Here is a 72,089-nt window from a genome sequence, read left to right as displayed (position 1 = left end):
TGCACGGGATTATGCCCAGCGCTTTTACTCTCTCTCTCTCTCTCTCTCTCTCTCTCTCTCTCTCTCTCTCTCTCTCTCTCTCTCTCTCTCTCCCCTAGAGACGTAGCCCCTTGGCCTTTCCAGCACAAACCAGGGTTCCCTCGCTCACACCTCGAACTTCATTGACCATAACTTCCTGATGATTTAGCGAAAAGGGCAAGTTTTCTAAAGCGAACCAACTTTGACCCTCCACCATACTAACCGAACGCTGTTTTCTATACGTGACTTCTGTCCCGACATTATTATTATTATTATTATTATTATTATTAGTATTATTATTATTATCATCATTATTGCTGTATCCTTAACTCTCTGTATTTAAGCATTTCAGTAAGCGTGTCATATCCGCTCCCGCACAGTAGTTGTGATGGTAGTGCAAGACTCTCGTGAAGTTATGAATGTATTGAACAGTTGATTTCTACGGTATGTGTAACATTTATTCTTGTTATCAAGAGGGCTTTCACGAGCAAGGTAACGAAATTATGATGTAATAAATTCACGTAAATCCCGTCATGTTGCTAGGATATATTGATTTTGTAATGAGGTTTTATAGTTAGTTATGGAACCCAAAGGCTATTTTATTTTTTGGGAGCTCGTAGCTCAGAGATAGCGCTCCACGAGATAGCAGGGTAATATGGGCTATGTAAGGGTGGGAAAGATTCTTCGCTAAGGATGGTGCACGCTTGTAGCTGATAGTTTGTTGATTATTGTATGATTATCGACGTTCTTGTTTCATGATATATATATATATATATATATATATATATATATATATATATATATATATATATATATATATAAATTGAATATCCTCTTATACTTCAAAAGATGGCCGTTGCTAACATGGGTTCGAACCTTGCACTGTACAGTCGGCGCGCAGTCCACTCGTCTTTTTTAGTATTCTTCGGTTGGTTGATAAATGAATACCAACTTGGGTTGGGTCAAAGCGCCCCCACTGTGACTGGCCTTGCCAGCCGACTACCACAGTGTAACTCGGCACGAGATTCCCGTACGTAAAGACACGACGTAGATTCCAACTTTAGCTTAAAGGTGACGGGTTTTGATTTCCCAGCTTACAGCTCCAGTGCGTGTGTGTGTGTTTATGGTTATGTGTGTTATTGTTCACCTGTGTGTGTGTGTGTGGGGGGGGGGGGGGAGTTTATAGTCGTGTGGTCCCCCATCTTTATCGTATACGATGTTGAATTCCTCCTTTACTTCCTCGTCATTTAGCGTGTTCTACATGTCCACTACTCGATTGCTGAAGAAGTCTTTTGGTGATTTCCTGATTTCTTTATTCGAGCTTCTGTCGTGTCCTCTTGTCGAGGAGTCCCGTTTCGCTTGACATAACTGGTCATTGTGAGCCTCAGCTTGGCTCCAGAGGAATTTGAGCCTGGCCTTCATGGTGCAGGTGGTGGAGTTATTGACCATGACGCACGTACGGTGCCACTTGGGGTTGGGTCCACATGGGCGTGAATCCTAGCCGAATAGTCTGTGTGCATTTCACCTAGCTGTTCATCCTTCTTTCGGAACTATGAATATGAGTATATGAGAGAGAGAGAGAGAGAGAGAGAGAGAGAGAGAGAGAGAGAGAGAGAGAGAGAGAGAGAGAGAGAGCATTAATGAGATGGTCTTGATTAGGGTTTTCAGTCGCTCTCGCTTTCTTCGGTAACATTTGGAATTTTATAATCCTTATATGGGTTCTTAAAAGGCTTTTCTTTTCCCCCCAGTAACTCACCCGTCTTAATTCTAGCACCATTTTTTTTTTAAGTTCTCCGGATCGAATCTCGGAGCTTTCTTAGTTTCCCCGAGTGCTGAGACCAGGTTGGTAATGCGTCTCGTAGCTTAGGGTAAACGTAAGTCGCAAACCTCCTCTTCAACTTCTCATTCCTCTCGTACATGAAGGCAATCACTGGAATCGACCAAGATACAGTCCCTCTCCCTCACGACCCTTCTGATATGATTTTCTTGCGGTAATTTAGACGTTATGCCCGATGCTTCTTCCTGGTTTGTTTCATGTAACAGTGGCAGTCGGAATCTGGTTTATTTAAGCCCTTTGTCTTGTCAGTTACCGTACAGTTGATTGAACTAAATTCAGTTGGCAATGTGTTTTCACTGTTACATTCTCGTCCAGCATTCACTGCACTCGTTGCAGTTCTGAACGATTTTGTACTTCATTCATATGCTTTAGCATTCATTAGCCACACATACACACATATTCAGGTGTGACTGAGGTTCTTCCAGTAAGTTATTTATATCGACCGGGAATATCGATGGCTCTAGTAATAAGCCCTTAAGGGAGCTCCACTTTCAATTTCCGCCCATTTTGAAAAGCTATCTCTGACATGTGTCTTGTGATCCCCTAACTGTGTGTGTGTGTGTGTGTGTGTGTGTGTGTGTGTGTTTGTGTGTTAGATTTAATCACCTATATATCAAATGGGGCTGGGGTAGTTTACACTCATGAGACCTCATCTCCTTACTTCTCTTTTATTCTATACATTTTCATGAACTTTTTTGTATTTGCATTCAATGTTTCTTCAGTTCGCTTGTTCCGTTCGTCCGCTACACTGTTGTCGTTGTACAGAAGAGCTCCTTCGCATCCTTTCTTACTTTATATCAATCTCTTGTCATATTCTTTGATAAATCGACAACTTCTTTCAAAGAACACTTGTGATCGACTGTGTCAGACTGATTGAGGAACTTAGGAAGTTGTGATCGCGTCTATCGCTTTCCTTTTCTCTTCTGACGTGGGCAGGTCTATAGATATTAGCCTTAGCTCACCTTCATCATTATATAAATATATATATATATATATATATATATATATATATATATATATATATATATATATATATATATATATATATATATATATATATATTGCTTTTGTTTCCCTTCGTAGGTCTTTCTCTGGCATACCTACATATCTCTTCTAGTAGGGATGACCAACCTAGTGTGATCTGTAGTCAAATTTAGGTCACTGCCTCCTTTATTTTTTTGTTTTTCCTTTAAACATTTTGCCATTCATGTCTTTTGAAAGAAATTATGACATGTCTCCAACATCTTGATCATCCCCTTGTGTGATTATCCTGATTTTATTTTCTGGTGACCCTCTTGATGTTAAGTCAACCTCTACCTCCCTCTCGCATAGATTTCCTGAAATTTCTTCTCCTCGAGAGGGTAAACATAGCTTGGCCTCAATTAGCTGTGTCCAATCTTCATAATTTTACAGGCGATCGAGTTGAATTTCATTAACCTCATTAATCTCACTAATGCCAGAGCTTGTCTAGATCTCCTTGTAAGTTGTCACAGTCCCAGATATTCCTTTTTTTTTTCTCTCTCTCTCTTTCTCTCTCTCATAAACTTAGCCTTATCCTCAAACATATTTAGGTGTAACGTGAATCCTCCCACGAGTCTTTTATATAATCAGGAACAGTAGCATCCACAAGACAGGACCCTGCGGGACACCACCATCACTTTACTTATTCATAGTTTGAAAACACTGTTGATGTGAGTCTCCTGTTCCCATACATTTATTTCATCTTTTATTCAGCCTTTTTTGTGCATGTATGTTTGTGCGCACCTGTGTGTAAATGTATAGTCGTATATGATGTGCAGTTTCATCAGTTGCACTGCATGTTTTTATTCTCTTTCTTAAGTCTTTCAGAGTAGAGCACCAGTTAGTGTCGTAACCTTCCCCCTTCGTTGATAATGGTATGCATCACTCCATCCTACATTTTGGACGCAATCGGCACAACATATTCACAACTTGTGTGACTTTTCTGCACGAGTCGACCAACAGTAGACAGGACCTTTACGTTCCTTCGACTTCGCCGTTGTGTTGACACGCATGGCGGTAGTGATGAAACCAGCAGTGTTTAAACCTTTGTTTAACTAGGCTTCAGATCACTGGTTCAATAACATCCAGTTATTACCACGTTTTTCTAGGTTTTGTAAAGTGGCCTCTTTGGCACGTGACCTCTTTTACCCATAACCCGTCTTCTCTCAGCTGGTATTCGAATCCTCTCCATATGGACGTGTTACTCAACCTAATCCCTTCCTTCCTCTCCGTTCACGATCAGCTTTCCATGACTTTCCCTTTCCCCACTGGATAACATCCTTACCTATTCCAGCACCCTCTAACCTCACTCCTCCCCATTGACCCTCACCTACCCACCAGCAGAAGAGTGACCCATTCATTTCCCTCTGGGTGTAAAATCCTCACCCCTTCCGCCCTGCTGAGAGCCTGACCCATTCCCCACTCCCTTCCCCACGGCAGGTAAGAGAGACCTACCTCTTGGTAAGACAGCCTGGCACGGTCATGGGAGGGCCTCCGATGGGCAGTGCTCTGGGACTGACTCCGCCTCTTGCCCACACCCCCAGTGAACATCATCTTGACGGACGCCCTGGGGGAGATCACGCCCTCAACCCGCCGCCGCCGCCTGCTACTGTTGTTGCTGTGACGTCTGCTGCCCGCTGTTGAGGCCTGCTGTCCTCACTTCACGGTGAGCAAGTGAGGCAGACGTATGGACTGTCGTCTTCAGAGATGAGCTTAGCTCCCCCTCTGAGGAGTGGCCGAGTTCTTTCAGAAAGGTTTGAGTCGTAGATAGAAACAGTATTCGACTATTTGGTCAGGTCTCAAATCCGTCAGACCAGATGTGTTTGACTGCTCGCAACTCAGGAATATTCGAGTCTAAAAGAAGGTCCGGGAAGTTTCAGTCCTTGAAACCTGATAAAGGCTTGATCTCGGGCACAGAAAAGGTTCAGAGATTCGAAGCTTTGATAACGCAAAAAGACTTGGCGTCAGTCGAGAGAGGACTTTTGCTTCTCTGGACAAACTGCGGATTTTTCCAAAATGACGGGTTTATGAAGACCCAAGAGTTTGGGGTTCAGTCTCCCAGCTCAAAAAGCAGGAATGCACCTCTTTATCTAATCAACACAATATTCCATACGACATTAATGTTGCTCACACAAAATTATTTATTTATCACACTTCAAATCTAATGGACTAGCAAGAGATCCGAAGTACGTTAAACCAACTGTAGAATATGCGTACAAACGTGCCCCGTTTTCACCGTAATCAGATCCTTGCGTCAGTTACGAGGGCAACACCAACAAGCAAAGAGGACGAAAAAAAAATGTGCAACTGAAAATTCAAATGAACAGCTGATTCCTCTAGCAAAACTTTTCATTCGATCGAAAATATTTTTTTGGCACAACATACACCGAACATTATCCAGTGCTGGGCGAAAACACTTTCGTATTTCTCAGTAAGGCATAACACACTTGGACAATATCGAGTCATGAGGGTGGTCGAGGCCGTTCTGGTCATGTTCCTGCGGGCGGCCGGGGGTGGGAGCGGTGGTGCGCGGGGCCATGGCTGGGTCAGGTTGGGAGGGACCACCTGCTTCCTGGGGTCACCCCGCGGTAGGCCACTCCCCCCTGAGGATGTGTGTGCACTTTTCGCGTCGAGCGCGTGAGTGAGGGAGGGTGAGGGTGAGGGAGGATGGAGGTGGCAGGCAGATGTCCTGCCTGGACGCCCACCTCACGAGACTTTGGCCGGGACGTACTGACGGGCGGGCGGCTGTAGTGGACTCCACGCCCGCCCTCTCCGGTGGACGAGGGCGTGCGGCGCTGCCCACCGCATCACGCCCTCACTAGCGCCCCGCCCGCGGGTTCAACACCAGCAGACGCGAGCTGGAGGCAAGGCTGGGAGCGGACATGTGTGCCATGGGCACGGGCACGGCGGAGAACACGGGAGCCGGGCGCCATGCAACGGTGGCGCCAGCGACCCCTCTTTACTGGTGGGTCTTCCCTTGCAACCCCTCAGGTCAGGTCACGGGGTCAAGTAGCCTCAGGTCGTGAACGAGGCGATGGGTCAGCAGGTCGAGTTGCGCCACTAGTATGTGGCGAGGTGGTCGCTGTGGAGCGTGGCGACGGTGTGGCGGTGGCGCGGCGCCAGACAGCACTGACGGGCACCACATACCCGCCCTCGCTGCCACGTCGCACCTGACCACACCTGGCAACACTGTAGCGGGCACCACGCTGCCACCTTCACCATCCCCGGCCATCACTCCCGACACACACGCACACACACACCTGGCACCGCCGCACACCTGATCACAAAATGCGTCGGGCGAAAGACGTTTCTTCAATTCACCTTCGCAACTCGTCACTCGGGGTGTGGCCACCGGCGCCTACCGCAGCGTCTGCGTCACCCGCACCAAGGACCCTCTCCCACGACGCTGGCCGACGCCGCCACCAACAAGCACAGTCTGCCCCCACCCCGACATGGCGACCTGATTGCTGTTCGATTACATCATTTTTCGGGCTCCTGGGGGTAAGAGTATCACAGGGGAGGAACCGCGAGACCCCAGGTTTGTTGACCTAGTGACTCAGGCGAAGGAAAAGGTGATGTGTGAGCCTTGGGTGGATGACTGATAACAGTGATAGATCTTCATGCTTGTTCAAAGTACCATCTCAAACGCAGGCAGATGCGCCCCGTCTTAGAAACCAACACACACACACACTCACAAAATAAAATCAGCAGCTGTTAACACACGTAAGAACGCGTCACTTAAATGTCTTGCGTTTGTCATCATCTTTTCTCTCTCTTTTTTTTTAAGCAAAACTTGTTTTCTTCATAATGAACTTGCTACCAACACTGGGGCAGGGGGAGCTTCTGAACCTCCCGATAGCTTCTTGAGGCTGAAGATCAGTTTCGGTATTTAGCTTCAGAAGCCTTGACGTCTAGGAAACGAGACACGAACATCTATACTCCCGAAGCTGCAGAAACATTTAAAGGAAATGTTCAGCGTAGGATTACATGGACGCGCCTAGAACCACATGTCCCAGTTTTATATCGCTGGTTGAAACCACACGCAGGCCAGGATGGTGGATGTCCGATGGCACACCACGAGCCACATGTTTCACTGTATATCACTTGTAAACCTCCTGCAGGTCAAGGTGAAGAATGTAAGTGGGTGCGGTTCGAGCCAGATGTCTCGTTGTGTACCAGTTTGTAAACCCTCTCTGCAAGTCCGCAGGCGAATTTCCTCTGACGTTCATTTGAGCGTTTGTAGATTCTCGCAAAAAAATATTTGAGTTGGTTATAAAGATTTTTCCTTGACCTTGAAGTCCGCTGCGGGAGAGGAGAGGCTTTCATAGACCCTGTCACTAATGAAATCCGAAATATAGTGTGTGTTAACGGGTATGCATGCACTGTTGATCAATAGTGGCGAGGTGTTCAGCCTCAGAGGACCTACTCCAGCGTGTCATCATCGACAGCTGTATCGCCCCTCGTACTGGCGAAGCTCACATGCCTTCCCACAAGTGCTTCAAGTGTAATTCACCTTCTTGTCCCCAAGATAAACCCTGAGTGAGAGGTTCTATGAACAGAATAAATGTTACAAAAAAATACGGAGACTGATGCTTTGGTACAGCGGAAATGGTATTACCTTTAAGATTTCTGGCGCATTAGGGTCGGGGAGGAGTCAGAGAGCTGCCATCTCTCCATGTACAGGATACAGATGTGATTTGTTACAAGGGAGGTACTACTTCACTCCTACTACATCATCGTTAATCACAGAATTGACTCAAGACACATCAATAAAGCTAGGCACTTTTAGGTCTCAGTGGGGTGATGTATTACCATGATAAATAATAACACACCGATTTATGAACCAGTGTATGATAATACAATGGTGTACGATGATAATAAATCAGTATGTATATATTTACCACAATACATTACGAGGGATTTAGTAAGCCAAAGCCAAGCTCGAGCTAACCGCCAACAGACCCCAGGAGCAACTCCACCGGATGGGTCTTCACTCGCTCCCCGATATTATTCACACCACCATCAAAGTTACGTGCCTGTGATATTTTAAGGAATTAATTAGGTGAACACACATCTGATATATAACTACGGTAAATAACAGGATTTTCCACCGTTTGGGTCTCGCTGACGACATGATTTCATAAAGTACCGTTTTAAGCTAACCTTGTAATCACTCTTCATCTGTTGACGAACCATGATTATAATCACTCTTCATCTGTTGACGATTTTGGATTTACTCGTCTTTAAACCTTACAGCAACTCACATGCTACTAATACAAATATGTCAGACCCCAGCAGTTTTATGATAGAAGGATAAAAAATCTCTTACGTATCTCCTCAATCTAAGCACGTGTTTATTGCCTCTCTAGAATTCATAGCTTTTGCACTTTCCGAACACGAACTTCAGAAGCGTCGTCACCCCCAGCCCCTCTTCACACATTCATTGATCAGTGTTTGACACAAATATTCCTTTTGATGTTCTTTGCGTCAGCGAAGTCAGACTTCATAATTCTATTGCCCATCTGTAGAATCTGAAACACTTGATTCTATGTGTAGCAATGGAAGGCAGGAATCACCCTTTCCATGATGAAAGACTTTACATTGACTTTATGATGAATTCACCCCTACAAGTCCTTAATAGAATTACCTAGAACACGGGGACATTTCCTGATAAGCAGAAAATAGCCGACAAAGGCAGCAGAACACCCTCGACTTACTCGATGTGGGCACCATCAATGATTACTCAGAAGACCGCCACCCCAATGTTTCTGCAAAGACTATGCTTAAAGCCCACCCACCCCTCACCCTTATAGCATTGCACACTGTCAATATTGTGCCTGTTTCCTCTCCATGTTTTCCGCCTTTAGATGCAGTAAATATATTGATTTTTTTATTATTACTATTTTTATCTATTAACTACAAACTAATTGCATTGCTGGTACGTAACAGTATTTTTTTTTGTAAGAGGTACCTCAAAGCGTCATGCAAAGATCTGAGGGTCTAGTAAGAAAGACTTACGACACGCATGCTTACATTATTCACCGATGTCATTTACGCCTCCTTAACGAGAATGGTATGTATAGCAGTGGTTCCCCTTGATCTCTTTAAAGCCTTCGACCCACTGACTCACAACATACCACTAGATAAATTCTGCCAGGGCTTGCCAATGAGGCGAGGCTGTCCATTAGACAGAGTCTTTATGGTCCATCCACTGAGGCTGTCCATTAGACGGATTTTATCAGGGCCTTCTTCCACTGAGGCTGTCTGTTAGACAGATTCCGTCAGGGTCTTTCATTTAAGCTGTTCTTAAGACAGATTCTTTCAGGATCTTCCCTTGAGACAAGATTCTGTCAGGGCCTTCCCCTGGGACTGTCCATGAGACAGATTCTGATGGAGCTCTTCAGAGAGTCATAGTTCCACTAAGACATAATTTCCTCTTTAACAACCAGTGTACCCAAGTGAAAGATATACGAGTTGATACACTTGATGTATATACTAAGGCTTCTAGTGCTTCTCTGAGTTCGATAGCACTGCCTGTGTGAGGAAAGCAGTAATTTAGGCTCCACTGATATCAGCGAGTACATATCTTGGCGATAATCATCTCTGTGTTCACCGCCAGAATGAAAACGTTGGCCCAGAAGTACAGCAGACCGGATCACCTCTAATGTAATAATAGTACAGATTACCCTTAATAGGACTCCATCGTTTCTCATGATGTGTGAGTACTTTGTGGCATAACATTCACCTGCTTCTACCAACAGGTTATTTGTCCTCTTGTCCGTCAACGGGTAGATCAAGGTCATAACACGAGAAAGCCTAAGGACCCGTCTCTCAGCTCTTGATGTCGATATACCTACTTTTCAAGAGATATTATGCACAACCCCATGGAATGCGTTGGCAATTCATAACCTCGTAACTCGTAGAATTATTTCTAAAAACCTGACACGCAGAGAACCGAACCTCCAGTGTCTTTAGTATGATTCCTGAAGCGCTTGACTCTGTTACTTGCCAAAGCATCTCCATCCCAGCGGTGATCGCAAATGCTGACGCGTCTGATCGTCGCTGGTGTGTACGCTTCCCAGTCAGGCTGTTGGTTGTTGAGGACAGTTCGTGGTTCTGTCTGTTGTTGTCCGCCGTTAGATCTGTCGTAGCTTTGGCTCATGGCTCTGTTTGTTGTGCCTGTTGATCATGGTTGTGTTTGTAGTTATTTGTGTTGTAGCCCGGGAGGTTATGATGTTTTCTCTGGTGTAGACCAGGAGGTTATGACGTGCTCTGTGGTGTAACCCGAAAGGTTATGACGTGCTCTGTGGTGTAACCTGGTTCTGTCTATTGATGTGTGAGTCACGCTGTACGTGAATCAATTTGCATAAACTGTACCGCAGATAAGTAGGATACTATCCAGAGGGGTAGAGGTCACACTTACAGTGAGCAAGTACTTTAAGTGTCACACTTTATAGTGGCCACATACTTTAGTGGCAGTTGCTGCACACACATAATGGTCTCCCTTCACACTTACAGAAAGCCTCGGACACTTGAGATCAGTATGTGTGTGTGTGTGTGTGTGTGCGTGTGTGAGTTTGTTTTGCTTGCGTTCAAATTTTTCCGGGACGGTGACAGGTACGAACACACACTTGCTAATTCCCTCCGTCTGGCACATCATGACTTCCGCTTCCCCCTTCCACTTTTCACATGCACTTATTTTTTCCCCCATTCCTTTCCTTCCTTCCTCTTCCTCCCCCTCCTCCTCCGTCTCCCTCTCTCCTCTCGCCTCTATCCTCCTTTTACACAAATTTGGATACCATCTTATAAGGGTTGCATACGATACCTCTCGAACAGCGTTAGTTCTCGGTCCTTTCGCACAACACACTGCGTCCACTTTCTCCCTCCCTGCTTGATTTCGTGCATCACAGCCACTTCTCGCAGACTATAGCCACGCCATCGTATCGCAAACCCTACCCACTACCCACATCCCCATATTCCCGTCGGTGTTTACGGTAAAGATTAGATTATAACAAACCAAGTAATCAAAAAAGACAGAAATATGTTGCATTAGGAAATTACTAAATTGTTGGAAGTTCGCTTCAAACTATAGCGGTAACGAGTGACAGTGAGGGGAGTAACAAGGTGAGGGAGTGAGTGAGAACGATGAGTAGGGGAGTTACAGATCGAGAAAGTCACAGGATGAGGGAGTTTTAGGGTGGGTGGTGACAGGGAGAGGGAGTGACACAGTTAGGAAGTGTCAGCGTAAAGGAGTGACAGACTAGAATTGGAGTGACAGAGTAAAGAAATTCAGGAGTGAAGGAATCATGGACTTCCAGTTTGGAGTGACCGGATAAGGGAGTGGAATGATTGAGACGTTCTTGGTATCAGAGTAACCTGACTGGGCTGGCCAGAAGCAGAGACTATGGCGATTGACCTGACGGAAACTCAAGTCCCTCACCACTAACTAGTCTTTCCCGATAAAAATTCTAAGTAATCACCCGCTGGGGCAGAAGAGAAAAAAAAAGACCCCCAAATCTTCGCGATCCTTATTTAAGATTAGTCAGAGCCTAATTCCCGCCGGCCCTAATTTCCCTGAGTCACCCTCACTGGTTTATTAATATCACTTCATATTTGAGACGAGCAACACCCTCCACCGGCGGCGCATCAGCGCCATGAAATTCGGAAACAGATATATATCGCCGTGCGGTGGATGCCGTACGCATCCGTGGCTGACAACCGCACCTGCGCGCCCAACTTCGTACGTCACATACTCTGTTGACGAACATCGATATTTTGATGATCGTACAAGTGTCATGTCGAATCACCGCCTACATTATCTGATCCTAGTGCAAGTTTTCTTTATCTTTTTCTTTTCGGCAACTGTCGTTCTCGTACATCAATTGTATTCGGTCACTTCCTATGGCTTTCTGGTTAACATATACATGCATGGTGGATGTTGCTAAATAAGAGTAATCTAGGGGTCTGTATTAAGAAGTAAGTACTGTTATATAGTATTAAAAAGCAAATGCTACATGTAATGCAGTGATGAGGCCGCTCCGCAATGACGAGGAGAGAGGACCGATGAGGGCACGGTGTGGCGAGTATTAATCAGGACTGAGCTGAAGGAAATCCTGAGTGACGCCATCCATACACGGTATACAAAGTTGTCACTGGTGAAGCGTGAGGCTAAGTACAAAATAGATGTCATTGATAAATCATGCGGCAAGGTACAGGGTTGTTACTGTGAGTCATGACTGAGGTTAGTTATAGGATTGCCCCTGGTGAAGCGTGAAGCTACTAGGTACAAGGTCGTCACTCGCGAAGCATGAGGCTAGGTACAGGGTTGTCGCCGGTAAAGTGTGAGGCCAGGTACAAGGTTGTTACTAGTAAGTCATGACTGACGTTAGGTACAGGGTTGCCAGTGCTGAAGAGTGAGGCTGGTATAGGGATGTCACTGATGAAACGTGAGGCTGGGTACAGGGTTGTAACTAGAGAATCATGAGGCTAGGTGCAGGGCTGTCATTGGTGTTGGTAGCTCGTGAAACTAAGCCGAAAGGTGTTTCTTCTAGCACGTGGGGCTAGGAACGGGGTTAGTGTTAAGGTTTTTCGTCGAGAGAAGCGACTGCATTTTCCGGGTAAACCTAACTAAGCTAAGCATAGCGCCCGTCTAACCTACTTCTGGCTGAACTAATCTAATCTTTACAAACGACTTGAATGTTCTGATGTGCGCAACTCGCCGTAGTCGAATAAGTTCTCACTTCACCATTTCAGACACGGAGTATCAGGTTATTATTAGACACAGCAACGTTAATATCGTATATGGACTACGTGTAATGATCCAGTGATGTGTTGGAAAAAGACGTAAGAGCAATATGCATTATAGATCCAGATGTTTTTGGGAAAGGAAAACTACTTTTGGTGGGTTACTTTATGTTATACCTAAGTTTATAGAATAGTAAGGCTATTTAGCATCAAAGGATTATTTTGTTTTTCAGATCCCTCCCACCAGTCGTTCTCAGAGTTTAGGAATGTCGAACACGTTATCGTATGTGTAAAGATACCCACACCCGACACCCACATGGCGCTTATCTTACACGGCTGTACATAACAGGTGGCTGTGCTTATCAGCCCATGTCTCTTGACCTCGCTAGCTTACTCCCTACCCGCTGGCAGCCTTTTGTTCGTCCGGTAAGCTCGCTGTACATAAGTATCTTCCTGGTTAATCCCTTCAACAATGTAGGCTTTGTTAACTTAATTCCTTGTCCCCCCCCCAGCGCAGACACCAGAGGTAAATTAAAGACTTTACGTTCGGCGACCTTCGTAATGAAAACGATTCTGCCGTACTGGGAGATTTCAACATACTGATACTGAAGCAGAGAGAATCACTTTCCAGTAGCTCTGGACATGTATTGTACCAGAGCTTGTTCGATAGTACACTACTACAAATTATTGAGAACCCTACTCGTCACGTTAATGTTATAGATTATGATATTTCTAACAACATATAAAAGTTCTTGTGTATTATGTTTAAGTTAGAGAAATGTTTGTTACGAGTGATCACCCGCAAAATCACTTCAGCAGTAGTTTTCGGTACTATTTGTAATGTTGGTCAATACGACAGTCGTGAAAAAAAAATCCTACATTACAGCTTCACAAATTGTAATGATATTAGCATTACCATTGACAGAATAAGCTGGGATGGTATCGGCGAAAACGATACGGACGTAACCTGGGAAAGTTTCAGGAAATATGTGTATTAATGCGTATTAGATCTTCATTTTCCAGAGGTGACATAAAGAACTGCCTCTTGTCTAGGAATATAGCAGATAGAGGAGCAATGATCAGCATCACTCAGATATTAAGGATTTTGGAGCACTGTGTCATCCTTCCCTCTTGGCAGATCTTTGAAAAAAAAAAATGAATAAAACTATGTTATTATAATACACTGTTTATAGTATAATCATAATCGACAGCGTTTCTTTGAATGCTTGTAATCGATATCGATATAAGTCTCACAGATTAGGCTTGGTTATCATAGGTAGCGTAGCGTAGCATAGCACAGCCTTGCTAGCTTGAACCCAGACCGTTATTGTTTTCAACCCACTCACGGTGTGCGCCTCGCACACATCTTATACTCGTTACCTAGTCCAACCTCACTGACCATTTTTCAAGCACTACTTTCACCATGTTCAAACCAACTGAAAGAAAGGATGTCATCTACAGCCAGGTCTGAGGTTTTGGTATATACATACGCTGGCCCTTGTTCTCTTTAAAGATAACACAGATCCATGTTTTTCCAGCTGTGAATTAGAATAAAATGCTTCATACTTTCACTCTCCGTCGGTGTCCACCATCCTACATTACTCATAAGTACTGACAGATCGACGCCTCTGTAACACTCTCTCAGTCCATTCCACTACCCTTCTTCATCACGTTCTCTCCTTTATCGGTATTTTTTTCTGTTTTCATCCTTTCATCATGCAACATTCGGACGAGTTTATGGAAATTCCAGTACTAACATCTAACTGCGCAGAATCAGATGACCCTCAGAGGCATGCAGACAGACGACACAGAGAGGCACACAGACTACGTAGAATTACTTAAAAAGACTCACCATAGGAATACCGAGCTCCCGGGATAGATTGGACATCTTGGGACAAGACGGATCCTCTACGTCCCGCCGGTTATCTGCCCGGGTGTCTATATCCTCGTCTGTCTCCCAACACCACATCGTGCCGTTGAATCTCTTGTACATATTCGCCGATGCTTCAGTGAATAAGCGAGATACACTTCCCCCTGTTGTTGAACTACATTTTCTCAACACTTTTACTAAGCTGTCATATAGAGACGGTGTGCTTTAGCTATCAGAAATAAAGAAACTAAGACTAGTATCTCCAGCGGAGAGTCACGCTGATGCACTGATCATGCATATATCAACGGTACAATGTTTACCAGCCGAATCTCACCAAGTGACGACCTCTCTCTGCAACGAGGGTCGAGGGAAACTTAACTCCCCCGACGATCTACGAGGCACGTCAGCACGCTTCATCAGTCGGCTGAGAACAGAAGAGATGCCTCGTACCATCAGCATGACATCAGGAACACGAGAGACACACTTCAATTTCAAGAAATCTGTCGGACTTCAAAAACCCTTGAACTCTTGGTATTCACAAGCAAACGTTTGCTCTTTAGAAGTGAATTTGAGTACATCTTGAGTGCTTACCTGTTCGTAAGCGCCATCACAGCATACAGGAAACAATATCAGTTTTCAAAAGACAAGAAATTCTGCGGATAAGGTTGTTATGGGATATCAGTAGTAAAGGTGCAAGTTCAATCCCTTCTCTTGGCACTGTGAGGTTTCACTCCCTCTGCATGCGCTGTTCAACGTCACACGTCTTATTATTTAAAGCGTTGAGTGTCGTTTCCTGTCTGAGCAGTACATGAGGAATTGCTCCCTCTTCCAGCAATTTATGTAGACTTACCCCGTCTCTCGTGTCATTGAAGGTTTTACACCCTCTCTCGTCAGTACACAAAGGCCACTTTCTTTCCCAACACTAAGTGGGGCTTCAGTGCCTCTCAGTACCAATTTCACTCTCTCCCCCAGACTACTTTGGGCCGTAGTTCCTTTACCAGCATGGCACTGGAACACATTTCCTTTCTCATCACTACACAGATCTCTAGGTCTGCCCTCAGCAGTACATGTGAGCCTCACTTGCTGTCTTACTACCATGAGGGATTTTTAGTACCTCCTTCAGTATCACTGAATAGACTTTGTTCCTCCTAGTGATTTGTCAGCGGATCAGATGAAGTTTTACGTTTTACTCCCGCGAGCGCGTACCACAGAGAGACATGCGGGTCCGACCCTCTCAAGTGTCAGCACCAGGATCAACGCTTGCACCAACACCAGCTGTATCACCAGAACAGTTCGAGAACCATCACCTTCACCAGCAGTAGAGTGGCTTAAACACTCGCACCAACACTGTCTTCGGTACTAGGCTTAACACAGATATCCAGTACCTTCACCGACATCAGACTTAGTAACAACACCAGCTGTACCCGCAGCACCAACACAATCACCAGAATCAACGAAAGCATAAGCCCCAGCACCATCACGGCGTGGTGACAGGGTGGAACTGAGGAACAGTGCTCGAGGTGAGTTAGAGCAGCGGGTGCTGTAAATGTTCCGCGTCAGATAAGCCTGATAGGAGACATTTCTCCTCGGCATGATAACATTTGTCTGCAAGCAACACTGAACTTTAGATCTAACCTGTGATTATTTATGTCATAGTTTTTATTATCAGAAGAGAGAAACAAAAATGTGTGCGTACGTTATCTTGCTACGGTTGACGTAAGATGGTTTTCATGTCCTTATGCTTCGTTGCGTATTGGTGTTTTTGACCAAAGAAAAGGATATATATATATATATATATATATATATATATATATATATATATATATATATATATATATATATATATATGAGTCCGCTTTACAGCCTGGCAGTTGCATTGCCCAGAACTCTGTGGACAAATAGTAACTGTTCTTGCTCTTTTTAATTGAACGTCGACCATCTTTATCTGTTATGCAGATAATATCTTCTCAGTCTTACCTCCATTCCTTTAGAATTACTCGAAATCAATTTAGTTTCGTAAGTGGTTACTGATGGGATTTTCTTATCTATTTTCATCTGTAAATACAACGATACTCGAGGATCAATGAGTGTGTCATCAGTTAAGGTCAGGCATTCCACTCACAAGTGGCCTGAGAAACAGATAATAGTGAGTGGGGAGCAGCCACGGAGAGAGAGGTGAATGTCTCCCACGGATTTTGTCATGTAATGCTAAATACACGGGAATCGCAGGACACCTCACTAGAGTCAAATTAGAGAAATTAAATAAACATGAATGGCAGTACCTGTAGGACGACTGCAAATAAATGGTATTTATATTACTGCATTTATGAATTTCATCAGTGAATGATGCAGGAATTTTAACGCGACTGACTTCTCAAATACCAAGAATTCAGCAAATGAATAACCATTATTTTATTTTCATTCTTCTCTGGTATTCACCATGTGTTGGATGAAGGAAATTCACAATATTCGTAACATAAACCAGTTTATTTCATTATGAGAATGTGGGTAACTCTGTGTTACTTCACGTATGTCAACATCACGGTTATCACACGGTGTCAACTGTCATCATTTCACATGATAATTCACCTAAGGAAGGCATCCAGCGGTACAAAAAAAAAACAGTAAAATTCTCCCAGCAGGAGTGTTCGCTGTCCTTCTCTCGTTGAGCTGAAAGTTCAAGAATCAAAGATAACAAGAGTTTCACTTGAAGTTTCAAGATGGCACCGTCTTTGCAAACTCCCGCGCAACGGAATACAAGCAAAACGCTTGAGCATGGTTGCTAGCGCTGCTCCGTTGGACGTCTTGGGTTAGCGAACTCTCTGGTTTGATTTTTATAATCTATCCCACAAACCGTGGGCCATTCACTTCGGACAACAAAATGGGAGTAAACGTGCGTTTTCTTGTATCCATGTGTGTCCTGATCATCTGATCATCTTTTAAGCCTATCACTACTCCACAACGCCAGTGATTTTCTTTTTTTTTTTTTTTGTATTTCTTGGTCACACCCAGCATAGATGATTCGAATCCATCTAAATCTACTCATCATCTTTCTTTCGACAGTGAGAAAAGGACATTTACACCACAGGTTAGGCATCAACAGATGAGACATCTAACCACTGGGAGTGATACCTACTTTAGCGTCCCCTATGAACGTATGAAACTTATCCTAGGCTAATCTGTGTTACAGTCTGGAAGCTGCAATGGTAAAGGTAAAAGTAACATAAGAAATTGCGTATGCTTAGGGGTTCATGTGACAGACTTACAAGGTATTTTAACAGTATTAAGCTGGCCAACCGTAATGTAGGTACCAGTGCCTGTTATTGGCGTCTTTTTTGTTTTTTTTTATATAAAGAAAGAGAATGAGAAGAAAATTTCCAGAATTTAGCTTTTAAAGTCACTGATTTGAAATTCGTTGTTGAATATTAGAGTAGCTTTCGAACACCCACGTGCACTTTTAGTTTGAAAGTTCACAAATAATGTGACAATCACACAGAAATTAGTAAGTGAGAAATCAGTCTACTATAGTGAGCGAAAGACTCATGTAAACCGAACGTCCCTTGGATGCCGTATCTTGTTGCACACAGTATATCACACACACACACACACACACACACACACTTCGCTGGTCGCGCCACTCGCTGAACATCTTCACGTCGCGACCTTCACACCAAGTCACTCTGTGTCTTTGTGCGTGTTTAGCGGTAAGCCTCTCACCCCTGGCTGAGCTCACGTTCACTCACACCCCCCACATCTCATCTTTGTGACTCTCTTTGTCCTTCCCGTTCATCCATATAGCCCCAGCGGCTGCCAGTCTGGGTAATCTGTGGTCCATATCCGGATGTCACTTCGCCACATGTAATCCTTCCCCACTATTGGCTTCAGTGCAACTGTTTTTTCAAGCGGATTAACCTTCCATTTCACTTTCATTAGTACATTATATCGACTGCGAGGATCAGTAAGGTCATCAGTGTATAGTTGCAAGAAACAGTCGATAGTCCTGTACACCTATTTTTTCAAGTATCTAAAATGATTCCAAATGCATACTCGCCTTTGATGAATTATTAACATCTTTATTCTCGTATCTCTTTATTAAGATGAATGGTATAGCTCTCTTGAATCTGTATTTTGTTCCACGCTTCTGTAAGGCTCGTCACCCTCCCTTATCCCGGTAGTTTTACAGATTATCCAACCTTTCTTAACTTTTTTTTTTTTTTACGTTTGGTTCGTAATCGCAAGTTTTAGTAAAAGTCTGAAATTCTTGAATCTTGTCTCAAAATATCTGAAGCAATTAATGCTGTTGTATTGGTTATTATTTTATTGATAATTATTCTTGAATCGTTTTATTTAAAAAACAAAATTTTTTGGGACTAGATATGTATATGATAAAACACATTCACAGTAATAAAGATAATAATAATAATAATGATTATTATTATTATTATTATTATTATTATTATCATTATTATTATTATTAGTAGTAGTAGTAGTAGTAGTAGTAGTATTGTAATAATAATGATAATAATAATAATAATGGTAATAAGGACGGGAAGTAGGATATTATCAAGATGACCGACCGTCCAGTCGAATTCTATCATTCCCTTAAGTACGAGTGACAGGCTTCTGTGCACTTGCTTTTCCTCCATTTTTTGTAGCCTTAATTAAACAGGTCGTTCGGCCCCACTAAGAGCAGTAACGACCCGTTTGTATTTATAGTGAGAGCCAACGTATGTGTTGAGTCACTCTTCGTTGTGGGTGTGAGACGTCGAACTGTATATTTGTTTATGCTCTCTCTCTCTCTCTCTCTCTCTCTCTCTCTCTCTCTCTCTCTCTCTCTCTCTCTCTCTCTCTCTCTCTCTCTCTCTCTCTACTTGTGGCACAGTGTATGCGAGAAATGCGTGTAAATACATTTTTCACTATTCTGATACCGATTAGGTGAAAACGTATGAGCTATACCTTTGATTATCGTTTTCTGTGATAAACATCAGTGACGTTTCCCATACTCTCGGGGAGGCGGGGGAGTATTCGAGTATAGCTTCTTTTCCTACAATCATTTCAGTTACCAGACGCTGCTCCATGGTCACATATGAAGCAACCGCCACCTGTCTCTGTTGTTATGATTATGTGAAGATAAGCGTTACCTCGTGAATTCGCAACTAGACGAAGGAAAACAAGAAAAATATATGTAATAAAGCGATGAAAGATAGAGATACGGAGAACATCAGACCATGAATGATGGCGTGGGGTTTTCGAGTGTGGTTGGGCGACCACCCACTAGTTCCACTGAGTAAATGTGGACACGAGGGCAAAGAACCTTCAGCGGGAGCAAGGACAACACCTCCCAGGGTGGTGGTTGACTGTGCCCACCTGCTCCACTGTCTTTTGTAAATACTCGAACTTTAGTTAGTGAAATATACAGTGTAAACGGCAGTATATATATATATATATATATATATATATATATATATATATATATATATATATATATATATATATATATATATTCCTATGAGTCCGCGGGGAAAATGAAACACGATAAGTTCCCAAGTGCACTTTCGTGTAATAATCGTGTTTCATTTCCCATACGAATATACTTAATCGCGTGCAAAATTGTGATCCTGTCCAATATATATATATATATATATATATATATATATATATATATATATATATATATATATATATATATATATATATATATATATAAAGGGGAGCGGAGGGCTGGAAATCCTTCCCTCCTATTTTCTTAATTTCCCAAAAGAAGGAACAAAGGGGGCCAAGTGAGGATATTCCCTCTAACTTTTAAGGCTCAGTCCCCTGTTCTTCACGCTACCTCGCTAACGCGGGAAATGGCGAATATGCATGATATATATATATATATATATATATATATATATATATATATATATATATATATATATATATATGTGTGTGTGTGTGTGTGTGTGTGTGTATGTGTGTGTGTGTGTGTGTGTGTGTGTATAATTTTTGTTCGTGATTGAGTAAAGATCTTTCTTAAACAATGCCCGGCAAAACGAAGAAATCGAACAAAATCGTTTTTTAATTGTATAACTAAGCTAAAAGAATTGAGACGGTCACGCGCGATTAATGGCGATTCCAAGACTCCTTATTTACAGAAACTATCCATAATAATCTTCATATCCATCGAAGATACACGCCTACTCAGGAGATAGAAGTGTGCAAATGTTTATTTCTCTTTAACCACTTACATGGCTTTTTATCGGTTGTTTATTTAAGAACAACTGGCTCTCTTGCGAACCAGAAAAAAGCAGAGGGCATTCATCTTGCTCATTCTCTAAGCAAACAATGATCTCCATCTATCCTCAACCTTCACGGTTGTTGTAGGTATTTATTCCCAACATCTTAAAGAAAGTAGACAGGTCGTTTCCCGGGCTGGCGCTACAACTAGATAAGGATACAGTGGACATGGACAACCTGCTGGTTTTGTAAGGAGTCTCCTGAAACTGTGTGAGGAGAGTTTCAGGTCGCCCAGCAAACAAATGGAAATATTGTTTTCCTTAAGGCTTACTGTGAGAACAGAAAATTTTGTGAAGCACAATGTTGAGGTAATTACTTTTTTTCTCAGCTGGTTACTAAGACCACGAGAAGCCTATGATGAACGCTCTTTTGGACTGCCTCTTGAACTTCGTTCGGGAACTTCTTTAAGTATCAAGGCCTTTGAGTTGACATTTGAGGAGACAATATGTGTCCAGCTGTAGTGCTGGTTCACTGTCCGGACGGAACTATCCGTGTAACCTTAGCCTTTGACTGCTCTTTTGTCAGACAAAATCAAAAGGATGTCACTTCTTTAAACATCATGTCACGAAGATTCCTCTCTTCGGAGCATTTACTCCGTTCTACAAGGCAGTAAAAGTAATTCGTCTTTGTACGTAGTATTCCTTTTCGCATCACAGGCGACGGTTAGCTCTACGTACTACTCCAGAGTCGACTCTAAAGCGGTACGAACCTTCATCTCTCTTATTCTAACCTCAGAAGTCATCCAAAGTTTCCTCTGCACAAAAGTCAACCAAAGTTTCCTGTGCAATGTCGTCGGTATTCTTTCCTTTTTTTATAGATTTTCTGTTCCTTGGCTCAAGGGGGAGCTAGCTACTTGCTCACCTTCGCTATTAAGTAGACAGTGCAAGTCCTTGGCAAGCCACTGCGTCATATGATGACTGAGTGGCTGGTGGCAGCAGAGGGTAGGCCGTGGTGACGTCTGTTTCTTTTTCCTACACCGATGAGCTTTGGAACTCTTTTAACTGCACACATTTTTCCTTTCAACTATGACTTGTCCTTATGTAAAAGTCTAGCGCATCATTTCCTCAAACTCATTGTATTCTCTTATGTGTCCATTCCGTTTGCAGAAGTCATTTCTTACATCCTCTAAGATGTAAATAAGGTACCACTGGGAAACCAGTTTTAGAGACAAGTTTTGCCAATGACATCTTATTTAATGTTCTAATGTATCGTCACTTGTGATAATGCCTTTGAGTAGTAGTCATTTTCCTCTAGAGACCATAATCCACTAAACGTTATCATGTCGCCTCTTGGATAAGTTTTGTAAGCCCACGAGCGATATCCTATCTCAGTTGTGCCGTTAAGTACTCGAGATGTGTGACAGATCGAGGAAAACATAAGACAAAGGTATTAAGACTCTGACCTCATTACGCTCTTTGCATGGCTGATGAAACTGTCAGAATCAAGAAAAGTGTATCGGGAAGAAAACGGAATTATTGTTTACGCCTTCACAGTAACACGTAAAATAGTGTTATTTCTCTTGAAATATCTAGATTTACCCAAGCCATTTTACCTCTTCCCCTTGCACTCAGTTTCACTCATGGCCAAAACATTCAGGTTCCTCTTCTGAAACGTGCCACCTTGCCACCTATCTCACCTTTCTTCTCGCCCTGGTTACATCCACGCACATTCAAACACCCCCAGCCTGGCCCCTTCTGTTCCCATTTTCAGAAATTGAAATACAAGGTTGGGAGCGTTTCTATCCCCCCTGCTGCCACACCTTTTAGTCACCTTTTACGACAGACAGGGAATACGAGAGTAGTCTCCTTTGTCCCGAGAGATATAACAAATATAACAGAACTCCGAGGACAGGCGCGTATCCAGAATTATTTTTTAAAAGGAGGGGGAGGATATGAAATTGCTTGATACTAGAGAAAAGATCATAACAAGAGTATGTAAGAAAACGTATTTTAGAAAACTGGGATGTACGACATGTTGGTCTACAGAAATCGTTGCGCTTTTTGAGTCATTTAGATGTTAGATAAAATCACTAATAGTCAGGGTCTCATCGAATTGAATACAGCTACTGTAGAGAAGCCGGTTTATTTTGAAACGGGTAACAATTTTTTTGATATAGAATTAGCAAAGATGTAACATGGAAAAGCTGATAGCACTAATCAAGGGAGTTTTCTTCGATGAAACAATATGCTTTTGCAGATAGAGAGAAAAAAAAAAGATACCTTGAATTTCCATCTTGGGAAAGTGGACAAACGGACACAGATGTTTCTTAGTTACTAATGTAAATCAGTAAATTCATAATAACCCCATGGGTAATATCTGTAAAAGTCCGTGTGTTACCCAGAACCTTTGTAAAAGCTCCTGCCGCTCAAGCGGCGATAGTTCTAAAAGCAGGGAAATGCAGACTCCTTTGCAGTGAGGAGTGTTTTGACGAGACTGTTCTCTCAGTGATACAGCCTCGCTAATGGTGACTTTTAACTCGTGGTGTAACCACGAGCAGGTGGAGTCCGGTTACAATGAAACATAGATACATACATACATATTATTTTCATTCCTTTTGAGGAACAAAGAGGGGTTTATATGGAGAAAAACTGGAGGAAGTGAAGTGTTTTGGATATCTGGGAGTGGATTTGGCAGCGGATGGAACCATGGAAGCGGAAGTGAATCATAGGGTGGGGGAGGGGGCGAAAATTCTGGGAGCCTTGAAGAATGTGTAGAAGTCGAGAACATTATCTCGGAAAGCAAAAATGGGTATGTTTGAAGGAATAGTGGTTCCAACAATGTTATATGGTTGCGAGGCGTGGGCTATGGATAGAGTTGTGCGCAGGAGGGTGGATGTGCTGGAAATGAGATGTTTGAGGACAATATGTGGTGTGAGGTGGTTTGATCGAGTAAGTAATGTAAGGGTAAGAGAGATGTGTGGTAATAAAAAGAGTGTGGTTGAGAGAGCAGAAGATGGTGTTTTGAAATAGTTTGGTCACATGGAGAGAATGAGTGAGGAAAGATTGACCAAGAGGATATATGTGTCAGAGGGGGAGGGAAAGAGGAGAAGTGGGAGACCAAATTGGAGGTGGAAGGATGGAGTGAAAAAGATTTTGAGTGATCGGGGCCTGAACATGCAGGAGGGTGAAAGGCGTGCAAGGAATAGTGAATTGGAACGATGTGGTATACCGGGGTCGACGTGCTGTCAATGGATTGAACCAGGGCATGTGAAGCGTCTGGGGTAAACCATGGAAAGTTCTGTGGGGCTTGGTTGTGGAAAGGGAGCTGTGGTTTCGGTGCATTATTACATGACAGCTAGATACTGAGTGTGAACGAATGTGACCTTTTTTGCCTTTTCCTAGCGCTACCTCTCACATATGAGGGGGGAGGGGGTTGTTATTTCATGTGTGGCAAGGTGGCGATGGAAATGAATAAGGGCAGACAGTATGAATTATGTACATGTGTATATATGTATATGTCTGTGTGTGTGTGTATATATATGTATACGTTGAGATGTATAGGTATGCATACTTGCGTGTGTGGACGTTTATGTATAAACATGTGTATGTGGGTGGGTTGGGCCATTCTTTCGTCTGTTTCCTTGCGCTACCTCGCTAAAGCGGGAGACAGCGACAAAGCAAAATGATAATATATATATATATATATATATATATATATATATATATATATATATATATATATATATATATATATATATATATATATGTGTGTGTGTGTGTGTGTGTGTGTGTGTGTGTGTGTGTGTGTGTGTGTGTGTGTGATCACTATTTTGAGTAAGTTTATTGTGCACTGTATAGTTCAAGGAGGGTGACTGCCCTGGGAGGTAATATAGGATGAATTAGATGAAATCTCTTCGAACTACACTCTCCAAAGAACTAGAATTGTCGCAAGTACAGTCCCTGTGACCACTGATGGCTTTAAATCCCCCGCCTTCGTGGGTATTGTGATCTGCTGCTCCTAGCGGCGGTGGCGGCGGCGGCCGCTTCACAAATGTTGTGGGTTTAATCAAAGATACGACGAAATGTTAAAAGTTACAGCATCGAAATGGATTTCAGTCAACTTTTCACTTAGATTATTTCACCTAAATCATTCCTTACTCATGCACATGACTGTATCAAGTATATAAAATTATGTAGTGACAAGTATACTTCCAGAAGACTAGCTTGGGACGAGACCGATAATGCTTCTGCGGGAATTTATTGGTACATAATACAAATAAAGCTTAACTGTATATTCACATACTGCATGTGTCATGCGATAAGATACATAAGGTTAATTTTTTATCGATGAATCAATAAGATTTTTTTATTTTGTATCATCTTAATGTATATGTTTTGTGACTGATGTCAACAAAAGTTTTCCCGCGCTTTTCAGCCGTCGTCAACACAAACTCTGTTGCATGTGACACGGTAGGAAGGAGGAATATTATTTACAATGTCGGTGAGTACTTTTGGTTACTCTTGTTTTATGGGCTACCGTATCAAAGTGGTGTAGTCAGGGATTCTTCTTGATGAGATGTTTCCCATAGAGAGTTTTGATATATCCTTAACAATCACGTATGATGACAGGCTGCCCTGTATGGTGCGTTGATGTTATCCAGCCAGCACTTGAACACAAGCTAGCATAGTAAAAAGCATACTGTAAGCTTTACCTATCATTATCAGCGTTTCAGTGAAACCTTTGAAGGAATGTGCATAGATATACACTACGAATACGGTAGCAGAAGGTGGATAGGTCTGCTGTGGATGAGGAAGGTTGGGGTGCAAAGGAGCAACATGGATTGCCTCTAAACCTTCATGTCTATACTAAGAAAATTCAAACTGTTACTCTGCCGAATGATATGTCACACTGCAGTATTGAATTTGGCGTCCTCGCTTGTGATTAGCATGTATTAATAACACTGTAGCAATGGTTAACCGCATAGTGCACATATACCATAATAACGTTTCTCGTACTCATGATAGCAACATGGCCAGAACAAAAATGTACTCTGGTAGAATTTTATGGTAACTGGTCTTTTGCCAGTTTTGCTCTAGATACACCACAAAAATGAAATTTTAATTAGAAAATAAACGTCATATGATTTTTACTTTGACTTAAGACACGCTTTGTGATTTGTAGCATTTTTATTTTCATTGACAACTGAATGATTGTAGGGAGGGCTAAGAAGAGTAGGGAAAATGTGAGGTGATTAATACAGAAATAGGTGAGACCCTTACAGAAATCACCATGACTTATAAACCTCACATAAACTCCCTAACAAATGATATTTATGGTAGAAACTTACCAATGTTAATCTGATATGCTGTCGTAGATTGCGTGGAACGATAACTTTTTGGTAGGCAGTCACCATTCACCATGTGTTTGGTATTTTGTTGAAGTCATGAATGTGTTTGGTGATATATATATGTTGAAAATTAGGTTCATGAGTTCATAAGATTTCAGCACCCATGAATATTTGCATATGGTTTTATTTTCCAGGACCAACCAACATCTCCATCAGCTGTCATGAGCTCTCCTGAGCCGACCACTCCTAGTCGTTCCAGTTTGTCAGGCCGTCGACGACGTAGATCTTCCCGTGGTTCAAATGTGGACCCAGTTACTTCCTCTCCTGGTCGTGATCTCCCTCCATTTGAAGATGAAAGTGACCTTTTGGGGAATGACCTGCCTGTGGAGGAAGAAGATGGAGAGGAGCTGTTTGGAGATAATATGGAAAAGTGAGTTAAATGCTTAGGTGATTTGCTAGTAGCTTCTTATTTCTTGCAATGTTTCATGTTTGTTACTTCCAGATATTTTGTGCAGGCAGCAGTTTTTTATTTGGAGGACAATATTTTATGGTAATTTACCAGTTTTGCTATGTATTTCAACTGGCTATTAATACTGAGTTATTTTGATGTATTTTGCAGAAGTAATGTTATTCCTTGGATTTAATAGAACTTAGCAGAAAATTTAGGGAAAGGTATGTTTTGGGCCTCTGACAAAGCAGGCTCTCATTCCTCAATGTTTGCAGGGGGTTGTGCATGGCACTATTATAATTTGAAGTCTTCCAATTGTAGACCGAACAATGGGAAACAAAATGCAGAACTGTCTTTTGAGGACGTGCTATTCGCTTGTGTTAAATTCCTGTTTTTCTTTCATCAGTGACTACCGACACATTCCGGAGTTGGATGTTTATGATCGTGAAAACCTTGATGATTCCGAATTCTCAATGATGAGTGAAGGGGACCGTTTAGCAGCTGAAGCTCAGATGAGAAAGCGGGACCGTGATGAGGGTCTTGTCACTGGTCGTATGCGACGGGGCCTACTTTATGGTTAGTATGAATGTCTGAAAGATATAGTTACTTATTGTGGTAAGGACAAGTATGGTTGTCATCTGATTTTACTAAACAAATACTTGAATACTTTGAATTTTCCACTTGAGCATATTAGTAGGTGTAGTTAAACAAGTATACAGTGCAACTATAGTGGTGGGTTATCTGCAACTAAGATGAAAAAGTTGGAAGAGTGCATTACAGTGTGGTTGAAGAATGTTGGAATGAGATATGAATTGGAGAAAAGAAAGTTACTGACAGTTAGGAGCTTTGTGCACAGATGATTAACATTTATGTGAGCAAAGCAAAAAGAGGAGTAAGGGGAAAGGTTATTGTTATGGTATGTATTTTTGAGAGGTTTGAAAGCATGAGGAAATGTTTTCAACTGTAATATTATAAAGATGGGGAGATTCATACCAGTCAACAATACCATTTAGTGGGAAATAGCATATTGGATGCTGATCTTTGGATTAAATGCATATGTAGTTAGATAACTTTTGTCTTATTTTTTTTCTTTATCAATCTAATTAATGTCTGGCACACAGATGACAGTGATGATGAGGAAGACCGACCATCAAGGAAGCGTCGCATGGCTGAGAGAGCTGTGGAAGGGGATGCACCGGAAGATGAAGAGGTAAGTGAAATTGACTGATAAGATGTGTTGGAAGTGAAATGTTTGAATAAAAAAATGATGCTGTAAGAGAGAGGTGTGGTAGTAAAAGAAGTATGTATGATATAGCTGAGTAGAGTATGATGCAATGGTATGGATATATGGAGATGACTATGAGGGTTTACATTTCAGACGTGGAGGGCACAGGGAAAGAGGAAACCAAGGAGAAGGTGGAAGAATGGAGTGAGATTCCTTGAGAAGTTAGGTCCTGAATATTTTGGAGGATGTGAGGTAGGCATGGGATAGAGCAAATGGAGGAATGTGGTATACATATTGCCAGTTGGTTGAATGAGGGCATATAAAGTGGTTGAAGAAATTATGGAAAGGTTTGTAGGACTTGGTTATGGAAAGGTGGATCTGGTTTATTCATGAGTGGATGTGGGAGAATGAGGGCATTCTTTGTTCCTGGTCCTGTCTCAGTAATGCAGAAAACTGCAAACACGTGTAAGAATTTTTTCTGACCTAGGAGTTTATCCTTTTTTTCATGATACATCAGAATCTTTTTTGTTTCAGTTGATAGTGGTGTAAATATGTCCTTTTTTGTATTTTTTTCAAATAAATACAATAAATGAATATAGAACTTTGACAGTGTCAGAGGTATTTTGTTGTTACACCCCAACATATGTAAAATTCAGTTGAATTACTCATGAAGAAAGCTAGTCTTAAATTTTAGGAGCCATGGATAATTGATAGAAAAAGGTTGAGACCTGGTAGTTTAAATATTTATATATACTACACTGGGGGTGAGGGATTGTCTACTAGGGATGAGGAGGCCATTACATCTTTTTTCAATTGTTTTTGAGAGTTAAAGTGAATAAGAGCAAGGTTATTAGGTTCAGTAGGGTTGAGGGACAAGTCAGTTGGAATGTAAGTTTGAATGGAGAAAAATTGTAGGAAGTGAAGTGTTTTAGATGTCTGGGAGTGGACTTAGCAGCGAATGGAACCATGGAAGAGGAAATGAGGTGGGGGAGGGGGCAAAGGTTCTGGGAGTGATGAAGACTGTGTCGAAGGAGAAAACGTTATCTCAGAGAGCAAAAATTGGTATGTTTGAAGGAATGGTATTCTAACGATGTTATATGGTGTTGTGAGACAAGGGGTATAGATATGGTTGTACGGAGGAGGGCGGATGTGTTAGAAATGAAATGTTTTAGGACAATATGTGGTGTGATCACATATGTAATGAAAGAGTAAGAGAGATGTGTGGCAATGAAATTTGTATGGTTAAGATAGCAGAAGAGGGTGAGTTGAAATGGTTTGGACATATGGAGAGAATGAGTGAGAAAAGATTGACAAAGGATATTTGGTTAGAGATAGAGGTACAAGGAGAAGCAGGAGACCAAATTAGAGGTGGACGGATAGGGTGAAAAAGGTTTTGAGCGATCAGGGACTAAACATACAGAGGGTGAGAGGCGTGCAAGGAATTTTTAATTGGAATGATGTGGTATACTGGGGTCGACGTGCTGTCAATGAACTGAACCAGGGCATGTGAAACGTCTCGGGTAAACCTTGGAAAGGTCTGTGGGGCCTAGATTTAGTTAGGGAGCTGTGGTTTTGGTGCAAGCAAGGATGAATATGTACGTGTACAGTAGGGTTGAGGGTCAAGTCAATTGGGAGGTAAGTTTGAATGGAGAAAAACTGGAGGAAGTAAAGTGTTTTAGATATCTGGGAGTGGATCTGGCAGCGGATGGAACCATGGAAGCGGAAGTGGATCATAGTGTGGGGGAGGGGGGCAAAAATCCTGGGAGCCTTGAAGAATGTGTGGAAGTCGAGAACATTATCTCGGAAAGCAAAAATGGGTATGTTTGAAGGAATAGTGGTTCCAACAATGTTGTATGGTTGTGAGGTGTGGGCTATGGATAGAGTTGTGCGCAGGAGGATGGATGTGCTGGAAATGAGATGTTTGAGGACAATGTGTGGTGTGAGGTGGTTTGATCGAGTAAGCAACGTAAGGGTAAGAGAGATGTGTGGAAATAAAAAGAGAGTGGTTGAGAGAGCAGAAGAGGGTGTTTTGAAATGGTTTGGGCACATTCAGAGAATGAGTGAGGAAAGATTGACCAAGAGGATATATGTGTCGGAGGTGGAGGGAACGAGGAGAAGTGGGAGACCAAATTGGAGGTGGAAAGATGTAGTGAAAAAGATTTTGTGTGATCGGGGCCTGAACATGCAGTAGGGTGAAAGGAGGGCAAGGAATAGAGTGAATTGGATCAATGTGGTATACCGGGGTTGACGTGCTGTCAGTGGATTGAATCAGGGCATGTGAAGCATCTGGGGTAAACCATGGAAAGCTGTGTAGGTATGTATATTTGCGTGTGTGGACGTATGTATATACATGTGTATGGGGGTGGGTTGGGCCATTTCTTTCGTCTGTTTCCTTGCGCTACCTCGCAAATGCGGGAGACAGCGACAAAGCAAAAAAAAAAAAATGTATATGTCTGTGTATGTATTTGTGTGTATATGTTGATACATATATGTGCATATATGGATGTTTATGTCTATATATATGTGTATATGAGTGGATGGGCCATTCTTAGTCTGTTTCGTGGCACTACCTCGCCGATTCAGCTAACGGCAATTAGGTATAATATAAAAAAGCATCACATTTTCTTGTAAAAGAAAATTTTTTTCTAATTGAAGTGTGACAGCTTGAAAAATTTATACCTTAAAAAAGACTGTCATAAAACCAAATATACACGTGACAGTATTGGAGTATGAAAAAAGCCAAGGAACATAGCATTTCTTAGAGAGTATGTATGACATAAAATCTTGTTTATGTTCATGTCATTACTTCATATTTCTCTTCTTACTACATAATCTTAATATATATGGAATATTTCAGATGATTGAATCTATAGAAAATCTTGAGGACATGAAGGGTCACAGTGTCAGAGAATGGGTTTCAATGCTTGGTCCTAGAACAGAAATTTACAATCGTTTCAAGAATTTCCTTCGCACTTATGTGAATGACAAAGGCAATAATCTTTACAAGGATAAAATACGACAGATGTGTGAAGAAAATAAATCATCATTTGAAGTTGATTACAACATAATTGCTTCTGAAGAACAGGTTCTTGCCTACTTCCTTCCAGAAGCTCCAACGGAAATGTTGGAGATCATGGACTCTGCTGCCAAAGATGTTACACTTTCTATGTTCCCCCAGTATGAAAGAATTACAAGAGAGATTCATGTAAGAATCACAGATCTGCCATTGATTGAAGAATTACGATCTCTCAGGTAAGTTGAAAGAATTTATTGGTAGGAAGTTACTTTTATGGTAGGTGACTATGGCTGTTACTATCCCATTTATTTTTGTATTTACTTACAAAATTGCTAGCACTTAAGGGAGCATTAGAACTGGGAATTATTTTTAGCATCATTACAAAGTCCAGAGAGTGTTCCATGTAGCATTTGTCATGTGCATTGCCTCATAGTTACTGGGACAGAAATTGGAAGGGTGGGAATATTGTGGAGAATATCAAGAACATCTCATCTCAGTTCCATGATCAGAGATGGAAATGTCTTGATTTTATAAGCCAGGTTGAAATCCAGTATAGAGCAATTTTATGGGGAATATGGATCTATCTATCTATTAATATTTCTGACACGTTCCAATTGAAACTTCCTCAAGGGGATGGCCATGGCAACAGTCTCCATAACTAGTGAACTCCAGTGCCGCTTCTGAGGCTTTAGTGCCTCACCCTTAACGGGCCTCTGGCATAGGGTATCTCCAGTGTAATGTTTACAGAGATTCCTACTTAACATTCCTGTTGACTTTTACCCAGTGCTCCTCCCTATTACTTCTGCCTAATGCTCCTTCTTGAATATTCCTACCAACTACTTCTGTATCCTGCTCTTCCCATTTTGCCAAAAGGCAGAGCTAGCACATAGTGCTCACTGCAGGAAAATCTTGAGCTACAAAAATGAGATTAGTCAGTTAAATGTTGTCAAGTGTTACATATGACAAGGAAAGATTGTATGTCTCTGGATAGATTGCCACTAATCCACATGTGGCTGAGGCAGAAAGAAAATACAGGTACCAGGGTCAGAGGAATGCATCTTAACAACCACTGAAGTGCTGGCTTACCAAGCAGCTGTCAGTAACCCTCCTGATATCCAGACGGGCAGTACTGGTAATGTACCTCTCTTGGTGTTGCTGCTAACCAACTAATGGAGGCAAAATCCAAATCAGAGTTAAGGAGCTTATGCCATTCAGGTTCTAAGATACTGGGAAAAAAAAATTGTGGAAAGATACATTTGATCTGTTTTGTAAGGTTTAAGTTAGATGTTCAGTTTATAAACCAAACAAAGCATTTTTGTAAGAGGCATAACTAAAGCGAACTCCAGACAAAAGTTATGGGTGTTACATCATTCAGTTTTTCAGATGCTGAGAAACAACTGTATAAAGTGTACAGTTTTATTTGTTTGACTTAACCCATAATGATCAGATCAGATCCATCTTTACCAAAGCTGGGCACTAACGTGACAACCCGATAACAGATAATTACTGGTTAATTTTTGTTCTCTGACTATTATCGGAAGTTAACTTCCATAATCATTATCGGACCAGTTGACTCCCAATATTCAATTTTTAGTCCAATAATCTCTGTTAAGTTTTGTCCAATAAGATGGTGTGGGAGGCAAGTTGTTAGAAGCAGTGAAAAGTTTTTATCGAGGATGTAAGGCATGTGTACGTGTAGGAAGAGAGGAAAGTGATTGGTTCTCAGTGAATGTAGGTTTGCGGCAGGGGTGTGTGATGTCTCCATGGTTGTTTAATTTGTATATGGATGGGGTTGTTAGGGAGGTGAATGCAAGAGTTTTGGGAAGAGGGGCAAGTATGCAGTCTGTTGTGGATGAGAGAGCTTGGGAAGTGAGTCAGTTGTTGTTCGCTGATGATACAGCGCTGGTGGCTGATTCATGTGAGAAACTGCAGAAGCTGGTGACTGAGTTTGGTAAAGTGTGTGAAAGAAGAAAGTTAAGAGTAAATGTGAATAAGAGCAAGGTTATTAGGTACAGTAGGGTTAAGGGTCAAGTCAATTGGGAGGTAAGCTTGAATGGAGAAAAGCTAGAGGAAGTGAAGTGTTTTAGATATCTGGGAGGGAATTTGGCAGCGTATGGAACCATGGAAGTGGAAGTGAATCATAGGGTGGGGGAGGGGGCGAAAATTCTGGGAGCGTTGAAGAATGTGTGGAAATCGAGAACATTATCTTAGAAAGCAAAAATGGGTATGTTTGAAGGAATAGTGGTTCCAACAATGTTGTATGGTTGCGAGGCATGGGCTATGGATAGAGTTGTGCGCAGGAGGGTGGATGTGCTGGAAATGAGATGTTTGAGGACAATATGTGGTGTGAGGTGGTTTGATCGAGTAAGTAATAATAGGGTAAGAGAGATGTGTGGTAATAAAAAGAGCAGAAGAGGGTGTTTTGAAATTGTTTGGTCACATGGAGAGAATGAGTGAGGAAAGATTGACAAAGAGGATATGTGTGTCAGAGGTGGTGGGAACGAGGAGAAGTGGGAGACCAAATTGGAGGTGGAAAGATGGAGTGAAAAAGATTTTGAGTGATCGGGGCTTGAACATGCAGGAGGGTGAAAGGCGTGCAAGGAATAGAGTGAATTGGAATGATTTGGTATACCGGGGTCGACGTGCTGTCAATGGATTGAACCAGGGCATGTGAAGCGTCTGGGGTAAACCATGGAAGGTTGTGTGGGGCCTGGATGTGGAAAGGGAGCTGTGGTTTTGGTGCATTATTACATGACAGCTAGAGACTGAGTGTGAACGAATGTGGCCTTTATTATCTTTTCCTGGCACTACCTTGCACACATGAGGGGGGAGGGGGGTTGTTATTTCATGTGTAGTGGGGTGGCAATGGGAATTGATAAGGGCAGACTATTATTGGTGATTATTGGTGCATATGCACCTGGGCATGAGAAGAAAGATCATGAAAGGCAAGTGTTTTGGGAGCAGCTGAATGAGTGTGTTAGTGGTTTTGATGCACGAGACCGGGTTATAGTGATAGGTGATTTGAATGCAAAGGTGAGTAATGTGGCACTTGAGGGAATAATTGGTATACATGGGGTGTTCAGTGTTGTAAATGGAAATGGTGAAGAGCTTGTAGATTTATGTGCTGAAAAAGGACTGGTGATTGGGAATACCTGGTTTAAAAAGTGAGATATACATAAGTATACGTATGTAAGTAGGAGAGATGGCCAAAGAGCGTTATTGGATTATGTGTTAATTGACAGGCGCGCGAAAGAGAGACTTTTGGATGTTAATGTGCTGAGAGGTGCAACTGGAGGGATGTCTGATCATTATCTTGTGGAGGCTAAGGTGAGGATTTGTATGGGTTTTCAGAAAAGAAGAGTGAATGTTGGGGTGAAGAGGGTGGTGAGAGTAAGTGAGCTTGGGAAGGAGACTTGTGTGAGGAAGTACCAGGAGAGACTGAGTACAGAATGGAAAAAGGTGAGAACAATGGAAGTAAGGGGAGTGGGGGAGGAATGGGATGTATTTAGGGAATCAGTGATGGATTGCACGAAAGATGCTTGTGGCATGAGAAGAGTGGGAGGTGGGTTGATTAGAAAGGGTAGTGAGTGGTGGGATGAAGAAGTAAGATTATAAGTGAAAGAGAAGAGAGAGGCATTTGGACGATTTTTGCAGGGAAAAAATGCAATTGAGTGGGAGATGTAATAAAGAAAGAGACAGGAGGTCAAGAGAAAGGTGCAAGAGGTGAAAAAGAGGGCAAATGAGAGTTGGGGTGAGAGAGTATCATTAAATTTTAGGGAGAATAAAAAGATGTTCTGGAAGGAGGTAAATAAAGTGCGTAAGACAAGGGAGCAAATGGGAACTTCAGTGAAGGGCGCAAATGGGGAGGTGATAACAAGTAGTGGTAATGTGAGAAGATGGAGTGAGTATTTTGAAGGTTTGTTGAATGTGTTTGATGATAGAGTGGCAGATATAGGGTGTTTTGGTCGAGGTGGTGTGCAAAGTGAGAGGGTTAGGGAAAATGATTTGGTAAACAGAGAAGAGGTAGTAAAAGCTTTGCGGAAGATGAAAGCCGGCAAGGCAGCAGGTTTGGATGGTATTGCAGTGGAATTTATTAAAAAAGTGGGTGACTGTATTATTGACTGGTTGGTAAGGTTATTTAATGTATGTATGACTCATGATGAGGTGCCTGAGGATTGGCGGAATGCGTGCATAGTGCCATTGTACAAAGGCAAAGGGGATAAGAGTCAAATTACAGAGGTATAAGTTTGTTGAGTATTCCTGGTAAATTAAATGGGAGGGTATTGATTGAGAGGGTGAAGGCATGTACAGAGCATCAGATTGGGGAAGAGCAGTGTGGTTTCAGAAGTGGTAGAGGATGTGTGGATCAGGTGTTTGCTTTGAAGAATGTATGTGAGAAATACTTAGAAAAGCAAATGGATTTGTATGTAGCATTTATGGATCTGGAGAAGGCATATGATAGAGTTGATAGAGATGCTCTGTGGAAGGTATTAAGAATATATGGTGTGGGAGGCAAGTTGTTAGAAGCAGTGAAAAGTTTTTGTCGAGGATGTAAGGCATGTGTACGTGTAGGAAGAGAAGAAAGTGATTGGTTCTCAGTGAATGTAGGTTTGTGGCAGGGGTATGTGATGTCTCCATGGTTGTTTAATTTGTTTATGGATGGGGCTGTTAGGGAGGTGAATGCAAGAGTTTTGGAAAGAGGGGCAAGTATGAAGTCTGTTGGGGATGAGAGAGCTTGGGAAGTGAGTCAGTTGTTGTTCGCTGATGATACAGCGCTGGTGGCTGATTCATGTGAGATACTGCAGAAGCTGGTGACTGAGTTAGGTAAAGTGTGTGAAAGAAGAAAGTTAAGAGTAAATGTGAATAAGAGCAAGGTTATTAGGTACAGTAGGGTTGAGGGTCAAGTCAATTGGGAGGTAAGTTTGAATGGAGAAAAACTGGAGGAAGTAAAGTGTCTTAGATATCTGGGAGTGGATCTGACAGCGGATGGAACCATGGAAGCGGAAGTGGATCATAGGGTGGGGGAGGGGGCGAAAATTCTGGGAGCCTTTAAGAATGTGTGGAAGTCGAGAACATTATCTCGGAAAGCAAAAATGGGTATGTTTGAAGGAATAGTGGTTCCAACAATGTTGTATGGTTGCGAGGCGTGGGCTATGGATAGAGTTGTGCGCAGGAGGATGGATGTGCTGGAAATGAGATATTTGAGGACAATGTGTGGTGTGAGGTGGTTTGATCGAGTAATTAACGTAAGGGTAAGAGAGATGTGTGGAAATGAAAAGAGCGTGGTTGAGAGAGCAGAAGAGGGTGTTTTGAAATGGTTTGGGCACATGGAGAGAATGAGTGAGGAAAGATTGACCAAGAGGATATATGTGTCGGAGGTGGAGGGAACGAGGAGAAGTGGGAGACCAAATTGGAGGTGGAAAGATGGAGTGAAAAAGATTTTGTGTGATCGGGGCCTGAACATGCAGGAGGGTGAAAGGAGGGCAAGAAATAGAGTGAATTGGATTGATGTGGTATACTGGGGTTGACGTGCTGTCAGTGGATTGAATCAGGGCATGTGAAGCGTCTGGGGTAAACCATGGAAAGCTGTGTAGGTATGTATATTTGCTTGTGTGGACGTATGTATATACATGTGTATGGGGGTGGGTTGGGCCATTTCTTTCGTCTGTTTCCTTGCGCTACCTCGCAAACGCGGGAGACAGCGACAAAGCAAAAAAAAAAATATATTGCTCAGATATGTTGTTTGTTTGTTTTGTATGTCCAACACCATCATGCAATGATCAATTTTTATTATTTCTGTTTAAAGATGCTTCGACTTACAATTTTAAATTTTACTTTATGATGGCCAGTTAGCAATATGCATTCAGTAGAAACCATACTGTGATGGCGAGGTAGCATCACGCATTTAGTAGAAACCGTACTTTGAATTTTGAATTCTGGTTGTGCGAAAGTAATACGCATTCAGTAGAAACTTTACTTCGAATTTTGAATTTTGTTCTTTTCCCGGACTAGCAATATGTGGTACAATGCTCTCTCATGATGCTGCACAATGGAAGTGCGCTGCAGTGTTCAGTCAGCCACAAGATCACAAATGTATACAACTGTTACTCTACAATGCACTGTGTCGCCAGCCTTTTTTTTTTCCCCCAGCATTTTACAAAATGCCCATCTCTGTCTCCTGCCTCTGGTCAAAAGAGGAAGGCAATTATTCTTGAGATGAAATTAAAGATTTTTGCCTTGCATGAAGGCGGCGAGCCAGTAATGGCCATTGCACGTGAGTTAGGACTTTCATGATCGACGATCTCAACCATCTTAAAGGATAAGAAGCAAATCAGTGATGCAGTGAAGTCTTAAGCTTCAGTTAGATCCACTGTCATCACAAAGAAAAGAGCTGGGCCAATTGATGATATGGAAAAATTACTTGTCATGTGGATGGAAGACCAGATACAGAAGTGCATACCTTTTACCCTAGTGACAATCCAGGCTAAGGCAAGAAGTCTTATTGATACACTAAAACGGCATGTCGATGATCCTACGCAAATGTTTACAGCAAGTCATGGGTGGTTCCAATGCTTCCAAAGGCATTATGATTTTCATAATATAATGTTTTACGGTGAGGCAGCGAGTAACAGTACCGTAGGTACTGAAGCTTTTAAGGGATAGCTGTATTGGATGATTGTGGATGAGAAATGTAAGTGTTCTGAGAATATTTAAGGTAAGCTAGGCTAAGGTATGATGTGCGATAGTTTAGATGTATTTCATTAGATGTATTAAATGTATTTTGACATATTTTCAACATACACTGGGTTTATTGGAACGTAGCCCCATCATAAGTCGGGGAGCATCTGGAGTGAGGAATATTATGTGGTTTGTAAAATGATACAAACAGATTATAAAAACATTAATCTTTGCCTGACATTTTATGTTAGTAATAACTCGGGCTTCGCCACCCCCAAGCTGCCTGCCAAAAGGGTCCAGCGGTTCACCATCAGCAAGGCTGTGGGCTGCAGCTCAGCCAGGACTGGTACTTCCTTGTTTTTTTTTTTTTTTTTCTATTAAAAAAGTTATCATTATCGGATTATTGTTAATTTCCGGTAACTAAGCATTAAGATTATCAAATTATCGATATCAGACTTAAACATTGGTGTTATCAAGATTATTATTATTATTGAATTTAACTCTTTAGTTATTGATGCCCAAAACTGATCTTTACTGAGCTAAAAGGGCATTCCACAAAACGTGTCATTATAATTGAAACGAGAATGAGTGTATATGTTGTTCAGAAAATATGAAAAAAGAATATGAGACTATGTATGAAGTTTTGTGGCCAAAGGTGGAATTTCATTTCCAAACTTGTGTAATGGGATCTTGTGTCATTCAGGTCTTTAAAGACTGAGAAACGATTGTGAAAGTCCCATAAGTATCTAATGTGCAGAGGCAAGTTCAAAGCTTGTATAATGTGTCAATGTGTCATTCAGTTCTTTAGAGGCTAAGAAACATTTATATAAAGTCCCATGAGTATCCAATTTAGGATTTTGTAGTTGTGACCAACGGTACATTTCTGGTTTGAGGTACATCCCAGCAACAGATGATGTACAAAATACAACAGATAAAGCATTCCTTATGTGTCTGTCAAGCTAGTCATGCAACATAACCAGGGTTTGGCTTCTTACAGTGAAGGGGAACAAGGTGATCTTTAAATGTCTTGTTTATGCTCTGTAGGCAACTCAACACACCCAGAAAGGGGGTATTTTGATTGGAATAAATGTTACAAGTTGTGATCGTAGTTCTCCTTTTGTGTTTACAGTATTTCTCATAAACGTTGTCCATTGTAGGTTAAATGTGGGTTTTGTGTTCAGAAGGCTAAGTTCAACATTAGAATTATGGTATTTTGATATAACATATTACACACAAGTTGAATTATGGTATTTTAATATAACATATTACTCATACCTTGTGTGTTGGAGAAGCATTTTTATTTGCAGTCTGTGGCTACCCAATAGATTTTACTGTGCACACAGAATTCAAGATTATAAGTGGCTACATTAAGGACAGTACCACCATACAGTACTTTTTTTTTCCCCTACAGATATGATGTCGATTTTGATAGGATATTCATGTATGCTGAGTGACACATTTCCTGTTGTATTCCACAATGTTAATTTTCCCATTGTCCGCAGACAGCTTCACCTGAATCAACTCATTCGAACTTCTGGTGTAGTGACATCTACAACAGGCATCCTTCCACAACTTTCAGTAGTCAAATATGACTGTAACAAGTGTTCTTATGTACTAGGGCCATTTGTTCAGTCACAGAACTCTGAAGTAAAGCCAGGATCATGTCCAGAATGTCAGAGCAAAGGGCCATTTTCAATTAACATGGAGCAGACTATATACCAAAATTACCAAAGGATCACACTGCAAGAATCCCCAGGCAAGGTTAGTTTTTGAAGAACTCTTCGTTTTAATTGAATTTCTTTACATACTTGCTCACTGTTTCCTGCATTATTGAAGTAGCTGCAAGAACAGATGAAGGAAAGGTGTCATTCACTCACATCTATTTCCTGTCTATCTATCTATATCTGTGATGCCTGTTCCATTCTGGAGCTCCCTCAAGGGATTGGCCATGGCCATGTTACTAGTGAGCTCTGTTGCTTCTTCTTAGCCTTTAGTGCCTCACCCTCTGACAGGCTACTGGCTGAGGGCAAGTCTAGCACAGTGTTTGCAGAGGCTCCTTCCTAATGTTTCTATTGACTACTTCTACCTATTGCTCCTACCTACTACTATTTATTGCTCACCATATTGCCATAAGACAGGGCTGGTACGTAGTACTCTCCGCAAGAAAATCCAGAGTTATGACAAATGAACTGTGTTAGTTAAGTTTTGTAAAGTGTTGTGTGTGACAAGGAGAGATTGTATGTGTGTAAACAGAATGCCAATAGTCCATGTGCAGGTTAGGCAGAAAGAAAAGACAGTCACCTGTGTCAAGAGGAGTGCAGCTTGACAACCATTGATATGCTGATTTACTATGCAGCTGCCTGTAACCCTCCCAGTACCCAGGCGGGTAGTGCAGGTAATATACCTCCCTGGTTATTGGCTGCCTACCAGCTACTGCCTACAAGACATTAGGCTTCAACTGTTCTTATTTATTCTTCAGCATCTATAGTGTGCAGGTATTCCAGCAACATTCGTACTGATTCTATTAAGCTAATTGTGTGATATATTTGATGGTAAGGCATGTACATTACAAAGAAATTTGTAGGCTTTACATCATGTAATATGTAGCCAGAGCAAAACTTTTATCTCTGTCGTTATAATGTCGTTCCCTCATACTAGTTTTAAAACAATCATTGGCTCTTACAAAACTCTAAAACCATATGGTCAAGGTACAAGGAGACATTATTTATAAGGCTTTCATAGGTGGTGCACTCTATTTTCTATCCTATCCACAACCTAGCCCCACAGACCATTCCTTGATTTCCTCTGGCAATTGCTTCATGTGCCCTTGTTCAGTCCATTGACAGCATGTCACCCCTTATATACCACATCCCTCTATTACTTGTAATTTTGTCATTCTGCACCTTAATTAGAATCTCAGTTGTTTGAGACATTCATTCTGCTACCTGAATGCTTCTTGTTAGATTACCAAGAATAAGTTAAAGTTTAATGATGCACCATTGTGGCTTGTGACGCGTCTTGTATTTCTTCATTAGGTTGCAGCTGGTCGCCTTCCTCGCTCAAAGGATATCATCCTTTTAGGTGACCTCTGTGATTCATGTAAGCCTGGAGATGAAATAGAGGTGACAGGAGTTTATACAAACAATTATGATGGATCACTCAATACAAATCAGGGCTTCCCAGTATTTGCAACAGTCATCATGGCAAATCACATTGCCAAGAAGGACAATACTAATGCTATTAAAGGTTTGTCTTTAGCCCTTATTTTACTAAAAATTGATTCACAGTATGTTTGTTCCTGTTAATTATTCCATATTCCACTATAGAGTTTGGTCCTGAGAAAATTTTTGATTAATGCATCATTATGGACCCCAGCAGTATTTTCTGGAAATATTCATTTGTTTTTGATGTAAATAATTATTTGTCGTTTAAGCACAAGTTCAAAAGAAATTCTTAATGAAAATTTAATATTACAGCTCTGACAGATGAGGACATTAAGGCTATTGTTAGTTTAAGCAAAGATGAACGTATTGCTGAGAGGATTGTGGCCTCTATGGCTCCCTCTGTCTATGGTCATGAAGATATAAAAAGGGCTCTTGCACTTTCTCTGTTTGGTGGTGAAACAAAAAATCCTGGTAAGTGATTTGTTGTTCTGTTGTCCAGATTTGTGTGAGTTTCTTTTAATATAGGTAAGTACATTGTATAACTTTATATCATCAGTTTTTTCAGATATTGTCCATTATTTATTTATTTATTTATTATACTTTGACGCTGTCTCCTGCGTTAGCGAGGTAGCGCAAGGAAAAAGACAAAAGAATGGCCCAACCCACCCACATACACGTATATACATAAACGCCCACACACGCACATATACATACCTATACGTTTCAATGTATACATACATATACATACACAGACATATACATATATACATATTCATACATGCTGCCTTCATCCATTCCCACTACCACCCCACCACACAAATGACACCCCCTCTTCCCCTGCGTGCGCACAAGGTACTGCTAGGAAAAAACAACAAAGGTCACATTTGTTCACACTCAGTCTCTAGCTGTCATGTGTAATGCACCAAAACCACAGCTCCCTTTTCACATCCAGGCCCCACAAAACTTTCCATGGTTTACCCCAGACACTTCACATGCCCTGGTTCAATCCATTGACAGCATGTCAACCCTGGTGTACCACATCGTTCCAATTCACTTTATTCCTTGCATGCCTTTCACCTCCTGCATGTTCAGGCCCCGATCGTGCAAAATCTTTTTCATTCCATCCTTCCACCTCCAATTTGGTCTCCTACCTATCCTTCTTCCCTCCACCTCTGACACATATATCCTCTTTGTCAATCTTTCCACACTCATTCTCTCCATGTGATCAAACCATTTCAGTACACCCTTTTCTGCTCTCTCAACCACACTCTTTTTATTACCACACATCTCTCTTACCCTTTCATTACTTACTCGATCAAACCTCCTCACACCACATGTTGTCCTCAAACATCTCATTTCCAGCACATCCACCCTCCTCCACACAACCCTATCTATCGCCCATGCCTCACAACCATATAACATTGTTGGAACCACTATTCCTTCAAACATACTCGCTTCCACGGTTCCATCCGTTGCTAAATCCACTCCCAGATATCTAAAACATTTCACTTTCTCCAGTTTTTCTCCATTCAAACTTACCTCCCAATTTGCTTGTCCCTCAACCCTACTGAACCTAATAACCTTGCTCTTATTCACATTCACTCTCAGCTTTCTTTTTTCTTACACTTTACCAAAAGCAGTCACCAACTTCTGCAGTTTCTCACCCGAATCAGCCACCAGTGCTTTATCATCAGCGAACAGCAACTGACTCACTTCCCAAACCCTCTCATCCACAACAGACTGCATACTTGCCCCTCTTTCCAAAAATCTTGTATTCACCTCCCTAACAACCTCAATCCATAAACAAACTAAACAACCATGGAGACATAATGCACCCTTACATTCACTGGGAACCAATCACTTTCCTCTCTTCTTACTTGTACACAGGCCTTACATCCTCGATAAAAGCTTTTCACTGCTCCTAGCAACTTACCTCCCACACCATATACTCAATACCTTCCGCAGAGCATCTCTATCAACCTGTCATATGCCTTCTTCAGATCCATAAATGCTACATACAAATCCATTTGTTTTTCTAAGTATTTCTCACATACATTCTTCAAAGCAAACACTAGATCCACACATCCTCTGCCACTTCTGAAACCACACTGCTCCTCCCCATTCTGGTGCTCTGTATATGCCTTGACCCTCTCAATCAATACCCTCCCATATAATCCCAGGGATACTCAACAAACTTATACCTCTGTAATTTGAGCAATCACCTTTATCCCCTTTGCCTTCGTACAATGGCACTATACATGCATTCTGCCAATTCTCAGGCACTTCACCATGAACCATACATACATTGAATATCCCCACCAACTAGTCAACAACACAGTCACCCACTTTTAATAAATTCCACAGCAATACCATCCAAACCCGCTGCATTGCTGGGTTTCATCTTCTGCAAAGCTTTCACTACCTCTTCTCTGTTTATCAAATCATTCTCCCTGACCCTCTCACTTTGCACATCACCTCAACCAAAACATCCTATATCTGCCACTCTATCATCAAAAACATTCAACAAACCTTCAAAGTACTAACTCCATCTCCCTCTCGCTTCACCACTCCTTGTTATTACCTCCACATTTGTTCTCTTGTCTTATGCACTTTATTTACCTCCTTTCAAAACATCTTTTTATTTTCCCTAAAATTTAATGATTCTCTCTCACCCCACTCTCATTTGCCCTCTTTTTCACCTCTTGCAGATTAGTAAGGGTAGTGAGTTGTGGGATGAAGAAGTAAGATTGTTAGTGAAAGAGAAGAGAGAGGCATTTGGACAATTTTTGCAGAGCAATAGTGCACATGACTGGGAGATGTATAAAAGATATTGTCCATGTTTCCCAAACAAATATTGTACTCAAAGGTCTTTAGTGTGATAAGGCAAAATTTTAAAACCATTGCTGCTCCTTGCTTAAACTTGTAAATGTATATGAAATGTGATACAGATGCAGGTTTCTGTTGCTTTATGCATTTGATCTACCCAAAAAAACAATCTTGCATGACCCTAGAATTACATAAAATACTTGGTCATGAAATAGATTAGGATTTTGACTTGCTTTATGCATTTGATCTCCCCCCAAAAAAGAATCTTGCATGACCAAAAATTATATAAAAGAAATACTTGTCATTAGATAGATTGGGATGTGTTCCAGGACCCGTGCTATTACCCATCCAGATGCAATTTTATCAGTTTATCTTGACAGTGTTATGCAGGAAATTCAAACAAGATCATTTAAGTGTAAATTACAATACAGTACAGTGATAATATTTTCTTATATTACCTGTTTCCATGGCCTAGCAGGGGAGCATTAGAAACAAATGAATGAGTCTGAGAGGAAAAATCCTCACTCACCTCTAATTTCTGTTCCTTTTTTGGAAAGTGAAAGTATAGGAGGGCAGGAATTCTACCTTTTCACTATTTATCCTCTTAGTCATGTGTTACAGTATGGAGTATATATATGGTTTCTATGCTTCCTCCACTATCCCCTGGTTTATGCATAGATATCATTTTTTCATATTTGCTTTCTGCAAATCCTCGGGCACCTCATCATGATCCATACATGTATTGAAAGTCCTGACTAAACCGGCAACAACATAGTCACCTCCTTTAGAAATTCTGCTGCAGTGTTGTCTTGCCACATTTCATCTTACGCAAAACTTTCTCAGCCTTTTTTCTTTTCACCATCCAGTTGCAAATTTCTCAATGCCAACACCCCACATCTGCCACCCTGTCATTGAACATTAACAATCTCTTCTTCAACTCAACTCCCTTTTTTCTCTTGATATCAATGTAACTTCCTCATCCCATCTCTCACTACCCTTTCTCACCTGTTCACCTCCACCATCTGCATACCAAACACTTCTCTTGCACATGCCATTGCTGCTGCTTTGAGTACCTCCCATTCCTTACCCACTACCATACCTTTATTTACTCTCACCTTTTGCCATTCTACACTTAGTGTCTCGAGATATCTCCTCCCACAGCCTCTTTTCCAAATTCACTTTCATCACCCTCTTCTCACCCATATTTCCTCTTTTCTGAAAGCCTCCAACAAATCTGCCCCCTTACATCCACAAGATAATGCTCATACACCACACCAGCTGCCCATGTCAGCATTTTCACATCCAAAAGTCTCTTTTGTATGCCTTTAAGTTTATGTATGATCCAACGATGCCTGCTATCATCTTTCCTACTGAACTTATGCATGTCCCTCTTTTTAAACCTTGTATTCCTGGTCACCAATTTTTTTTCAGCACACAACTCCATCAACTGTTCACCAAATTCATTCATCTTACTGAATACCCTATGCCATCCAATTTTACCCTCATTTACCGTGTTGGCCATTGTTGCAGCTAGATGACCCTTCACTGATACCGCAAGTGTCAAGAATTTTGTTTACTGTATATGTATTGTTTTCTATTCTTTTATATTTGTTCAATTCTCGCATCAACAAGGTAGCACAGGAACAGAAGAGAGAACCTAATTCACTCAAGTCCATTCTACTGCTGTCGTGTGTAATGTGCGGAAACCACAGCCCCCTGTCTGCAACCAGACTCTGGTTGCTTTATATGTCCTGATTTGGTCTATTGACAACATTCTCTCTCTCTCTCTCTCTCTCTCTCTCTCTCTCTCTCTCTCTCTCTCTCTCTCTCTCTCTCTCTCTCTCTCTCTCAGAGCTCAAAATTTTTATTTCACTCCATTCTATCTCTTCACTTTGGACTTGATGTTCTTTTCCCCTCTGCTTCTGACACATGTATTCTCTTGGTCAATCTCTCCTCACTCATTCTGATCATGTATTCACACCCTTTCAGCACACCCTTTAGAGCTTTCTCAGCCATAGTATTCTTATTACCATGCCACTATCTTACCCTATTATAACTTCATCAACCCTCCTTACAGCACGTGCTGTCCTCAGATATTTCATTTCCAATGCATGCTTTCTTCTCTATACATTCTCATCTGTAGCCCATGTCTTGCAACTGTACAATGTAGTTGTGATTGCTATACCTTCAAAAATACCCATTTTCACCCTCCCAGTTAGTGGCATCTCTTATGCACATTCCTCACTTTTCCCTGGACCTTTGCTGTTTAGTATGCCGGGACCTTCAGATTCGGGAGGAGCACTGTGGTTCAAGGAGCAGTAGAGGATGTGCAGACCAAGATTTTGCTTTGAAGTATTTGTATGAGAAATACATAGTGAAAGAAGGGGATTTCTTTGTGATGTCTATCAGTGTAGAGAGAGAATATGATATGGTTTATAAAGAGACCTTGTGGCAGGTGCCACAAATGCTGTGGGAGAAAAGCTAGATGCAGTGAATGAGTGTTATTTAGAGTAAGGTGTCGTGCAAATAGGAAGGGAGGAAGGTGAGTGGTTCCATCAACCAAATGTGCAGATAAATAATTTATGAAGTACCAGTGTTTCAAAAAAAATTTCCTTGATGTATATGATTAGAATAAGGATGTCAGGTGTGACTTTACTTCTGCTTTCATTTTCAGAACCACTTGTGTATTAAGCATTTACTAGGATCTTCATTTGACAGCAGTTATTTTGCATGTCCTCAGAAAGTGTTTTTACATTCAGATGGTCTTCAGCCCATTGTGAAATGACAGTTTTCTTATGATAAGGATATTCTTGGTTAAAACAAGGATTTATGATATTCTTTCATACATGTTTAGTCATTTCATGCTTGAGCAAGGTAACTACCAGATTATAAAACCTTAGATAGGAAAGATATCCTCATTTGCCTCATTTTGAAAACAACACAGGAAGGTAGGATTTCTAGCTCCTCGCTCCTGCCAATCCATGTTGCTTTCTGCGACACACAGGAGATACAAAAGCAGTATTCTTTCTCCTGTATCCCTAGGGAATTAAGTTGTGTTGTATATAATAATACTGTCATCTTTCAGGAGAAAAACATAAGGTTCGTGGTGACATAAATGTGCTGGCCTGTGGTGATCCTGGAACTGCCAAGTCTCAATTTCTCAAGTACATTGAAAAGATTGCACCTCGAGCAGTGTTTACGACAGGTAAGTTTATGAATAGAATGTTAAAAGTAAGAGTATGACAAACATGTATGATTATAATGAAATAATCATGAGATAATGTGTGTCAAATTGGTCATGTAACAGAGATGTTCTCACATCTTGGATAATTATAGAATAATCATTCCATATGCTTGTCAAGGATTTACAATAGCATACTTGCAGGTTTAGTTAAAAAGTTTCTTTGTTCTTACAATAATCCTCATAATGCAGTTCATGAACATTTCATGGTGATGTTAGGCAAGTATTGCAGGCAGAAGGGTATTTTAATCACCTCTAGCTGCAAGGGGATTGTTTGAGGGAGGTACCTGCCATTTTTTTAAAATATAGTTGCTGATTTTCCTTAAAAGTGCTTCCTAACAGTATGTTTGCATTCATAACTGTGAGGCATTCATTGGCCGCCCAGGGTCAAATGCATAGGTTCAAATCCTGGTTGCAGTAATCGGTCTACAGTCAACCCAGCTATTCATCCACCATTAGGTGTTGTTCAATAAAATGGGTAAATGGCTCAGGGTAGGGGACCTATATATTTTTCATACTTTATCGCCAATTCCCGCATTAGTGAGGTTGTGCCAATAACATATGAAGAAAGTCCACATCCAATCCCATCCATTCTGTAGCTGTCATGTGTATGTAAGATATCAAAACTTATCCACAACCAGGCCCCACATGCCTTTTCATGGCTTACCCTGGACACTTAACATTAATAAGATGACCTTGATTAGGGCCTCAGTTGCCCATGCTGTCTCAACTGACATGAGAAATATAAAAGTCAGATAGAATGATACTGTAAGTACTACTATATTTTAAATGAAGTTGATACCATAGTAAACAACTGTTGCGAATGTGTTACAATGGTAAAAAAGCAAGAAATATATTGCAGTTTTGCAACAGCAGTTTCATTTTTGTATTCTATGTTGCTTTTTGTTTAATAAGAATTTTTGAATATTCATATTCATTCTGATTTAGAGTTTAAGTCTGTGACATGTCACTGTCAGCCTAAAATACAGTCTGTGATTGTAAGTTGGAAGCATTATCATCATTTACTATACATTACTTGGAAACATCACTGCTACTTCCCTGCTTTCTAGACATCAAGATGGAATGGCAACATTTAAGAATCTACCTTGGAAGCAAGAATTATCTTGTGAAAAGCAATTTCTTGCCCTGAGATGCTATGATATGACATTAGGTAAAAGAAGAAAGTGCAAGGGTACATTCTTTCTAATCCATTGTAAATGAAACATGATATGTTCCCAAGTGCTTTTTACGGTAAAGATCACATCATCGGGAGATGCAAGAAAGAAATATAACAGTCAGTTGATATACAAGGAAGAGACGTAGCTAGAACGCCATTTGGTAAACAAGTGACTACTCAAATGGAGGTTAGGTGCATTCAGGTCCAGCAACATATGTACCATAGAATTTATTATGTGGACAGTGAAGGAAGTTTACAAATTTTATCAACAATAAGGCTATCCATTTCCCATAGATTAGAAGGAACTTACTGTATTATGTGCTCATTTGTTATCTTTTTCAACAAGTGTACACATATAACAAAGTTGCAGACTACAGAAAATAAAGCTTCAGTGATATATTGGTTTGCAACTCTGACTATCAGTTCCTTCACAGGTCTACCAGGATTCAACTCCTGGGTGTGGCAGTTTGCTCACTATCAACCTAGTTTATCATCCTTTCATGGCGGGTCAGTGAATTGGATACCTGGCTTAGGCTGGGGTTATACAAATATATTTATGTGGTTTCAGAAGTGGTAGTCTGTGTGGATCAGGTGTTTGCTTTGAAGAATGTATGTGAGAAATAGAAAACAAATGGATTTGTATGTAGCATTTATGGATCTGGAGAAGGCATATGACAGAGTTGATAGAGATGCTCTGTAGAAGGTATTAAGAGTATATGGTGTGGGAGGCAAGTTGATAGAAGCAGTGAAAAGCTTTTATCGAGGATGTAAGGCATGTGTATGAGTAAGAAGTGAGGAAAGTGATTGGTTCCCAGTGAATGTAGGGGTGCGTGATGTCTCTATGGTTGTTTAATTTGTTTATGGATTGGGGTTTTTAGGGAGGTGAATGCAAGATTTTTAGAGAGAGAGGCGAGTATGCAGTCTGTTGTGGAAGAGAGGGCTTGGGAAGTGAGTCAGTTGTTGTTTGCTGATGATACAGCGCTAGTGGCTGATTCGGGTGAGAAACTGCAGAAGCTGGTGACTGAGTTTGGTAAAGTGTGTGAAAGAAGAAAGCTGAGAGTAAATGTGAATAAGAGCAAGGTTATTAGGTACAGTAGGGTTGAGGGACAAGTCAGTTGGGAGGTAAGTTTGAATGGAGAAAAACTGGAGGAAGTGAAATGTTTTAGATATCTGGGAGTGGATTTGGCAGCGGATGGAACTATGGAAGCAGAAGTGAGTCATAGGGTGGGGTAGGGGTCGAAGGTTCTGGAAGTGTTTAAGAATGTGTGGAAGGTGAGAACATTATCTTGTAAAGCAAAAATGGGTATGTTTGAAGGAATAGTGGTTCCAACAATGTTATGTGGTTGCGAGGTGTGTGCTATAGATAGGGTTGTGTGGAGGAGGGTGAATGTGTTGGAAATGAGATGTTTGAGGACAATATGTGGTGTGAGGTGGTTTGATTAAGTAATGAAAGGGTAAGAGAGATGTGTGGTAATAAAGAGTGTGGTTAAGAGAGCAGAAGAGGGTGTATTGAAATGGTTTGGTCACATGGAGAGAATTAGTGAGGAAAGATTGACAAAGAGAATATATGTGTCAGGTGGAGGGAACGAGGAGAAGTGGGAGACCAAATTGGAGGTGAAAGGATGGAGTGAAAAAGATTTTCAGCGATCGGGGCCTGAACATTCAGGAGGGTGAAAGGTGTGCAAGGAATAGAGTGAATTGGAACAATGTGGTATACCGGGGTCGACGTGCTGTCAATGGACTGAACCAGGGCATGTGAAGCGTCTGGGGTAAACCATGGAAGGTTTTGTGGGGCCTGGATGTGGAAAGGGAGCCATGGTTTCGGTGCATTATACATGACAGCTAGAGACTGAGTGTGGATGAATGTTAGCCTTTGTCATGTTTTCCTAGCGCTACCTCGCGCACGTGCGGGGGAGGGAGGGTGTCATTTTATGTGTGGTGGGGCGGTGACAGGAATGAATAAAGGCGGCAAGTATGAATTATGTACATGTGTATATATGTATATGTCTGTTTATGTATATGTATACGTTGAAATGTATAGGTATGTATATGTGTGTGTGTGGACGTGTATGTATATACATGTGTATCTGAGTGGGTTGGGCCATTCTTTTGTCTGTTTCCTTGTGCTACCTCGCCAACGCAGGAGGCAGCGACAAAGTATAATAGATAAGTAAATATAAATATTTCATATAGATTCACTTTCCTACATTAGCAAGGTAGTGTTAAGAATAAATGCCCGAGCCTTAGATAAAAAAGAATCCTCACTTGGCACCTCCAGTTTTACTTTCCAAGAGAAGGACAGAGAAGGGGGCCAAGTGAGGATTTTTCCTCTAAAGGCTCAGGCATCTGTTCTTAATGCTACTGTAGTTTTGAATGATTGATTTGATGCTAGCTACAACCTTTGCCAGTGTAGGCTTTCCTCAGCCATCATGTCACAAGATGACAGGAAATCGTGAGGACTTTTGGTTGATCAGAAATAGAAAGCTTTTGTTACTTCATGGTCCTTTGGCCTGCCATGTGGTAGGACTAGAATTTTATTCTTCGGCTCCCAGAGGTAAATTGTCATTATACATATATATGATGACTGTTTGAAATTGGGTGTTGAGACATATGCCTACCTGAAACTGCACCACTGTGCGATTTAAACTTTCTTAGTATTTTATGCGTTGATTCATTATTTCATGAGACCCCTCATGCCCAAATTGTAAGTTCCACACTGAACCCTTACTCCTCAGTTGTCTTGTGCTTTACCACTCTAAGATGTACACATATGGTGGACTTAGCCAGGTTCCTGAGCACTGCACATGCCAGTAGTAGGGGGATCCTAGGGCGTGAAGGTAAGATGAAAGCATATATTGTAAATACTGTAAAATTTTGTGGTGTTATACTTACTATTTTACTTCAGGTCAGGGTGCTAGTGCTGTGGGTTTGACTGCGTATGTGCAGCGGTCACCTGTAACGAGAGAGTGGACTCTAGAAGCTGGAGCTCTTGTCTTGGCAGACAAAGGTGTCTGTCTCATTGATGAATTTGATAAGGTAAACCATCAAAAGTTTGTATTGAACAATATTTTTCATTTTTTATTGTTTATTATACTTTGTCGCTGTCTCCTGCGTTAGCAAGGTAGCGCAAGGAAACAGATGAAAGAATGGCCCAACCCACCCACATACAGATATGGGTGGGTTTATCTTTTAGAAATGTGCTTTGAGTACATTTTCCTATGTCAAGTAGACCTGAAAGGAAATAATTTTTAAGTGACAAAGCATTCAGAAATAGAGTTGCTAATTGAAACTAGCGGTTTATCCTCCTTCCCCACCTCCTAGATATGATATGTTCCCCACATTTTCTCCTCTTTTCATTTACATCCTACAATGCAGGTGTTTCATGAGGGTCTACTGCAAAGAAGTTTTAGTGAAGCTGAAGCTTTATAAAGTAATTCCAAGAGACAAACTTGTGTACTTTCTTCCTTTCTGTCACTCACTTGTTGTTTTTTTAAGAATTCTTAATTGTATTATGTATCATATGATGATGGTGAAGTCATTTACAATATGAATCAATGATATGCTATTTCGCAACAGACATAAAGGAAATAAGATATATAACTTTTTTCTTAGTAGCATTTTAACTCATTGTGAATGAACTTATGTAATGTTTTATCACCAGTATGGATTTTGCCACATTCATAGTTCACAAACATAATTTCGTGCACAAAATGTAATAAGGTTGTCCCATTAGTGAGGATTAAATTGAATGTTGTGCAGGCAGGGTAAAAGGTGGAGTAGCCACTTATCATTCATTTGTTCTGTTCTGTTTATGTTGGCATATTGTTTTCCTTTAATATGGAAATACTTGTACATAAGTACAAGGGTAAGTTTGAATGGAGAAAAAAGTTGGAGGAAGTGAAGTGCTTTAGATATCTGGGAGTGGATTTGACAGTGGATGGAACCATGGAAGCGGAAGTGAGTCACAGGGTGGGGCAGGGGGCAAAGGTGTATGGAAGGCGAGAACGTTATCTCGGAAAGCAAAAATGGGTATGTTTGAAGGAATAGTAGTTCCAACAATGTTATATGGTAGTGAGGCATGGGTGATAGATAGGGTTGTGCAGAGGAGGGTGATGTGTTGGAAATGAGATGTTCGAGGACAATATGTGGTATGAGGTGGTTTGACTGAATAATGAAAGGGTAAGAGAGATGTGTGGTAATAAAAAGAGTGTGTTTGAGAGAGCAGAAGAGGGTGTATTGAAATGGTTTGATCACATGGAGAGAATGAGTGAGGAAAGATTGACAAAGGGGATATATGTGTCAGAGATGGAGGGAACGAGAAGTGGGAGACCAAATTGGAGTGGAAGGATGGAGTGAAAAAGATTTTGAGCGATTGGGGTCTGAACATACAAGAGGGTGAAAGGCGTGCAAGGAATAGAGTGAAATGGAATGATGTGGTATACCGGGGTCGATGTGCTGTCAATGGATTGAACCAGGGCATATGAAGCGTCTGGGGTAAACCACGGAAAGTTTTGTGGGGCCTGGATGTGGAAAGGGAGCTGTGGTTTTGGTGCATTACACATGACAGCTAGAGTCTGAGTGTGGATGAATGTGGCCTTTGTCGACCTTTCCTAGCACTACCTCGCGCGCATGCGGGGGGAGAGGGGTGTCATTTCATGTGTGGCGGGGTGGCGGCGGGAATGGATGAAGGTAGCATGTATGAACATGTGCACAGTCAGTAGAAACCCTACTTTGAATTTTGAATTTTGATTTTTTCCCAAGCTAGAGATATGCTGTACAATGCTCTCTCGTGATGAGTTTCAGCTTTCAGTCAACCATGTGACCACGGGTGTAAACAACTGTTACTTTACAGTGTACTGTGTTGCCAGCGTTTTTTTGGAATTTATGTTTTGTGTTTTTGCGTCCCCACAAGTCTACAAAATGCCCATCTGTGTCTCCTACCTTTGGTGAAAAAAAGAGGAAGGCAGTTACTCTTGAAATGAAATTATATTAAAGATGATTGCCCTGCATGAATGCAGCAAGTATAAGTTAGTTAGATTTTGAAGGAACTGTGGAACAAGATTTCAAAATATCAGTGGTGAAGGACCCACTTTTTGTTAATTCATTGTTAGTTTTTTTTTTGTTAGATTATTCTCTTCATTAGTAGAGATGACAAAAAAGCATTTCAGGAGAATGCTTGAAAGTTATTTTCATCATAGATACTTTTGTAGATGAATGATGCAGACCGAACTAGTATCCATGAAGCTATGGAACAGCAGAGTATATCCATCTCAAAAGCTGGTATTGTGACATCTCTCCAAGCTCGCTGTGCTGTTATTGCAGCTGCAAATCCCATTGGGGGTAGATATGATCCATCCATGACATTTGCTGAGAACGTAAGTATGCACATTTTACTTTTGTATTAAATGGTATATATTTCATGTGTATAAACTTTTTATTGATGTCCTTATTTATTAATGTTATGTAATTAGAATTTTGCTGATATTGAATAAGACAGTAAATGGATGTAGCCAATGGAGTTTTATTCCTATCCTGAATTATTGCATTTCCAGGTTGATCTGTCAGAGCCCATTCTCTCTCGTTTTGATATTCTCTGTGTGGTGCGAGATACAGTTGACCCAGTACAAGATGAACACCTAGCTCGATTTGTTGTTGGGTCACACATTCGCCATCACCCAGGCGCCACTGCTGCCGACACTCAAGCCATTGCAATGGTAATATTTTTTCTTTTCAAATTAATTTTTTGCTTTTGTCTATTATCTGATTTGATTCCAAATTACAGTGGATATATGAAATGCAGCACAATTTTTTGTTCACTTGCATGCATGACAGCAAGTGCTGTAAGCTTGAGCAAACCATGCTTTCAGTTCACTTGCATTCATAACAGCAATTGCTATAAGCATAAGCAAAACATTCTAAGTATTCCTTTTTCAATTTGCCTTCCAAGTTTATTTATGAAGTAAGACCCAATTACCTGCACCATCACATTTTGAATAAGTCCATTTTGCATGATCAAAAATCATTCCTCTGTCATACCAATCTAGAATTCCTGTAACCCCAGTTTATTGATTTTATTGCATTTCTCCTTGTCTTTGGTCTTACCATGTACCATCAGTAGTAGTACTTTGTATACACTTTGGTACTAAAAAGAATGTGTATCCATTTTAGTACTAAAAGAATATGAATCACTAATGTAGAATGATTATTAATGAAATAAGAAAAAGACATTGAAGTGATCATTAATAATGAAAGAAATACAAAAACATCACTTAACAACAGATATTAGGTGTTATAGCTAGAAATATAGACTTTGATACATAATATGCATACTCACACTTACAGCACTTTTGTTGGACCTTATTTGGAATATGCTGTTCCATCCATGTAGTAAACCTCAATCAGAAGTAAAGAAAAATTGAAACATTCACAGAAGGGCAGCAAAACCTATCCTGGTAGACAGAGGTTCAGTGACCAGAAATAACTTTATTAAGATAAGAGAAATAGGATATGATAGCAGTGTGAGCAAAAGTTTTATCATCTTTAGAAAACCTTAGGCATAATGACGCAGGTTGCTGGTACTCACACTGTAAGAAACATTAGTCTCAGTGACCATGTGTATGATGATTTCACCCTAAGAGCATCATGTGCTTGTACCCACAGTAAACCTTAGCCATGTATCACCCTTGAAAATATATAGGGGTGGATAAAATGTTTTTGTGGGCACTATATGTCCCTCTTTTTAAACCAGTTATTCCTAGTCACCAGTCCTTTAAGCATAGAACTCCACAAATTGTTCACCATTGTTATGCACCTCATTGAATACCCTATGTCCCTCAGTTATACCCTCAACTGCCACATTACTCTCATTTGAATTACCCATCATTAATACCTGATCTCTTGCATCAAAACTGCTGCTCCCTAAACATTTGCTTATCATCTTGCTTCTCATGGCCAGGTGTGCAGAGCCTTAGTAATCACCCATTTCTCACAATCCACTTTCGTTTACATCTCCATAAGGTTGGAGCTCGCTCACATACATTCTTTCATATATTTCCACAACTGCCACAGCAGTAAAGCTACCCCTTTCATGACTCTTGCCCTCACACCAACCTCTGACTGTACCCTTAAGACATTTCCAACCTATTTTTCCCCTTTACTCTTGAACTTTGTATCACTCAGAGCCAGAACATTCAGGTTTTTCCCCAAACATACAACCCTGTCTCTCCTTTCTTCTCATTTAGGTTACATTCACATGCTTTCAGACACCCTGGCCTGAGCCTTCAAGGTGGATGAGGACACCCCCAACTTGGTTTCTTTTTTGTCCCATATTTAAGAAAATGAAATACTTGAAAAAGGTGGTTTCCAACCCCTTCCTTCCACCCTTCTAAGTCACCTTCTGTGATGTGCAGGAAATAAGGAGGTAGAATTCTTTCCCCTTTATCTTAGTAAATTTTATGATGAAATACACTTTCTTGAAGTGTGTATGTTTTTGATGAAAATTAGGTATTTTCATGTAAATAATGCTGTTTTTGTAAATGAAATGAAGTATGTTAAAAAACATGCAATTATACACATGGGATGTATAAAATCACAAATGAAAAAAGACTCGAGTGTGTAATATGCTCAGGTGTGTGTAGAATGAAATCATGCTCTGAAAATGCATATAGTCATTGAATACTTACATACAGGAGGAGCTTCTGTGCTGCCAGCCAGGGCCCTCCCTGTGTACTCAGCACCCAACCATGTAGATGGAGAGGAGTGTATACTACCTTTTGGAATATTTCATCAATAACATATGGAGAGGTTTTATAAAAGAAAAAGAATTGATAATTCAGTGGGTGAGCTTTATTTTAGATGATAGCCACCATTTAAGGATAAATGATCTTCATCTGGGCGATTGGGTCTTATTAAAAGATGTGTAATAGTTACTAAGTGACATGATCTACAGTTTTTGAAAAGAAAAGGTCATATTGAAAGATTAGTTTACATGAAGAACTGGAAATTATGAATGAGTGAGAATATTTGGAAGTGAGATTAAATTAATTAGAATGGTAGTAAGGAAGCTGAAGTTGGAGTTAGGTTATAGAAAGTCATATGAAGGAGGAAGTTTGTGAATGCACTGGAAGCTCAGGTAAATTTAATGTTCATTAATTTTAAACAATAAAGTAGTTGTCACAGTGCTGTTACACAAATGTGAGACTGAAGTTGAGATTGGTCATAAGTAAAAAATAAGAGCAGCTGAGATGGATAGTTTGCATAGTGTAGCTGGAACGAATAGACTGAAGGTGTGAAGTTAATTGGTTCAAAGTGTTCAGAAAGGAGCATGGATGAATATCTTTTTGGGTGTAATGGTAATATATAATGTATGGCAGAAGTTTGTTGGTTAGGCAGATATATTCTGGAACAGTAGAAGGTGCAAGAAGAGAGGTAAACCATCAAAGAGATGAATAGATATGGTGAGCCTAATCATTAGGACAGGGACATATCTGATTTAGGTGTTAGATGAATGATTGGGGACGAATGCATAGAAAGTAATTTGCGTATGGAATTATTCTTATTTAACAGATTAAAGTGAAAAAGAAAAGTGCTTTGATAAGTGTGATTTGAAGTCCATGTGTTAATTTAGCTTATCAGGCATGGGGGTGGGAATATGTGTGGGTGGTATCCAGAGACCGTATGTAATTTATCCACTCCATTGGAATAGGAATAAAGGAATGGTGATAGAATGAATTGTAAACTCTTGAGTTGTATATTTGCTCTTGTATCTCTGTAGCATTGAAAATGAGCTGCTATGATTGTGAGTTGATTGATCTGTGTCAAATAGAAATTAATGACAGTCACAAGTATAGTTTCAAAAACTGTCCCTCTTTAAATAGGATGGACCTGTGACTGGGGGGTCAAATCTTTCTGGTGTAGAGAAGATCCCACAAGATCTGTTAAAGAAGTACATTATATATGGAAGAGAGAAAGTTCATCCAAAGCTTCATCAGATGGACCAGGATAAAGTGGCAAAGATGTACTCTGAACTAAGACGGGAATCGATGGCTACTGGTAGGATTTCATTGTTTTCCTTAAAAGTATGTATATTTGTATATAAGTATGACTTATTTAAGAGTGTTGGGAGTAGTAAATATTAAGCTCAAGAGACAAAAGTTTTAATACTGATTTCAGACAGAGGAATGAAAATTCCTTTAATATTTAAATGTTTCCTTAAAGGGTATATATAAGTAGAGGGTATCTTCACAGGTTGAGAGGTGTACTTGTACTTCACATGGTTGACATGCATGATAATAGTTTCGTTCCTATTTTCATTCCCATTTACTAATTATTCTATTCCTTAATTCTGTATAGGAAGTATCCCAATCACTGTTCGTCACATTGAAAGTATGATTCGCATGGCAGAGGCTCATGCTCGCATGCACCTTCGGGAATATGTTCATGAAGATGACGTAAATATGGCTATTCGAGTCATGCTTGAATCCTTCATAGATACTCAAAAGTTCTCTGTCATGAGAGTCATGAAAAAGGTGAGTGTAAGACTTATGTATTCTGTCTATATGTCTATTTATCTATATCTCTGATGCCTGTTCCCTTTAGGAACTCCCTCAAGAGGGTGGCCAAAGCAAAAGAGTCACCATAACTGAACCCAGCTTATCGAAAGACAAGGTGAAAGCAAGTTTTTTCATGGTAGAATCTAGGAACTTTCAAGTTTGTTCATTTGTGCATATATAAGTATCATTAAGAGAATTTTTGCTTTGAGAGTAAGCCAGTTTTTTGGATAATTATGTTGTGAGGATCATGAAAACAGCCATCCATTTGAAGGTCATGCATACACAAGAGATGTTGCAGAAAATATGGAGATTGTTTGATGACCTAAGCTATTAGAGGAGCACATACATCAGTTGAAGAAAGTGAAGAATAACATGTGAAATGTGAAGAAAACTTGTGACTTACAGGGTGATATTAGCCAGATTACTTGAGTAGGGAGGTATCCCTGCTGAATTTGTAGTTATGGAAGAAATTTTGTACCATTTGCGCCAAATTTTTCTTATGGAATCCCTGGGTAAAGGAGGATTATGGTAGCAGACGATAGATAGAAAGCAAGAATATTTCCAGAGATAAAAGTGAAGGTTGTAACAATTCTACTTGTATCTACATTATTCACTACCAACATGTGTATGAAATTGGAGTGCTTGCTTTATAGAAAGAAACATTCTTCAGTATACTCTTTACACTTGCCAGCCATTCTTCCTCATCTTCAGTGTTTGTGTGAAAGATGTAATATTTTGTAATGTAAATACTGTACATTCTTGTTATTCACCAGTGACATTGTTTCTGTGTATGAAATAAGAGAAAAATTTGATAATAAGCTATTTAGAATCATAGCAACACCATTGCATATATGTTTGATAGGAACTGTCAAACACATCTTTCACACCCTCTCCTGCCGTTCTTTTATTACTAGACCAAGGCAGCACAAAGGTAGCAATGTATTTTTTTTGTGTATTTTCTGTTACTTTTGAGTATCTGATGCAGTCTTCGTGAGTCTTCACCCCTACAGCTTGGGCTGGGCCCAGGCTTTTGAATTTGGATTTTGGTCAACCATGCTCTTGAAAGCCACAGCCCTCAGGCATACAATACCCCTGCAGCCTGGCTGGTCTGATACATTTTGTAGATTCGTTGCATTCTTAAAATTCTCTGCCCATTCCATCCACTTTCTTAGGGTAACTGGCAAGGTGTTGAAGAGTCTTGGGCCTTAGATGTTTATGGTGTTCTCTCTTTTTGTGCATATTACACATCTGGATTTCAGAGGTATTTTACAAAGTTTACCATGCCTCTTGTACTGTTAGGATACACCATTTTTTTTTCTTTGCACATTGTGTGGTGGAATTTTTAGACCATGAGGGATATATAGGTTGTGGTTGCCATGATAGATCAATTCATCCGGAAATTGTATACATATCACAAGATATGTAGCAAGATTGAAGATGAATTACATTACTTTTGTTTATTGTCCTTATTATTTCAGAACTTTGCTCGATACTTGTCCTTCAAGCGAGACAACAATGAGTTGCTGTTCTTCTTGCTGCGGCAGCTGGTGCACGAGCAGACTACATACATGCGTTCTCGTTATGGACTAGACCATGATGTTATACAAGTCTCTGAGAAAGATCTTCTTGACAGGGTAAGGGCATATGATTATATCCTATGATTTACTCCTTTTACCCCAGTCAGACATGAATCAAGCCTACACCCTCCAGTCACCTTGTATTGACAGTCACTCCCTCAGTAATACACAAACTATTCCTAGCATCGTATATGATAAACATGAAAGTCATTCCCCACAATCAAAAACACTAACAAAAGCAGCACACAATCTAAATGCCCCATAACACTAGTTGGTAACAGGTTTAGACAAGAAAAAGAATACCATAGCATCCTCTCAAAACAGTTCATCCACTTCTCACAAAGCTACACCATACTCATGCCATTGTTAATGGCAGTATGCAGACTTCCTGCCAGTCCTCAGGCACCTCACTTTGAGCCATATTTACATTGAAAAGCCAGACTAAACATTTAGCAACACTGTCACCTTATTTCATATATAACTCAATTGTAATCCCATCCACTCATGCTGCTTTGCCACAATTCATGTTATGCAAGGCTTTCAGCACCTATTTTTTCACTAAATGATATCATGGCTCTCTCAGCAAACCACTTTGTTTGGAAAATCATATATCTGCTATCTTAGTATCTAACCCATACATCAGTCCTCCTGAACACTCATTCCATCTCTTTTCCTCCTCTTCTTTGACTGTTACCCCTTTCATATCTGCTCCACAAACTGACCCTACTGTCTTTTCACTGTTTACCTTCCTTCCAAAACATTTCTCTTATTTTCACCTAAAGTTTGCCAAGACTCTTTCAACCACCCTTTCACTTGCTGACTTTTACAGGTTCTACACCTTCATCTTGACTTGTCACTTCCTCTTGAACACCTCCTAATCACTTGCACTTCTTCCTTGTAGAAGCTGACCATACATGCTCTTTTCTCAGCAATTTCCTCATACCACCACTCCTTTCCCTTCCTCACACGTCCATATCTCACCCTATGCATACCGCAAACTTCATCTTGACATGTAAGCCCTGCTTCTGTAAATACTTCTTTTCCTTACTTATTCCTCTTGTTTCATTTACTCTTACCTGATGCTACTCTTTGCTCAATCTGTCATGGTATATCTGCTCCCACGCTTCTTTTTCAGGCTCACTAAACCTTACCTTCTCCTTTGTCATTTCTTCCTTTCCCAAAAACTTTATGAACTCACACTTGCCTCCACCAAGAAATGAGACATCCCACCTGATGCCACTTTTAGCACATTTATTTCCGACAAACTGACACTATTCATTTACTCTCCTTTCAATTACAACTTAATTCAGGGTGACCTCCCAACCCCATTCACCCACATTTACTTTTGTATGTGTCTTTTTTAAACTAATTATGTCATTTTTTCAGCAGACAACAACACAATCATTCCCCATTTCCACTCATGCTAGATACCCTGCCCACATGAGGACTAATGCATGTCACCCCCTCATTATTTTTTTTGACCTTGATTAGCTCATGTGATCAATCTGGACATCAATTAGCATAAATCTATAGGTTGCCAAAACTATTCTTAACATTCTTTACTGAAGCAGAATGGCTTTGATAAAAGTTAGTTACATAATGTTGCTATATTTGAAAGGTAAATAGCTTTTCACTGCTGATACAGCTTGTACTGATGCTATAGAGCCTAGTTAGTATTACTGACTGAAATTTGTCCCTGGAAATAATTATCAGAATATGAAAATAGTAGTTTTAGGTGCCTTAATATCTGTGTATAGCATAGTCAGAAGACCAAGATAATTGGAGCCAGAAATGATTAACCTTTATAGTGCAGTAAGAGTAGCAAGATATGAAAGTACATGTATAGAATAGATAAATACTTACAACTTTGTGTGGTAGTATTTCTCTTGTGCAAGCAGACCCAACATTGGAATGGAACTTTAGACAAATTTCAGTGGATCCACATCTTGATTAGGGAAGTGAGTCTGAACAAGAGTTTCTGGGGAGATAATCAAGAATTTTTAGGGAAACATTCAGGAGATAGACTAAGAATATCATAATTGTTGGAACTACTATTCCTTCAATTATTATTATTTTGAAGGTTTGTTGAATGTGTTTGATGATAGAGTGGCAGATATAGGGTGTTTTGGTCGAGGTGGTGTGCAAAGTGAGAGGGTTAGGGAAAATGATTTGGTAAACAGAGAAGAGGTAGTGAAAGCTTTGCGGAAGATGAAAGCCGGCAAGGCAGCAGGTTTGGATGGTATTGCAGTGGAATTTATTAAAAAAGGGGGTGACTGTATTGTTGACTGGTTGGTAAGATTATTTAATGTATGTATGACTCATGGTGAGGTGCCTGAGGATTGGCGGAATGCGTGCATAGTGCCATTGTACAAAGGCAAAGGGGATAAGAGTGAGTGCTCAAATTACAGAGGTATAAGTTTGTTGAGTATTCCTGGTAAATTATATGGGAGGGTATTGATTGAGAGGGTGAAGGCATGTACAGAGCATCAGATTGGGGAAGAACAGTGTGGTTTCAGAAGTGGTAGAGGATGTGTGGATCAGGTGTTTGCTTTGAAGAATGTATGTGAGAAATACTTAGAAAAGCAAATGGATTTGTATGTAGCATTTATGGATCTGGAGAAGGCATATGATAGAGTTGATAGAGATGCTCTGTGGAAGGTATTAAGAATATATGGTGTGGGAGGAAAGTTGTTAGAAGCAGTGAAAAGTTTTTATCGAGGATGTAAGGCATGTGTACGTGTAGGAAGAGAGGAAAGTGATTGGTTCTCAGTGAATGTAGGTTTGCGGCAGGGGTGTGTGATGTCTCCATGGTTGTTTAATTTGTTTATGGATGGGGTTGTTAGGGAGGTAAATGCAAGAGTTTTGGAAAGAGGGGCAAGTATGAAGTCTGTTGGGGATGAGAGAGCTTGGGAAGTGAGTCAGTTGTTGTTCGCTGATGATACAGCGCTGGTGGCTGATTCATGTGAGAAACTGCAGAAGCTGGTGACTGAGTTTGGTAAAGTGTGTGGAAGAAGAAAGTTAAGAGTAAATGTGAAAAAGAGCAAGGTTATTAGGTATAGTAGGGTTGAGGGTCAAGTCAATTGGGAGGTGAGTTTGAATGGAGAAAAACTGGAGGAAGTGAAGTGTTTTAGATATCTGGGAGTGGATCTGGCAGCGGATGGAACCATGGAAGCGGAAGTGGATCATAGGGTGGGGGAGGGGGCGAAAATTCTGGGGGCCTTGAAGAATGTGTGGAAGTCGAGAGCATTATCTCGGAAAGCAAAAATGGGTATGTTTGAAGGAATAGTGGTTCCAACAATGTTGTATGGTTGCGAGGCGTGGGCTATGGATAGAGTTGTGCGCAGGAGGATGGATGTGCTGGAAATGAGATGTTTGAGGACAATGTGTGGTGTGAGGTGGTTTGATCGAGTGAGTAACGTAAGGGTGAGAGAGATGTGTGGAAATAAAAAGAGCGTGGTTGAGAGAGCAGAAGAGGGTGTTTTGAAGTGGTTTGGGCACATGGAGAGAATGAGTGAGGAAAGATTGACCAAGAGGATATATGTGTCGGAGGTGGAGGGAACGAGGAGAAGAGGGAGACCAAATTGGAGGTGGAAAGATGGAGTGAAAAAGATTTTGTGTGATCGGGGCCTGAACATGCAGGAGGGTGAAAGGAGGGCAAGGAATAGAGTAAATTGGAGCGTGTGGTATACCGTGGTTGACGTGCTGTCAGTGGATTGAATCAGGGCATGTGAAGCGTCTGGGGTAAACCACGGAAAGCTGTGTAGGTGTGTATATTTGCGTGTGTGGACGTATGTATATACATGTGTATGGGGGGGGTTGGGCCATTTCTTTCGTCTGTTTCCTTGCGCTACCTCGCAAACGCGGGAGACAGCGACAAAGTATAATAAAATATAAATATAAATAATATATTATTATTTTTATTTTGCTTTGTCGCTGTCTCCCAGCGTTTGCGAGGTAGCGCAAGGAAACAGACGAAAGAAATGGCCCAACCCACCCCCATACACATGTATATACATACACGTCCACACACGCAAATATACATACCTATACATCTCAATGTACACATATATATACACACACAGACACATACATATATACCCATGCACACAATTCACAATGTCTGCATTTATTCATTCCCATCGCCACCCCGCCACATATGGAATACCATCCCCCTCCCCCCTCATGTGTGCGAGGTAGCGCTAGGAAAAGACAGCAAAGGCCCCATTCGTTCACACTCAGTCTCTAGCTGTCATGCAATAATGCACGAAACCACAGCTCCCTTTCCACATCCAGGCCCCACACAACTTTCCATAGTTTACCCCAGACGCTTCACATGCCCTGATTCAATCCACTGACAGCACGTCAACCCCAGTATACCACATCGATCCAATTCATTCTATTCCTTGCCCGCCTTTCACCCTCCTGCATGTTCAAGCCCCGATCACTCAAAATCTTTTTCACTCCATCTTTCCACCTCCAATTTGGTCTCCCACTTCTCCTCGTTCCCTCCACCTCCGACACATGTATCCTCTTGGTCAATCTTTCCTCACTCATTCTCTCCATGTGCCCAAACCATTTCAAAACACCCTCTTCTGCTCTCTCAACCACTCTCTTTTTATTTCTACACATCTCTCTTACCATTACATTACTTACTCGATCAAACCACCTCACACCACACATTGTCCTCAAACATCTCATTTCCAGCACATCCACCCTCCTGCACACAACTCTATCCATAGCCCACACCTCGCAACCATACATTGTTGGAACCACTATTCCTTCAAACATACCCATTTTTGCTTTCCGAGATAATGTTCCCGACTTCCACACATTCTTCAAGGCTCCCAGGATTTTCGCCCCCTCCCCCACCCTATGATTCACTTCCGCTTCCATGGTTCCATCCGCTGCCAAGTCCACTCCCAGATATCTAAAACACTTTACTTCCTCCAGTTTTTCTCCATTCAAACTTACCTCCCAATTGACTTGACCCTCAACCCTACTCACATTTACTCTTAACTTTCTTCTTTCACACACTTTACCAAACTCAGTCACCAGCTTCTGCAGTTTCTCACATGAATCAGCCACCAGCGCTGTATCATCAGCGAACAACAACTGACTCACTTCCCAAGCTCTCTCATCCACAACAGACTTCATACTTGCCCCTCTTTCCAAAACTCTTGCATTCACCTCCCTAACAACCCCATCTATATACAAATTAAACAACCATGGAGACATCACACACCCCTGCCGCAAACCTCCATTCACTGAGAACCAATCACTTTCCTCTCTTCCTACACGTACACATGCCTTACATCTTCGATAAAAAATTTTCACTGCTTCTAACAACTTGCCTCCCACACCATATATTCTTAATACCTTCCATAGAGCATCTCTATCAACTCTATCATATGCCTTCTCCAGATCCATAAGTGCTACATACAAATCCATTTGCTTTTCTAAGTATTTCTCACATACATTCTTCAAAGCAAACACCTGATCCACACATCCTCTACCACTTCTGAAACCACACTGCTCTTCCCCAATCTGATGCCCTGTACATGCCTTTACCCTCTCAATCAATACCCTCCTATATAATTTACCAGGAATATTCAACAAACTTATACCTCTGTAATTTGAGCACTCACTCTTATCCCCTTTGCCTTTGTACAATGGCACTATGCACGCATTCCGCCAATCCTCAGGCACCTCACCATGAGTCATACATACATTAAATAACCTTACCAACCAGTCAACAATAGTCACCCCCTTTTTTAATAGATTCCACTGCAATACCATCCAAACCTGCTGCCTTGCCGGCTTTCATCTTCCGCAAAGCTTTTACTACCTCTTCTCTGTTTACCAAATCATTTTCCCTAACCCTCTCACTTTGCACACCACCTCGACCAAAACACCCTATATCTGCCACTCTATCATCAAACACATTCAACAAACATAATAATAATATATACACACACCAGTATTCTTTATGCTTATTACCCACTTATTGTTTGGGAGGGTTATGACAGCAGCATTGCGAGCCAGCACTTCAGTGGTTGTCAAGTTCCGCTTCTTTGACGTGGGCTGCTGGTAGTGTGTCCACCAACATACAATCTCTTCTTGTCACACATAAAACTTGACAACGACTCGCACAACTCATTCTTTGTAACTAGATTTTCCTACAGTGAGTGCTATGTGATTGCCCAGCCTTTTGGCAAAAAATGGTAAAAGCAGTAAATAGAAATATCTGGTAGGAACATTTGACAGAAGCATTAGGTAGAAGTAGTAGGTAAGAACATTATGTAAGAGCCTCCAAAAACACTGTGCTAGAGTTGCCCTCTGCCAGTGGCCTGTTAGGGGTGGGGCATAAAGGCTAAGAAGCAGCATTGAAGTTCACCAGGTATGGAAACTCATGCTGTGGCCACTTCCTTGAAGGGGTTCGTTAAGGGAACAGGTGTCAGAAATATAGATAGGTAGGTAATAGATTATTACCCAGTATACTGCAAAGGGCACATGATAGAATCTGCCTATATGGTAAATACTGCAAAGGCACATGATAGAATCTGCCTATATGGTAATGTCAAACTGAGTATTTATAACATGAATCTTAAATACATAATGCTGTGTTACATACTTTAACACTTTTCTGTTAGCAGAATGATCTCTTTATTAGGTTTCTTCATTTTAAACCTGATACTTATTACAGAAGTTTACCTTGTGATAGTTTATGTGCTGTCTTGATCAAAACTTAAGGGGTCCTTATAATATTAAACAAGAATGAAAATATATGATATAGAAAAAGAAAATCTCTTCAGAAAGGTTATTTTTATATTACTATTACATTGTCCACAGGCACGGCAGATCAATATCATGAACCTTCAGCCATTCTTTGAAAGTGACATCTTCAGAGCCAATAACTACACACATGATCCCAAGAGGAAGTTGATTATCCAGGCTTTCTGAGCTGTGTAGCTATTCCAAGCTTTGTAATTATGTGAAAATGATATACCCATAGGTTAGACTTTTTAATGTTATTTTACAAAAGTTGTACCATAAATAAATTTAGTTAGGACCTATATAATCCTGTATTATTTGAATTTAGCATGAGTCTATTTCAGTGTACCTGCATATTTAACAGGACTGAATTATGAGATGAAACTAATGTCATCTGTATAGACTATTCAAGACTGTGATAGTTTGTAACAAAATTTTTGGTTTGGAATGGGCTTGTATCAGCATGTTTTCAGTTGTATTTGTCCAACAATACTTGTAATATTTTTCAAATACCTTTGAAATGCCAGAGTAGCTTAGGTAACCCATTAAAACAAAAACAAGACTACCAAAACAATGCTTTTGTTCCATTATTTGAGCCAGATTTCCGGAACAAACTCAAAAATTATAATAACCGTATCACCTCTCTGTTGCTTAACTAAACTATGGTTGCTTTACTGACTTTGAATTGGAGAAATTATTGTTCCTTGATGCAGTATTGTATTCCAGAAGGTAAACTTTTTCTAGATAGGTTAGTAAATCATTTGTTGATTGTTTCTTCGAGGTTGCTCAATATGTATAAGAAAATACCTTGGAAATGATTAATGATCGAAAGCACCCACACATTCCAGTTGCTTTGGCTTCTTGGACCACTTTCTAGTTGCAGTTAGAATTACTTAAGTGTGCTGTGGTGTAAATATCTAATAGAAGTATCTTGTAGGTGTTTAACTTTTGTAAAGTAAGTTTGAATGTTTCATAGGATATCATCATTCTGATGTGAATGAATTTTTAACTAAGCATGTCTGGCAGAGAGTAATAAGTTAGTGCATTTTAGAGGAATTAGAGAAGAAAGAAAAAAATCCTGTTTTAGTTTGTACTACCGACCTAAGCATTTGATACTGACCAGAACAGCAGTAAAGATTATTAAAAACTTTGGTATATGCCATAATTTATTATTTACAGTTTTAGGTGCATCATTCTGTTCACTTCATCTTGTTGGCCAGGGGTAGAAATTTCTTTGGCATTCGAGTTACTTTTACTGCTATATCAAAGTTTTGATGCAAAAATTATGTCAAGTGGGAAGGTCTTCTTAAGGAACCAGCTAACAGATGAGTGCAGAGTATGTGCTTGACAATTTGATGATGATATGCTGTTACAGCCCAGAGTACAGTTGATTTCTGAATTTTGTAATAGTGATATCAGTGTTTAGAAAATACACATTGTCTGGATACATTACTATCCTGTAGTTGTGTGATGAGGTGTTTTAAAGAATGACTGTTAAAGGTTATAGAATTAGTAGTTGGATGTAAGGGTGTGAGATATAAGATTAAAACTAGAAATGCATGATGGGCAGTTAAGATTAGAAACACTGTTGGAGAAAAGAAAAGGTTTATGGTAAATTGCTCAAAAGGAATGTATAACTGCACATAAAGAAAATAGGAAATTGTACTGGATGGAGGTTAAAAAGGAGAGGTGGATATAAGAATGGAAAGGAGTAAATGAAATGAAGATGGAAAGAATATTTTGAACTGATGAATGTACGAAAGGGCAGGGCAGCATTCGTTACATGCATGGGTCTGGAGGATGAAATTAAGAGGATTCAAGTGCTGGGGCCTATAGCATGAAGGCACAAAAAGCTAAGAAGCGGCACGAGTCTACCACTTATGCCACTTAAGGAACAAGTGATTGAGGGTGATGGTGCTGAATGTGAATGGGATGACGGGAGAGTAATGGAGGGAGAGTGTGAAGAGGTACAAAAGTTTTAGCATGGATGTGCTAGGAATTGTGGAAACCCATATCCTTGGGCAGGGTGTGGAATGAAAATGAAAATTATGGGAGGTCATGGAAGGAAATGAGTGAAAATCATTGGGGAACAGGAAAAGAAGGATGTGCAATTCAGTCACCAAGAATATTTGATGGTGTTAAGGGCATGGATGGAATGGCTCAAGAATGATAGAATGTTCTTGTGGGGTTGAGGATCATGGAGAAGAGGTATGATGTAAGGAAGAATGGAGAAGTAAAAGTGTTGTCAAGCAAGAAGAATAAGGAAAAATACAGGGAGTATGAAAGGAAGGTAATTGAAAGCTTAAGATAGAAATGCAGTGAATGTAGGAATGCAGTTGTGTGAATGAGGTGTTAGAGAAATACTAAAGGTTGTAGATTCATTAGTTGGGTACTAGGTAGTGAGATACAGGAATAAAAAAAGGCAATGCATGGTAGACAAGAGATCAGAATTGCTGTGGAAGAGAAGAAAAAGGCTTATGGTAGACTGTTCAGTAGGAATGAACTAGTGGAGGTTCAGCAAAGGAGGGAAGAATACAAAATATGTAAGTGGATGTTAAGAAGTTGATAGAGAAAAGCAAAGAAAGAGAAGATGAAGATTTTGGAAAAAAGTTAACTGAAAAGTTTTGGTATGATGAGAAATTATTGTGGAAGGAGATGGAAAAAGAAAGAGGGAAATGTTGATGTGAGAAATAGGGAAGGAGAATTGCCGAATCAAAAGGAGGAAGTAAAAGGAAGATGGAAAGAGAATCTTGAAGAACTGATGAATGTGGGAAGAGAGGCAGTAGTAATTTCATGCATAAGTATGGAGGAGGGAAGATACAAGTGTAGGGACCTATAGCAAAGGAGGCGGTAAGGATGATAATGAGGCTGAAAGTACAAAAGGCACCTAGAATGGATAGGATTATGTCTGAAATGCTGAAGTTTATAGAGGAGAAAGCGTGATAGAGTGGATGCATCTTGTTTGTAATTTAGCATGAAAACAGAAAGATGTGCCTCAGGATTGTATGAAAGCTATTATTGTCCATTATTCAAAGGAAAAGGTGCAAAGGATGTATATAGCAATTATAAGGGAATAAGTTTGTTAACTACACCATGAAAAGTATTTTATTTTTTTTATTATACTTTGTCGCTGTCTCCTGCGTCAGCGAGGTAGCACAAAGAAACAGATGAAAGAATGGCCCAACACATGCGTGCATATACATACATGCACACATAGATTCCTATACATTTCAATATATACATACACACAGATCCATATATACACGTACATATTCATACTGCCCTCAGCCATTCCCATTGCTACCCTGCCACATGAAATGGCACCCCCCACATGTGCACAAGGTAGCAATAGGAAAAAACAACAAAGGCCACATTCGTTCACACTCAGTCTCTTGCTGTCATGTGTAATGCACCGAAACCACAGCTCCCTTTCCACATCCAGGCCCCACAAAACTTTTCATGGTTTACCCCAGACACTTCACATGGCCTGGTTCAATCCATTGACAGCATGTTGACCCCGGTTTAACACATCGTTCGAATTCACTTTATTTCCAGCATGCTTTTCACCCTCCTGCATGTTCAGGCCCCGATCGCTCAAAATCTTTTTCACTCCATCCTTCCACCTCCAGTTCGGTCTCCCACTTCTCATTCCCTCCACCTCATATCCTTTTTGACAATCTTTCCTCTTTCATTCTCTTCATGTGACCAAACCATTCAATACACCCTCTTCTGCTCTCTCAACCACACTTTTTATTACCACACATCTCACTTACCTTTTCATTACTTACTGGATTAAACCACCTCACACCAGATATTGTCCACATCTCATTTCCAACACATCCACCCTCCTCCGTAACATTGTTGGAACCACTATTCCTTCAAACATACCCATTTTAGCTTTACGAGATAATGTTCTCATCTTCCACACATTCTTCAATGCTCCCAGAACCTTCACCCCTCCCCCACCCTATGACTCACTTTCGCTTCCATGGTTCCATTCGCTGTTAAATCCACTCCCAAATATCAAACACTTCACTTCCTCAAGTTTTTCTCCATTCAAACTTACCTCCCAATTGACTTGTCCCTCAACCCTACTCTTATTCACATTTACTTTCAGCTATCTTCTTTCACACACTTTACCAAACTCAGTCACCAGCTTCTGCAGTTTCTCACCCTAATCAGCCACCAGTGCTGTATCATCAGCGGACAACAACTGACTCACTTCCCAAGCCCTCTCATCCACAACAGACTGCATACTTTCCCCTCTCTTCAAAACTCTTACATTCACCTCCCTAATGACCCCATTCATAAACAAATTAAACAATTATTGAGACATCACGCATCATTGCCACAAACCAACATTCACTTGAAACCAATTACTTTCCTCTCTTCCTAATCGTACACATGCCTTATATCCTTAATAAAATCTTTTCACTGCTTCCACAGAGCATCTCTATCAACTGTATCATATGCCTTTTCCAGATCCATAAATGCTACATACAAATCCATTTGCTTTTTTAAGTTTTTCTCACATTCTTCAAAGCAAACACCTGATCCACACATCCTCTACCACTTCTGAAACCACACTGCTCTTCCCCAGTCTGATGCTTTGTACATGCATTTATCTCTCAGTCAGTACCCTCCCATATAATTTCCCGGGAGTACTCAACAAACATACCTCTAATTTGAACACTCACCTTTATCCCCTTTGCCTTTGTACAATGCGACTATGCATGCATTCCGCCAGTCCTGAGGAACTTCACCATGAGCCATACTTACATTGAATATCCTCAACAACACAGTCATCCCCTTTTTTAATACATTCCACAGCAATACCATTAAAACCTGCTGCCTTGCAGGCTTTCATCTTCCGCCAAGCTTTCACTACCTCTTCTCTGTTTACCAAAGCAGTCTCCCTGACCCTCTCACTCACACCACCTCGACCAAAACACCTTATATCTGCCACTCTATCATCTAACACATTCAACAAACCTTCAAAATACTCACTCCATCTCACATCACCACTAATTATTACCTCTCCATTAGCCCCCTTCATCAAGGCTTCCATTTGTTCTCTTGTCTTACGCACTTTATGTACTTCCAAAACATCTTTTTATTTTCCCTAAAATTTAATGATACTTTTTCACCCCAACTCTCATTTGCCCTCTTCCACCTTTTGCCTCTTTCTTTTATACATCTCCCAGTCATTTGCACTATTTCCCTGCAAAAATTGTCCAAATGCTGGGAAAAGTGTATGCAAGAATATTAATTGACAGAGTGATGGAAGTGACTGAATGCAGAATAAGGAGAGCAAAGGGGTTTTTAGGAAAGGTAGGGGATGTGTGGATCAGATTTTTGCAGTAAAGATGACCATGAAAAAATGCTTAACGAAAGTTAAGAAGTTGTAAGCATCTTTTATGGATCTGGAGAAAGCTTATAACAGTTGAGTTGAATGTAGGATATTAAGGATATATGGTATAGAGGGAAAACATGATGTAAATGTCTATTGAGGAGCAGAGTTGAATGTAGGATATTAAGGATGTATTGTATAGAGGGAAAACTGATGTAAAAGTCTATAGAGGATCAAATTCATATGTAAGTGTGGATGGAGAGAGAGCCTAGCAAAATTTTTGGGATACATGTGGGTGTGAGGCTAGGCTGTGATGTCACGGTGGTTTTTAATATAGTATATATGGATGGATTGATAAGAGGTGAAAATAAAACTAGGGAAAAGGGGTGCAGAGATAGTGGCAAACCTATTTGTGGATGTTACTGTGTTTGCAGAGAGTGAAGAGGAGTTGCAGAAGGTTGTGTGTTTTATAATGTGTAAGTAGAGGAGATTGAAGTTAAATGCAATTGTGTTTTATGATGTGTAAGTGGAGGAGACTGAAGTTAAATGCAAGGAAAAGTAAAGTAATAGTATTTGAAAGGAAATAGTGGAAGTATAGATTTTGTAAAACCTTATAGAATGAAAGAAGAAAGTGTACTAAATTGTGTTGTGGATATAGAAAAAAAGACTGGGAGAAGAGTGAATTTAAGCATCTGGGAGCTGTCTTGGGTAAGTGTGGTGATATGGAAGGAGAGGGCAGTACAGGGTAGAAGAATCATTAGGTCCCTTCATTGAATAATGAAGGGTAGAAATGTGAATATGGAAATGAAGAGAGGATTAAGTGACAGCATAGTCCTCCCAACCCTGACTTAAACAGCTGAAACATGGAAGTAGAATGAGTCACGGAGTTCAAGAATCCAGGCTGTGGAAATGAGCCATTTGAGAAGAGCATGTGAAGTGAATGAAGAAAGAAATGAGAGATGTGGTATGACAAGGAATGCAAAGGGAATTGACTGAGTGGTAGAATGGGT

The 72,089-nt window shown here is 40.7% G+C and overlaps 1 protein-coding gene across 1 annotated transcript; it reads left to right on the top strand.

The window, feature by feature from the left end:
- Nucleotides 1-25,129: 25,129 nt before the first annotated feature.
- Mcm2 (DNA replication licensing factor Mcm2) lies at nt 25,130-66,033 on the top strand. The gene is made up of 16 exons (XM_071683902.1): nt 25,130-25,208; nt 26,250-26,485; nt 26,910-27,079; nt 27,625-27,713; nt 30,586-30,980; nt 38,925-39,183; nt 40,458-40,668; nt 40,899-41,057; nt 46,498-46,617; nt 50,736-50,866; nt 53,041-53,205; nt 53,383-53,544; nt 56,707-56,881; nt 57,182-57,357; nt 58,860-59,015; nt 65,808-66,033. Exons 1-16 carry the CDS (start codon nt 25,203-25,205, stop codon nt 65,916-65,918), a joined length of 2,721 nt encoding a protein of 906 aa, XP_071540003.1. The 5' UTR covers nt 25,130-25,202; the 3' UTR covers nt 65,919-66,033.
- Nucleotides 66,034-72,089: the final 6,056 nt, after the last annotated feature.

Source organism: Panulirus ornatus, chromosome 37, assembly GCF_036320965.1.
Source record: "Panulirus ornatus isolate Po-2019 chromosome 37, ASM3632096v1, whole genome shotgun sequence".
Taxonomy (NCBI): Eukaryota; Metazoa; Arthropoda; class Malacostraca; order Decapoda; family Palinuridae; genus Panulirus; species Panulirus ornatus.
Note: the sequence above shows the minus strand (reverse complement) of the source record. Positions and strands in the feature narration are given on the sequence as shown.

Coding starts and splice junctions, on each gene's coding strand:
- Mcm2 (XM_071683902.1), top strand. Junction 26,486..26,909: donor TTTGGAGATAATATGGAAAA/GTGAGTTAAATG, acceptor TTCTTTCATCAG/TGACTACCGACACATTCCGG. Junction 50,867..53,040: donor TCATTGATGAATTTGATAAG/GTAAACCATCAA, acceptor ATACTTTTGTAG/ATGAATGATGCAGACCGAAC.